Source organism: Manacus vitellinus, unplaced genomic scaffold (genome assembly GCF_001715985.3).
Source record: "Manacus vitellinus isolate BGI_N305 unplaced genomic scaffold, ASM171598v3 scaffold_16_pilon, whole genome shotgun sequence".
In the NCBI taxonomy this organism is placed as follows: Eukaryota; Metazoa; Chordata; class Aves; order Passeriformes; family Pipridae; genus Manacus; species Manacus vitellinus.
Window position 1 is genome coordinate 8,796,168 of NW_021939189.1, and position 56,178 is coordinate 8,852,345.

The 56,178-nt window shown below is 42.4% G+C and overlaps 1 protein-coding gene across 1 annotated transcript; it reads left to right on the top strand.

Moving 5' to 3' along the window:
• The first annotated feature begins 17,928 nt into the window (after positions 1 to 17,928).
• ABHD17C (abhydrolase domain containing 17C) lies at positions 17,929 to 46,770 on the top strand. Its single transcript, XM_008925396.3, is given in 4 exon segments — positions 17,929 to 18,451; positions 18,453 to 18,919; positions 42,403 to 42,582; positions 45,259 to 46,770. Coding segments are annotated over 4 exon segments (933 nt in total). The 5' UTR covers positions 17,929 to 18,385; the 3' UTR covers positions 45,479 to 46,770.
• The last annotated feature ends 9,408 nt before the right edge of the window (positions 46,771 to 56,178 follow it).

A 56,178-nucleotide genomic window follows, 5' to 3' on the forward strand; every position in this document is an offset into this window, starting at 1 on the left:
ATACTTCAGCAATAGTCTATAAATGTTAGTTTCTCTCCTCTCTGTTTTCTTCCCCCTTATCCTATCTGAGCCAAGCATGTACCAATGACTTTGAAATTAAATAAAAGTGGGATTGAGTATCGATGATATCAGTGGATACTAGTGGACATCTGACAAAGCTTTTCTTTATATCTAGGGTTTTGTCATAAATGTAGTACCAACTTTAGATACTGCTTTAGACAGATGAAATGCAACTGAACTTCTCCTACAAACAAACACTGTCATGTGTGCCCCTGTACAGGTTTGAGGACTATAAAAGATATGACTAAGAGGGGGAGGATCTGGCAGAATTGAAATCAAAGCTCTTTTCTTTGCCTTGTTTCTTACCAGGAGAGTCACTGGAGCAGATGCCTGGATTCAATGTGAATTTTTTTTAAGCCTTTTGTTTGAGGGAGCTGCCAGGAGCACAGCTACAGCCAAATAATTCTTCAATGTCATCATTACCAGCAACAGGTATTTATCAAAACATCAAGTGAATCCTTCTCTAAATACATAAGTAAAAGACTTGCAGGCTGATAAAGCATGAGAAATGGTGTTGCTCAGCTGACTGGGCACAGGATTGAGTTTCAGGTGACCTGGGTTCAGCCCTTGGCTGTACTGTGGACCCTGAGTTAGGGTCCTTGTCTCTCACCAAGCCCTGGTATTTGTCTAGCTTTGTTACCTACAGGAGTTACTGAAGTTGGTGGAGTTAAGAATAAAGCCATTGATGAAATGAGGAGCTGTTGGGGAGGGAAAGCAGGGCTGAAGGTACCTGGGTTTCCTTCATCTTTGCTGCTGCCCTTCCAGGTACTCAGGAGTGTTCTCCTGGTTGGGGATGGGTATGTTGGACTTGGAGTCAACTGGGCAGGTTGCACAGGTCCCTGGTGGTCCTGGCTGAAAAGGAAGAGCCAAGCCCTTAGCTGCAGGTCTGTTGGTAGGGCAGGCCCGATTTATTCACATAGGTGAGTTCAACTGCAAAGCCTTTGTGGCCAGGACTGTTTTCAATCTGGTGGCTGTGCCCAGAATAACAGGAGCAGGATGTCAGTGGTAGCCTCCAGAGTCACTGCAGCACAAATACTGATCAGTCCCTAACAGATAGTGTTTCCTGTCTCCAGCTTTTAAGAGAGCCTTGTGGGCCAAGGGACTGGAAATCTTCCTCTCTGTTTTACTGGTTGCGGTTTCCAGTTCAGGCAGGTATAACAGGGAAGCGCCTGTTCACTGCTCCATCAGCTCTGGATGTTCTCCAGATGCCACTGGGGAGACCTGATGGCTCCTGAGAAAGAAAATGTGCCCATGAAGGCTCACTGGAGTGATTACTAGCTGTCCCACACCTTGGGAAGCCAGTGCTATCTGTGGCTCTGCCCTGATGAAACAAGGTACTGTCTGGATAACAGCCAGGCCTGAGCGAAATGATGGGGCAGGGCACAACAAGGGAGCCAGGAGGAAGGAAGTGAAGTCAGCCCTGTGATCCACACCAGATGCTTTGCTACAAACCCCTGCCCTGGTCTGCTGCTACAGCTCCTGGGGGAGCCGCCAAACTGGGCACAGACCTGGCCCATTCCCAGAGTCTCTTTTGGGCAGCAGGCAGCCCTTTAATGTGGGTGACACAGAGCTCTCCCTGCACAGCCAGCAGGGAAGTGTGGTGATCCAAAGGGACTGGTGTGATCCCTCCGGGGCTTGCGTGGGGGCTGATGGATGGCCAAGGCTGGAAATGTTGGGTGGGTAGTGATCACAGAAAATATTTGCATTGTTTATCAGGCCATGAAAATCATGGGGTTTAAAGGATATATCCATGGAATACAACCAGTAAGTAGTTGCTTAAGACAGCCTGCTGCTGGGACAGCCAAATCATGGCCTCGGGGCAAACCAGGGAGGAGATCCTGTTCCCTGCAGGTCTGCTGGCAGCAGCTCTGGCTGTCCTGAACTCCTGCAGGACTGAGATGACTGCAGCTCTGATCCCAGGGGCCATGGCTGAGGAAAGAGGAGGCGAGCTCAGAGAGGCAGCTCCACAGGAGCTTCTGACACCAGGAGATGAGGTGAAAGCACTGGAGCTTGGCCTTTTCCTGACTCTTGGTAGCACTGATTTGTTCAAAGAAGTAGCAGTTGGAAGGAGAGGGAGCAGAGCAGATGCAGCTGTGGGGTAGGAGGCCAAGGGAGAAAGAGGCAAGACAAGGGAAGACCACTGCTAAGAGACTCGTTCAGCCAAGCCAGCTGCACGTCTCATGTTTTGGTTTTTTTTAATTGATTTTTATACTAACAGACAATTAAGCTGATTTTTTTTTGGGGGGGATGTTTCTCTACTACTGAGTCATTTCCTGGGGGTGGGAAGAAAATAGGATTTCTCTCAAAGCTTCAAAACAGTGGTTTAGGGTTTGGATTAAGGACTCTATCTGCTTCTTCCCTTTCTTTCAATGAAACAGTTACATTTTAAAAAGCATGAAAACAAGAGCCAGTGGTTGACAACCCCTAAACTTCTGCCAGAGCTGCTCTTTGCTCACAGTGTCCACACCGGGTAGCCCAAGGCAGTGTACAGGGTGGAGGATGAGACTGGCCAAAGTGGCCCAGCTCCAGACTGACTTGTCATCATATCACCCACAGAGGTTAATGCTTTTTGCAGCTCCTGCACACGTCACTGGTGTCGGTGCCTGTCTGCTCCGCAACATGCTGACCTTTCTTCTGGTTTACACATCAAAACTGACTGTTTTGGCAGCAGTTTCCAGTTCAGCTCACATGCCTTTGCACTGTAGTGGGTGTAGGGCAAAGCTGCCTATAGCCCCAAAAGCTTATGTGTGGACCTGGGGAAACCTAGTGGTGAGTCTGGATCTTTTTTTGGCCAGAAAGCTGTAAATACAACATGTAAGTCAAATCTTTGCCTAATAAAGGTGGACATCTGCAATCAAGCTAATTTGCTAGAGATTAGAGCCTAATTAAAATTTAAGAGGCAAAGGGGTTGCCAGCCTCAGAGCAGCATGCATTGACAACTAAGGGATGCACTGGCTTTTTGAAAATAAACAGGAGTTAACAACCTTGAAGGAGAAGTCACACCACTCATGAAGCTCCAAGCACCAACTTCACTCTTTCCAGTCTTGCCTGTGGACTGGGGACAGGAAAACCACTGGCTGAGGTAGAACAAACAGCAAAATCTTCCATTGACATCAGTGGGTTCTGGACTCATTGCCTTTTTCATTTGTTTGTTAACCATGACCTGTAATAGTGTCCAGAGTGTTTTATGCATAGTTTCTCAATGGAGAAGGAGGCAAACGTACACTTTCAGAGTTATTATGTGTACATCACACAGTTGGCTTAGTGGGACCATTGCTCTTGGTTGAGCACTGGTGTAATTAAGCTGGAAGTCAAACAGAGTCACTGCAGTTACCTCAGATCCAGAGAGATTTATTTCACTGCAATATTTAACCAGTTATCCTCCCTAAACAGTGTGCCATGAAGCCAGTGGTGGGAGAACAGAAGACCTTTAAAGGTGTGCCCATTGACCCAGTGAATGCAGCAGGTATGTTGGCACCATGCACAAGACAAACTCGATCCTACTCAACCCCCAGTTTCTCATGTCTATCTTTCATGGTGCCATTGCTTGCAAGGACCCTTAGTACTGCATGATGTGCAGTAACACCTGGAATTACAGGCTAGTCTGAAGCACTAACCCTTGGAAGTCAGCAGGCACATGGTCAACAGCAGGCGCTTGTAAAATACAGCCTGTCTGTTGCAAACAGCTTGTTTGCTTATTCCCAGCAGATTGTATTTTAACCCATTCTCAGCAAAGCTTGTGAGGGGCAGTGATTTGAAACAAAAGGAAGCAAAAGAATACGGGTGAATAATTTCCTCCAAACAACGTCATGTGAGTCGTCTTCCTCATGCGTTGTTTGTTTTGCTGATTAGTCTTTAGGTAGATATTCGTATATCAACTGTTATTTTCCTCTGTGAATTGTGGTTTTCTGCCCAGGAGCAAGTCCAGTTTCCAGGGTAATTGGGAAGGCAACTCCTTTCTAACTACGCAAAAGATGAACTGTGTTTCCTGCAACTTTAATGCAGTGGTTGAGTAATAGCCGGACACAACAGTGTCTTCTGTAAGGAAATATGCCAACAGTTGCTGCTTAGAAGTGAATAAAACTAACTTTTTTTTTAATAAAAAAAAAAAAAGTGTTTTGAATGATTTGAAGCTGCAATAACAGCCCTTTCCAGGCAAAGCTTACTCTTAACAACAGGATGCATTGCTCTATTTAAGCAAGTAATAATATTGATTTTAGTCACTGCACACGCGTCGCTTCCTGTGGGGGGAATTGCACAGAAAAGTAGTTTATTGTGCATCAGATCACTAGTTCATTGCGTATTTGCAGATTTTATAGACAGAGATGTTTTCTAAAACCATCTGTGTATAAGAAAATATATCTTTGCAGTAAGCTAGTATGTTTATTGGCTGTACAACATACAACAAAATCAAGGTAAGCAGCTTCTGAAGGATTGTGTTGCTCTGTTAGCATTAGCAAAACTGTGTATTTAGTGTCTCAATGCTTCTGGCTTACAGTCAGAAAAATTTATTGTCATGAACTGCTCATTCTGGTTGTACAAGACTTTTCACCTAAAAACTCACTCGTGGTTGCTTAAAAGGCAGTTACTCGGAGCAATGGCAAGATTTCGCCTAAGGACTTCTTCGTTTGCCCCCTGCTAATGATCTGCTGGGATTCTGGCATCTTCCACAAAATAAGCATAGCAGCAGTAATTCTGATGTCTGTCACTGTTTCCTTACTTATATTAACAGTTTATTTCATGGCTAACTTCCCATCTTGCAGAGTTGGTTTCTCCGTGTCAGGCTGTACTAATGAACAGAGAACAGATTCTGAGCTCTCACTTTTCCAGGGGGTAAAAAAGCCCAAACTCTGCTGAAATCGGTAGAGTTGCTCTGCTTTGACCTGGCATGAGGAGGATCGTCCTCCCCCTTCAGGTAAATGCCTTGGGGCTTTTTTTTCTGCCAGGCAGAGCAGCTGCTGACACTGTCCTGGAAGCAATTAACATTTCAATCATCTTTGGGTTTCAGCAGTGCAGTTCCTGTCAGGGCTGAAGCAATACAACATGACAGGCAATGCCCCATGCCCCGACCTGAGACACCATAATAAGATTCCAGCACTTCCCTGATGGTGGAGAGCAGTCAGGATCTCTGCCCTGCACAGTTGTTGGGATGCTGGGGAAGGAAACACTTATCAAAGCTGGTGACAACTTTTGAGCGTGCATACGCAAAGCAAGGCTGTGCTGTGCTTTTAAAGAATTATTTTTTAATCTATCTGTATGTCAGTGGAAGATTTTTAATCAGAAAGCTATCAACATCTGCAGATCCAGGCTTTCTTTCATCATCTGAAGTCAGACTGAACATCTGTCGGCCCAACCAATTGTTTTACCATTTTCCTGCAGAGCTATCCACCACTGGGAAGAGGAGGGGGGTGTTAAGCCACCCTCTAACCCCAAGGGCCAGGTTTCTTTGTCAGTGTAAATCGGGAACCTCCTTCCAGTCCAGTGGAGTTAGAAATAAAATCACGATCAGAATGGACCATGCTCTCCCCAATGCCAACAGCCAAAGGGGAACTGGGTCACAGTAAACAGCACAGACGGGGGGAAAAAAAGGCTCTGGGGGAACCTTGTAATTGAACTTCACCTTTATCCTCTGTCCACATGAATTGCAGTCCCTGAACACTTCAGCTCAAGCTGTTTAGCTCCTTTATCACTTTATCCCTTTTCCATCCTGTTTGTTCCTTTGGCCAGATCTTTCACTGTGGTTAATTGACCTGGTTTCACTGATTTCTGTGAAGACTGGCCAAGCCTCCCAAGCTGGAGAAGTGGGTCACTGTGCATCATGTACACCGAGCCTTCGGGGGGAGGTTTCCTCGACTCTCTCTCAACGGAGGAGCCTTTTTGCCAACACATGAAGCTGCGTTATCACCTCGATTTCACAGGCTGTGACCAGCTTCCGAAGGAGGAACGCCTGGGAGGTGCTGTGAGGAAAAGGAGGGTCTGGTGACTCAACATCTGTGCGAACCACGCGTGTGTTGGTTCAGATAAATTTAACTTGGGACTTTGTTCGAGAAACTTCAGACGCAAAAAAAACCCCAGCAGATTTGAACTCCCCAATGAGGGGGTTATTGCCAAATGGATGCACTGCATCAAGTGCTCACAAGAAACAAATGTAGCCAAAAGGGAGAAGTAATCCTTCTGTAAGAAATTATTGTGAACAAAACTGCAAATGTTGCCTTCACTGTTGAAATTTGAATCGTGAGAGTGGAATTCCATCCCTCAAAAAAACTGCATTTTGGCCCAAAGGGGGAAGCAGAAAGCTTTCTCTTAAAAAAAAAAAATAACAGCAGCCACAAGATCTACCCTTGAAACCACTTTCTTTTTAGATCTGGATAAAATTATGCTTAGAGTAGTATTTATTAAGCTAAATGATCAGCTCTAAAAAGACCCAGTCTAGAAGAACAGGAAAGTTACTTAGTGGATGTGTACAATTTTATTCATTTCAATGGGAGTGTTGAACTGTTTCAAGTTAAGCACCAGATTAAGTACTTAATCAGTTCAGAGCCAAAATTCATCCAATTTCTGTAAGAAAAAATACAGTCCTGTTTCAATACAACTAAAGCAGTGCATTGTACCAGTTTCCCTTTTGAAATATAGACAGTAATTGCAATTTGTGAACACAGACACCTCCCAGGCTGAATCATTGAGATGCCTGGAAATGAACAACAGCATTCAGGTAGTGATATTTGCTGTAAAACAAAGGAGCCTGATTTCACCCAAGTACTGCCATATCCTAGTGTGATGCTACTCCCTCGAGTACAGCTGCAAGTGTTTTTCTTATGATAGTGTGAATGACTCAGACAAAAGGGATTTTCCTTCTGTTTCCCCTGAGTGACCCAAATTGCAGAAAGAGGAAAATGCTGCATTTCACACGGGAAGTTTTCCAGTACCTTCCCAAACTCGTCAGACCTTCCTCCTCTGTTCTCCAACTCTGCCATACTTATACTGCAAGCTGGTAATGGCCTTGGTCGGACTGAAAAGAGACAGCACAGCTGGACCAGCAGATACACAGAGCAATGTGCCATTTTTGGACCACCAATTCCCAGTGCCCTCCCTCCAGAGTATCGCTGCAGTGGTGGAGGACACAGCTCTGGCATTAATACAGTCACTGAAAGCCTTCCTGGCATGAATCCGGCTGAGAGCTGGTGGGAAGGGGGGATCTTCTCTTGATAACCAGTGCACAAAGATCTGTCAGCCTGCTCCCTGCTTTGAAGGGTTGTGAGGCATCATCCCTTATGGCATTTGTGGAATCCAGTCTTTATTACCTGCTGACAGACATGAACACCAAACTCCCTTTTATTATTGAACGAAATGAGAGCAGTAAGATATTCAGGTTCCTGTGGTCATGGGAGAATAAGGAATGTGTGCTTAGCTGTAGGATAGTGCTCATCAAATCATGACTTACAGAGAATTGTTCCAATGACACCATCAATATATATAGGATTAATACGTGAAAACCCAGGAAGGCAAACATGTGCTTTGGGTTTTATCTTCTGCACAAGCCTCTAATCTTGCCTCAGGAAATTACCATGTACTTTATCAGTACCTTGGTGTTAATTTTTAAAATCTTAAGACTTCAGCCAAAAGGAACTGGCCATTTACTGTTTTTTCTTTCTTATAAATGTATTAGTTGTTACCTAATTAACTATTTAGCACCCTGGCAGGTTATCACAGTGAGTTCAGCTTGGCAGAGCAGCCGGGTTGTAACCCTGATGGAAAATGTCATTGCTCTCTGTATCTGAAACATTTTGGTTAGTAGAGATTTCAAAGCAGCAGTAACAGACCCTTAATAAGATACGTTTGGCAAGAAGATACAAAATAACTATTAAGCTGTTTTACATCTGTTTCCTTTTTCATTCATTTTGCCTTCTCTAACTGTATACTTAACATCAAGCTGCTTTCACAGTAACTTGGATTATTTTCTTTCTGGGTCTCGCCTCCATGTCACTGTCACTGGGTTTCATTACTGCTGCTTCACCAGTGAGTAATGAGTGTCTGTGTACTTACATACCCGGACTCCTGCAGTCAAAGTGATTAGCAGCACATCTCTTTAAACACCCCTGTCAGACAAAGATATGAGGAATGACTGGGCTAGCTTGCTTTAGTTCTGTATTGTCAGTGTTCACACGAGTAGAGTCTGATAATCATATATAAAACAGCGTGAGATTTTGGAAGATTGGGGGCAAATTTGTGGAAAGCTTTATATACTTCAGAAAAAAAAAATGATCTTTTGAATAAGTACATATGCCCTGAAGTACCTCATTTATAACAACGGATGTTGCATCACAGGTTCAGCAGAAGGGAAAATAGTTATTTTTTCATAAGATGGTAAGTAGTTTTTATAAAGTTGTTGTGGTTTTTTTTCTGGTACCATGTGTCAAAAAGAAGATAAATGTTTCTTCTCTAGAGAAATGTGAGAACCTTGCTCCTGCCAGTCACTTCTTGATGCTCAGGAGCAGAAGGCTGGCTCATGGGGTGTGGATTGGGGTAAGGCTGGTACTTTGCCCTGCAGCACTGCACTTGCCCAGCCATGGCAGCATAAGGGCCTTCCAGGGAGACCCTCCCAGTCATCCTCGATGGCCAACAGCCGTGGCAGCACGTCATCTATAGACAGGAAGGAGTCTGAAAATAAGGATATTAAGTGTTTCCTAAAAAGGCCGGGCTGACCTGAGCACAGCCCTGTACTCAGCACTGGTTTGTTTGCAACTCTGCAGGTGCTGAGTGTGTTGATTGTTTTAGAAGTGGATAACTGCTACCTGATAAGGACAACTGTGATGTTCTGTGTGTTGGTAGGAATAACCAATCACAAAGAAATGGGGTAAAGAGCTAACAGAGCAAGCAGGAGTTGGCTGAAGAGGTATGGGGGGTTACAGTGGACTCCAGGCTCGATGGGAGCCAGTAGTCCCATGAAGCTCTTAATGAAAAGGAAAAAAAAAATATTAAAAAAAGGCAAACATTATTCTGGGATAGATCAGTGAAAGTGCAATCTGTAAGCTGTGAGCTCATCCTACTACTCACCATGAGTAAGGCCACAGCTGGGGTACCTCATCCAGCCTGGAGCTATGAACTTGAGGACAGTTGTGGGTCACCTTGAGAGAGACGAAGAACAGGAATTACTCAGAAACAGAAGTTGCAAAGAAAAGTTGAAGCTACTGCAATAATTTCTGAAGAAATGACAGAATAGAGGTAATGATAAATAAATAAATGTTGTAAAGAGGAAAAGAAATTATTCTTAATGTTGATTGTATGTAGAGTAGTGGTGGACTTAAATTGTAGTAACCCGTAGCTTGGAAATCAAGCAAAAATATTGCCAGTGGGAAGAATGGAAACGGAATGGAATAGCTTGACTGAGGTTGTCTCACTAAATGTATTTAAGAACAGGATAAAATGTTAGTTAGGCATGGCATAGGTTTGCCTTCCAGCAGGACTATGAGACCTCCTAAAAGATTACTCAGAACTACTTTTTGTGCTTCTGTGCTTGGATGTAATTATATTGCTTTTTTAGACATTAGAGATCAAATGTAGAAGACTTTTCTAGGAAACTTCCCCTAGACTATGAACATCAGGGGCTGACCTTTTGGAAACCACAATGACTAAAAGGCAATGTGGAGGGATTGAGTGTGCCAGCAAAACAACTCTGAGACCGCACAGAGGACTCTCAGCTCAGAATTTGTCTTCTCTTTTCTCAGAATTTGTCCTTGAGCTAAAAGGTGCAACATTTGGTTTTAAGTAATGGTAACAGTTACAGGGAATCGGTGAGGAATAAAGCCAGAATGTGTCATTTCTGCTGCCTCCTACTGCTCTTCTCACAGAGAGGAGCATCTCTGCTCATCTGCCTCTACAGTTGCTTCTTTCACTGGTCCCACGTGCCCAATCCACTCAGCCAGAGCTACATGTGGAGTATACACAGATTTATCTCAGCAGTTTTGGTAGCTTCATCTCTTCCCTGCGCCAGGGATATCTGTTCACTCAAAGTTTGCCCAATTTGCTTTCAGAACATCAGGGTGGAGAATTCCAGATAAGTATTGCAAAAATGAAGATGAGGCTTGGGACAGGCAGCAGTTCTTGATGTCTTGCTGTTGTTGCCATAGGAAGTAAAAAGACTGTCACCAGCACCTTGTGACAGGTAAAGTCACCCCCAACAGCACCACCAAAGAAGGAATATATTCCACAGTTTAGTTCCCTGCTTCTTCATGCACTGATAAAAGCAGAACAACTAGCTTTATCCAGGCTTTCTAGGGAGAATAGGGGAGATAAGAGCTTAAATAGAAGGAAGGGAGGAGTAGGTGATGCTTGAGAGTTGGGCTGCCTGGTTTCCAGCCTCAAATGCGTGTTCCAGGTGAAAAGATGTGACCTGCTTTTCAAGTTTACTTCTCTGTCAGGGAATCCAGGGATAGTCTCAGACTAATGGCATTTTTGAGTTTGTATGATTTGAGAAAACCAAGTTTGAGTGATGCTGAGAAGCAAAAACATAGATCTCCATGGTTATAAAAACAAATCACCCTTGGCCATTCTTGTGTTTTTTAAAAATGAAATTCAAGCTGATTATCATAGGGTTATTCCAGGTGAAGAATATGGTTCAGAGTTTGGATGTGAAGATTGACAGACAGTTGGAAGGGTCCACATGTTTCAATAAAGCATTGCTGATTTCTGACAGACAGTAGAATGCAGAAGACTAAATGTGGTTTTCTATTTTAATTACACGACCAGTACTCATGAATGGGAGCCTGAGCTCCATCTCCACTGACCTTGAAAATGCCCTGGAGGTTTATGATGAAATGAAGCGTATGTTTTCTGATGATTTCTGGAAAATGAGGAAACACAAACAACACTTGTTTTGGTTTTGATTTTTTTTTCAGGGAACAGTGTGATACACCATCAGAGCTCCCACATTATGGCAGGAGAATTTGGAAGTTTTCTGCTTTAATTCCTATAACATTCATGGGATATGGCAGTTCTATGCAGATACTCAGGTCAGGATTTCATATATGACAGCCTCATCGCTGAATATCTGCACCAGTGCAAAACACATGACCAGTAATTCCAGCTCTTGCTGATAAATCAGATCATTTATTGTAGTGAATGAAATGTATGTCTATGCCTCGGTCACATTAATGACTCTGGAGTGCTGTAGACATACACAAGCTGTCTTTTAATTGATAGCTTGATTATTGGTCTGTCCACAGTGACACAGAACTCTGCCTTGTCCAGACTTTGGTAGCAATGCCTCAGTACTCAGTTTCACACCTGAATGAAAATAAGGGTCCTAAAGAGTCTTTGCAGAGCACTTGTTACACCCACACTGAATGCACAGGTGGAAGTGGAGCGTGGATGTGGATCAGCTGCCTTCTGAGGGTCGCCACGGCTGTTGGAAGCCCAGCTGGAAGCCAGGACTCCCAGTGAACATCCTGGATGTATCAGCAAACTAAAAATTCTCACTGGGGAATAGGTGGAAAAGTAATGGATAAGGACAAACATGCAAAGAGAAATGCATCTATGTGAATGTAATCGGCGGGAACTAATTTGTCTTTCACCCCAAATATTAGGTGACTGCAAGGTAGGTAGATAAAGTGGGTTTGATGTGGTTTCCTACAATTAGTATTCACTCTTTTCTCCCGCTCTGGGTTTTCTATTGTCTTTATCTTTTTTTCCTCTCTCATGATCTGTCTTCATATCCATGTCTTACTATTTTTCACACTTCTTTTCCCTAAGGCTTTCACTATGCAGATTTACAACCCCTTTCATTTCCCAGAATGCTGCTTAAATTCACAGGATGAAAATCAGCCTTTTCTTGCCAGGTTATGTGGTCATCCTCCTTGCCACTCCTGAATGACTCTAGACTGCTATTCCCTTGAGAATTTAACTAGACTGGGATTTATTAAACCCTTAGCCCCCTGTTTGAATGATATATGGCCTCAGGCAGTAGGCACTAAGGTGAATGCACACTGCTGCTTTGTAAAGGCACAGTAAACCACGTTACAGAGTGCAGTGCCCCAGGCATTCCTAAACTATCTTGTCCTGTGTCAGCAAGATGCCTTAAAAAACTCTCTATAGAGCCTTCATTGCTCCATTCTCCCTCTGCTCCCACCCTGTGCATTTCAATACAGTACAGAAAGGATTTCATCCTTAATTGAAATTCCTTTCATCAGCCTAGATATACCCTGAACAAAGATACTGACATGAAAAAGCAGTCAAGAACATATCTTTAAAATGTCAATTTGCCAGTGACAGGCATAAAATGCAGTCACTGCAAATCAAGACTCTAAACCCTCATTGTATATCACATAGCTGCCACTTCCCTCCCCCCCACTATCCCTCCCATAAGTTTTGATGTTTGTACATCTTTGTTTTCCTTTCCACATTCTTCTCATTCTGTATTCACAGCAAATCTGAGGATAGCTGGGTCTTGATTAAAGCCCTGCAAACCTTAGAGAAAGCTGTTTTAAATCCTGAATAGTGTCATTTGTCTTAGGCTCATACTTCAGAAGAAATTGATCATTCAAGCTCCATCGGTTTTCTATTTTTCCTTCTTTTATTCATTTTGGTGAAATAATTGAAGCACTTTTGTCCATATAGACCCGTAAGGTTAATGCTACATGGATTTACATGGCAGGAAATGGCTATGATCTTGCTTGGCTGCAGAAAGAGAAATAAGTAATGAAAGTTCTTTCCACTGGCACAGTGTAAGGAAGGATACACCCAACAGAAAAAACGTAAGTGTGGACCATCTACTGAGGGTTATATTTAGCTTGCTTACCCTGGGTAACTAATTTAGGTGGTATATCTTCAAGTCTTGACTTTACAGAGACCAGGGCCTGAAGAAGAGCAGACTCAAGAGAGACTTTATTGTTCTCTGCAACTACTTGAAAGAAGGTTGTTGGCAGGTGGGGGTCGGCCTCTTCTGCCAGGCAACAAGCAATAGGACAAGAGGAAATGGCCTCAAGTTGTGTCAGGGCAGGTTCAGGTTGGATATTAGGAAACCTAATTTCTTCACTGAAAGAGTTGTGAAGCACTGGAACAGGCTGCCCAGGGAAGTGGTTGAGTTACCATGCCTGGAGGTATTTAGAGGATGTGTAGATGTGGTTAGAGATGAACTTGGCAGTGCTGGGTTAATGATTGGACTCTGTGATATTAAGGATCTTTTTCAACCTGAAGTACTCTTTGATTCTCTGATCTTCTCTCAAGCACCAGAGGAATATATGTCTCCAGTAAGTTCTTGATGCCACAATCTGTTGCCATGCATTCTTTTCCAGACACACCACTTCCCACTACACCTGGTTCTCTTATGTTGGGGAGGGTCTTCTTCCCTCCCCAAAGCAAATTAATTTTTCTCTTTCAAATTCTTCCTTCAAGCACATTTTGCTCAGAAACTGCAAAGAACTTGACGATAACATGGCTGATGAGAACAGAGCCAAGTATGCTCTTTAACAGAGCTTCATTATTTCCCCTGCACCTGAGTTTGGTAGATTCCAGTGAGATCTCTTGCCTTGTGCTTCAGCTCATGGAGACATTGCCTGTCAGTGTTGCTACTGCTTTAACATTTTCTAAAATAGGCCTGGGATACACAGTTACTAACTTACATCAGCAGTAAGAAATAATAGTTGCACTTTTCATGCACTGTTTATCCAGGAAATGAGCAAAAATGCTTTGAGGAACTTCCTAGTCTGAGTTTGGCATCTGTAACCAGTCCTGCAATCGGATGATGGTTGCAGGTGTGCAGGTATTAGATGTGGACTGTTTATCCAGCTGTAACAGTCACACAGTTGGCCAGCGGCAGCAGGAAGTCAGACATGGTTAATGTTTAACATATATAATCTTCACAGAGCTGCTGCCAGGTGTCTTCTTTGGCTTCAGTCTCACTGTCTTCTCGCCTATTCTTTTGTCTATCTAGTGTTCAGGAAAAGGAAGTGGAGTGCAAAGTTCTCTACCCTTGCAACAGGCATGGCGAGGCCACAGGACATGGAAAGAACCAAGACATAACCAACCACTGTGTGCTCCATTTGTTATATTTGCCTTTTTGGTAGCTATTTGAAGATCTTCCCTGCTCACCTGAAGCATCTTTCTAGGTCCATCAACAATTAACTAAAGGCTGGTTAACTAAAGGATAGTAAAAACATTACAGATAACATGGTTTCCTGTGGGATACATCCCTTCTCTAAGCGGGCTGGACATTTTGTTTATTATCAAATGCTTGCATATTCTTCCCTCACAGACCATATATTAACATTTAGTGAAGAAGCAGGGTACTTCATGGAGGCTTAGTGTCATATTAGCCACAAGGCAGAGCAGTAGGGATGTCTTTATTTACAGATCATTAAAAAGATGAGTTCTGTGGTAACAGAACAAACAGAAAAACTTGTTTTTCTTGAGCATTTTCACAGTATTTGGTCAAGTGAAAACTATGCAAATGCCTGCTGGCTGCAAAAGGAAAAGGAGAAGCAAGAGCAGAGGGAAGTAAGGAGTTAGGGGAAAAGACATTTGAGATGAGAGGGACTGCTGGATTGAAGCAGTGGTATCAGGGGAACACACAGAGGAAAAATCCCAAACAGCCATTCTTCAAGTAGCAATTTCAAATGTTGAGCAGAGAAATATTGGCACGCTCCCTATCTGTTGTCCCACCATAGCTGAGTACCTGGACACAATGATGTCAGAAGATTTGCACATCCTGGAAACATCCTCATTCCAGGGAAAGAGTGAGATCTTTATCAAAAGAGGAAGCTGAAGGAAGGAGGAAGCATGTTATGAGAAACCAAAGCTCTCTGTGGTGGTGGATGTAGCTAGCATGGTTGTTTGGTGGGCTACTGGAATTAGGACAGCTCTAAGATTTGTATGAAATGTCAGGAGAGCAAACCAAGCTCTGGGCAGCACCAGGGACAGGGTGCATGTGAGAGATGTGTTGATCTGTGTCCAACTTTCCACAGCCACCCCCCCAGCCCTGCAAGCTGCAATACAACCATGGGTCCTGGAAGGTTAGCGATGTAGCTGCCACTGAACAGCACACAAATAGATAGATAAGAATTCTCTTAATTTTCACTCTCTTAAGCACTTGTGCATTACAGGTTTCTTTTGAAAACTCAGGATACAAGATACACACTAAATGCTAATTTTGAGTCCTGATTGCATTACTTTCTTGAGCATCAGACTCATGGACACTGTTTTCATCTTGCCATGATGGCAGCAATTTGGGAACTCCTTTTTCTTACTTCTCCATCCTTCTCATCCAGCATGATATCCATTCCAGCCACTTCCTCTTGCTCCCTTCTTCATTTTGCTCTCCAAGACTTTGACAAATGTTATCTTTCTTGAGGAGGCACCCACTGTGCAGCAATTATTTTACTGTACAAGTGATGGACTGAGATTAATGTAAACCCTAGAGAGTGCATGATGTGAACAATGAAGAAATAACTTTAATAACTAATGAGAACTAATGAGGTTTGCACAGCCTTGTTCACTCAAGGAGCAAATTCGTAACACTTCCCCTTTGATTCAAAGAGGACACTTTAATCTGACTACTACAAACATGAGCTAAGGAAGGATCAGGGTGGAGCATGGGAAACATTGTCCTTTTAATTGTCTATTCTTTGGAGTAGCAATCTACTTATGATATAACAGCTTCTGGGGCGAGTCATACAGCCTTTGAAAGGGTTCTGAGAAATGTTAGTTTCAGTTGGTGCTCCATGCCCAAATTCCAGCTCTTATCTTGGTTTCAGTGTGTGTGCAGTGAGAGGGGCGCATAGCGGCAGCACTAGACAGGCTCTTCTCAGATCTCATCAGCCAAATCACTTCTCAGGGTATATTAAGGGTTTTCTCAGGGTTGTATCAGTCTTCCCGCAGATTATTTATGGTGCCTCTTGTAACAGCTTAGGTGGAGCTCGAGGGCATTTGTGATACCCAAGGAATTTCACAGGGTTCCTCATTTATCTATTCTGTATTTTCTTTATCCAGATTTTTCTGTTGCATTCTGTGGAGTAGGAGTCCCTTTCCTCATTTCATAAGGTGTTCGAACAGCCTGTACGTGGGGTGTGTTGGCTGTCTCCGCCACCTGAAGGCACCCAGCGTCAGTAGGTGGGACACGTTTCATTACCCTGCCTGATCTCTCACCCTCTCACCCTCCCAGCAGGACATGCCTGGAACACATGTAATTAACTGTCCTCTAGAGAACAGTCTGTCCATGCCAGAGGCCACACATTCAAGCTGGTTGGAGATACACATTTCTCCCTTTCATTTTCTCCCTTAACAGTCAGTGTAGACACAATTACTGCTGGCTGAATTTAGCATTTCTAAAATTCCCATTGTTAGCAAAACTAAAGATTGATGTGGATGGAAGCTGGTCTCATTTTTGATGTTCCAAAGGCAAAGGAATATCACACATGACCAACCCTTTTGTAGGTTTTGAACGGACTTTTCCTAGAGTTGGCAAATATTAGCACTGCAAGAGAAGTTCATCTCAGGCTCGTCACTAATGAAATGACCTCAGTTCTTGATTTTTTTGGAACTTTGTTCCTCGTAGGTAGCAAGTCGGGTAATGGACACATATTAGGAGAGCACCATGAATGCCATGCTTCAAGTCAGGGCACTGCTTGGATGTACATGAATTTCACAGTAAGAGGAGCTGCACAGGTATAATCTTCCCCATATTTTCACTTGGGCTACTTTAAGTGTTGGTTTGTTTTTTTTTTTCATCAAGCACAGAGTGCTCGATAATTAATTTAAGGCTACTGTTATAAGCTATGTTACCAACAGAATGAGACACATAAATGTGTCATTTGCCCACAATCTTTTGCATTCTGCCCTTAGCATTGGTGAATGCAGACACAATACCATGACCACTGATCCATGGGGTCTGCCATATGTCCAAAGTGATTAGCTAATTTATTCAGTGAATTATTTGGGATACGGGTTATTACCCTGATTTTCTGAAGAAATGAGGCTTCTGCCATTGCACCACTTTTAGTTTTCCGTGGTACCTCTTGAAACCACTGGCCAGTGTCACCCCAATCTAACACATCCTTTACACCTTTTGAGCCTGGGACCCAGGGAGCGGAGCCCTGGGCACTGGGAGGGGCAGCTCCACTGGCATTTCTGCACCGCGTGGACAATTCTCTAGGAGCGCTGCTCAAGGCCCTGGGGCTGCCCCTCACACGGGGCTCACCCTGGCCCGCTCTGAGGGCTGACGCTGCCCCAGGTGTGACCGCTCAGGGTGACCCGGCCGGGGAGCAGCGCCCGGGACTCCTCAGGGTGCGGGAGCTCAGGGGCGGCCCCGGCGCGTCCCCCCAGAGCCCCCTCGGGCGGCGCGAAATGGCCCCGGCGCCTCCCGCCCCTCGCCCCCGGCCCCGCCGCGCACGCGCGAGGGTGGGCGGCCGCCGGAGAGAAGGGGGGTCCCTTAAAGGGCCCGGCCGGCTCTCCTCCCGTCCCGGCCGGCGCTGCGGGACCCGCCGCCCGCACCTCCCGCACCTCCCGGCGCCCGCCCAGGGCGGCATGCGGGCACGGCGGGCGCTGCCCCGCGCCCGCCCCGGCACCTGCGGCGGCCGCCGCTCCGCGCCCTAACACCGGAAGCGCTGCGGCGGCGCGGAAGGGGGGCGCGACAGGGCCGCTGCCCGCTCCTGCCTGCGCGCGCACAGCCGGCCTGGCCCTGCCCGCCGCCGCGCGGCTGAGCCTCCGCTCGCCTTCCCCTTCCCTTCGACCCTCGCATCTTCTCCTCAGCCTCCTTCTTTCCTCCTCCTCCTGCCGGGCCGGGGCGGGGCGTGGCGCTGCGCGGGGCCCCTTCGTGCCGTGCGGGGCGTCCCGGGGGCCGGGGCGGAGCGGGCAGCCGCGCGGGTGCGGGGGTGCGGAAGGTGCTCCCCGGGTTCCTTGCCTGTTCCCTGCGGGGGGTCGGCCCCGGTGCTGGAGCGCCGAGCTGAGCCGTGGGGTCGGGGCATTTGTTTTGTAAATGTGTACGTGTGGCTCATGTTCCGTGAGGGGGGTCTAGAGAGTTGCGCTTGCTGTAGCGTTAGTTGCGGGGGGCTTTAAGGGCTGGTTGTAGTCCATCTGTGTTTCGTGAGGTTGGTTGTGGTTTGTTTTTTGGGTTTTTTTTTGGTTTGTATAAGCAGTTTTGAGGCTTTGAAGAGCTGCACTGCTGCTGCCGAACTGTAGTTCCTCCAAGGTTGCCATTGTTTGCGTTCTGGGAGGGCGGCCGGTGTCCTCGCAGGGAAGGCGGCAGGTTGCGTTTGGAGGAGGGCTCTGGGGCCGGTTCCGTGTGCTTGTGACTTCTTTTCCAGGATAGGTTTAGCTCTCCTCCGCGGCGTCTCTGATGCCAGAACAAGGCCCCAGAATGAACGGTTTCTCTCTGGGCGAGCTGTGCTGGCTGTTCTGCTGCCCCGCCGTGCCCCAGCCGCATCGCTGCCAAGCTGGCCTTCCTGCCCCCGGAGCCCACCTACACCGTGCTGCAGCCCGAGCAGCAGCAGGAGGCCGGGGCGGCGGCCGGGGCGGGCACCCCCACGGGCTCGGGCACCTGCAGTCTGCACCTGAGCGAGCGGGCGGACTGGCAGTATTCCCAGCGGGAACTGGATGCCGTGGAAGTGTTCTTCTCCCGCACGGCCCGGGATAACAGGCTGGGCTGCATGTTCGTGCGCTGTGCCCCCACCGGCCGGTACACACTGCTCTTCTCGCACGGCAATGCTGTGGACCTGGGCCAGATGTGCAGCTTCTACATCGGCCTTGGCTCCCGCATCAACTGCAACGTCTTCTCCTATGACTACTCCGGCTACGGGGTGAGCACTGGCAAGCCCTCCGAGAAAAACCTGTATGCAGACATTGATGCAGCCTGGCAGGCCCTCAGGACAAGGTAAATGGATGTTGGGGACAAGGTATTTCTGTATCTCCCTTTAATCCTAGTAAGTCTAGTGTCTGCACAGTTAACCTGCTGAGAGGAGGGGAAGGGTTTGTAGGTGGTCTGAGTTACTTCGATGGCCTCACCGCATGTTCCATCCTCACCACAGCTACAATGTGATTTGCTGGATGGCTTCATTTGCTAAAATGATGGACAAACCTTCATCCTTGGATGTTTTCTAGATTTAGGGAATTATTCATCTCTATTATGTGTTAGCCATTGCTTCACCATGGAAGATCTCTATCTTGAGTAGGACATATTGCACTGGTTGCAGTTTGAGCTTGCAGGCTGCCCAAACCCTTTTGTTCAAGACTTGCCCACCACTGTCCAAGGTTAGAGGTAACCCAGGTGAGCCAAAGCTCTGACTGAATTTGGCCGTAGCCTGGGCTAGTGCTTACCAAGAAACTGCTGGTGTTCTGCAATGTGTTTGGTGTTTCAGGTGCAACACAGATGTCTTTCTCTTTTGGCAACCAAACAGCTGTTATCCAATGGGTAGGGTAGCTGGGTGGAAGGAAGAAGTGTTGACAGTTGGAAGTGGAGCTGGGGATTCTGCCAGGAGATGCCAAAGTATGTGGCGTCCAGAGGGATAGAGCAGCAGTGAGAAGGCCCTGACAAGGCAGCCTGGCCAGTGGAAACAGTGAGCCCTTGGCTTCTAGAAAATCCTGAGTAGAGCTGCTGCCTCTGGCTCTGAGCTACAACTGATTGCCCTCTCTGGGCCTCCTGCTTCTTCTGTCCACAGAAACCATGAGCTCCTTTTGCTGTTGCATAAGTGGTTCTTAAAGTATGACCTCGCAGAACATGTCCTGAGAGAGAGAGCTTTAAAAAGCTTAAATTGTTGCAGTAGGCCAAGAGAAAAGAACGATGAACTTTTTCAGTGCTTGGCTCTGGCGTTGCGTGGATGAACTTGGCTTGCGTGAAATGCGTATTTAATGTCTATCTTAGGGATACGTGCCAGCTTCAGAAATAGTGACAGGAGTTGTTACTAATTTAGATAATTGGCTTTGCAAGAATCCGGGGATTGGTTAGTCGTGGAGTCCAGGCACCTTTTGACATTGCTCTGCCCAAGTCAGGCTAAGAGCAGGGGGGAGAAAGGTGTAGGGGGAAGTTACCCTTTTATAGCATATGTTCCGTCTGTTTGGTGAGCAAACCAGATTCTGGGCTCATTTTCCAGGACTTTCAAATTTATTTTTTTTCCTTGAGTATAAGTAATATGGTTTTATGTAAAGAAGTAATTTTGATATGCTGTATGCAGACGAAGTTATTAAATGCCACTGCTACACATATGGATGATATAAATAAGGTTTAAGGGAGGAAAAGTACTGTGTCTAAGTCAAACCTGGTTAGTGTTTGTCCTTCAGTTGCTGTGCTTTCTCTCTGTTTCACTTGATTTTTAGTTGATGATATTTTTTTATTTAAACCTTCTACACCTCTGAAAAAGTGCTTTCACATCTGCCTGGAAGTATTTCTTCTGTGCTGATAGGCATTTAGTGTGTGTTTAAATTCTACGTAGATCCAGAAACAAGGAGTTCCTTCCCTGGAGTCCTTCAAGAAGCTTCACCCAGTAGGTGATGCCAACACATGCACAGCTTGTTAGGAGAGGATCTGGCCTCCACGAAAGCATGACTGGACAAGTTTATAGTTTTATATTAGTGTCGTTTCTGTGGTTTATACAAGGTCTAGGCTCTGCTTTCCTCCTGAAATTGAGGGGTTGAAATTTGCCAATTTTACTTGGTGATGTTTGTTAATCCCACGTTTTAGTGCTGCCTTGAGAGTACTGTTAGAGTAGTTGTGTTATCACTGGTTAGATTTTTAGGAGTCGAAAAGCCATTGGAATTGGCTGCCCAGGGAAATGGTGGCATCACCACCCCTGGAAGTGTTCAAAAGGCGTGTGGATGTGGCACTTGAGGATATGGTTTAGTGCTGAACATGGTGGTGCTGGGTTAATGGTTGGATTCGATGATCTTGGTGGTCTTTTCCAACCTTAACAATTGTATGATTACAGTATTTTAGGTGCCCAGTAAAGAAATTGGTTACTGTAAAATGTAAGTTTAAATAGGAAGTTAATTGATTCTCTTAACAGATGACTGTCTTCGTAACAGGTATGAGCTGAAACCTTAGTCTTTCTGCTGACAAATTCTCAAAGGAGTAGTGTGAACCTTATAGGACTGATTATTTCTTAGTCCTTTTAATAAGTCCAAGTGGCTCACAATTAAGTGAAATGTTCTGCAGTAAAAATACAAGTCTACCTGTTGAGGTAAAATGTCATGTTATACCATTCCTGCAGCAGCAGTTTGTTGGTAGCTCCAGGAGTTTGTGTGTGCTTTCATTCTTAATGCAAATTCCTAACGTTTGGCCTCTAGTCATATGGTAGTGAACTGTAATGTGAAGTTAAAAGTGAAGTCTTAAAATAGAGGTTCACTGTGCCATCAAAAGCATTTAGTCATCTGTGCTAAGTTCCGTGGGAAGCTGTTGCTCTTCTGAATCCACCAGACGTTCCACCTGGCAGCAGAAAGGAATCATTAAAATGTTGGAAGTCTGAGACTGTTTTTTTTTTTCCTTTTAAATTGTGCCTCTGAAGTACCACTGATACTTAGCAACTATTAATTTATCAGTGTATTTTGAAAGTTGCCTCAAGTAAGGTGGCAATTAACCCTACACTTGGAGAAGGCAGATTGCTGTCAAATTTTAGAAATGATGGTGAGCTGACTGGGGTTTGCCAACATGGCTGCACATTTTGACTGTATTTTTTCAAGGTGTTGAAATGAGGATCTTTCTATCACATACACATTTAGGAATTAAACCTTATGTAATGAATGACTTTAAAACTATCTTGTAAACAGTGGATGAAAAAATAAAATCATCAAGTTTTTTTGTTCAGTTTCAGTTATCAACCTGTCTTTGCAAAATCAGTCTCAACTGTTCTCTATTTTTTCAGTCTTTGTAAAGGAAACTTATTTGCCTTAATTTAACAGAATTTAGTATCCCTCTTTATGAATAAAGTATACTCTCAAATGATAATTTTACTAATTATTCATTCTGAATGTGAACTGCCAACCCAGTAGAGATGTTGACATACAATTTTATTCCCTTTAAATGAGGTTTTATAGATTTTTTCTTCAGAGTTCATAACTGTACCATTGGTTATTCTTGTTCTGATATCAAGTATTAATCAGTAATTAATTTGGGCTTTTATATATATTTTTTTTCCACTTGATTAACAAATTTCCATCTGGTATCTCAGTGTTACTCAAAAAGAGTTTTCTGTCTTATTGCTACAGATGACATTTTTTTTTGAAGTGTTTTATTTTAGGCAGGTTGGTTTATTTCTGTTCTGTTTGTTTCAAAACCAGAACCAGAATGAGGAGAAGGTTTATTGGACTCTGTCTTCTCTCATGTTCCATGTGGTTTTAAGTTCCTGCTTTTTATTCAGATGTGACTCTTATCCTGATATCTGGTTGTGTTAGTATAACATCTGCACAGAATGCCTTGATTGTCCTCGTCCTCCCCCCTTTCCTGAATACCACATGGGAAGGTTGAACTTTCTAACACTTTTACATTAAGACAATGTACAGTCCTTAAAAACAGGATACACACGTAGGGTTTGGGCACAGTGCTTAAGCACAAAACCAGTACTGCTTTGTTGACTGCATACTATTTATATTCAAATCAATTTGTATGTTCCCTAAAAATTTGGAGAAGATTGGTGAAATCTTTTAAAATCCCAGTCAAATGAAAGAAGGCACTGCTGCCCCACTCCCCGTACTTCTGGAGTAAAGTATCAGAGGAGAACCTGTTAGTCCATCTTTTGTATCCTGAAAGGAGGGGAAGAAAATGTAATTAATAAATAGCTTAGAAGAGCAGTTTTTGTTGCATTTAACAAAATACAGCTTAACGTGTTTTTCATGGTGCACCATACAAACTAGTATTTTTTTTAAGCTTTTGATAAGTGATGGATGTTATAGTAACGTTTGAATCCTTCCTTCTCAAAACGTGCACATTTGAATTTGTCTTTCAGTCCATAGGAGAGCATTGGTTTGCTTCCATTTTTCCTTATCCTTCTTGGTAAATACGGCATGAATTGTGAAATGGTTGGGAAAATCCAAGGGCTTTTGATCATTGGGTAGCAGATAGATTAGAAAGCTTAAATAGTTTTTTTTTTAAAACTATTTTCCCAAATTTAATGTTATAAATAATCCACACCAAGCCTTTTGTTATAGAGAGATTTTATTATTTGTGTTGCAGATTATCAGCAGATTATTGCCGTTTCCTTTGCAGGAGTTGGTGGAGAAGTCTTATTGTATTCATTTGAGTAAAATCAGGAAATACACTTAATTGGATTAGACTAGAGTAATAACTAATCTTCTGAGGTTGTGTCAGTTTAGTTTGTCTCCATGCTGATGTGATGAAGTGGTTACAGTTTTCCAGGTGAATAATGGCTTCAGTGGTTTTTTTTTTTTACCTTGATGAATCAAAATAGTTAATTTCTAGTTTAATTTTCTTTGCTACAGAATCTTCTTTCGCTAGCACTGTATTTCTGTGCATGATCTAATCTGAGTTCTTTGGATTGAATACTTAAAGGTTTTGATAAAAGGTTACCAACTAAATTCCTGACATGACCAAAGGCAGTGCTTGGCGGAGTCACGACAAATAGTCCTGGAGTAATAGGGTTTCCTTTGCTCATGGACCATCATCTGGTACATTTTTCTGTCACTGACTTTAATAGGATATTTCCCACCACTGGTAATGTTGTTACAGTGTTTCCAAAGGATTGTTCAAAGATGCTGTTCTCTAAAACTTAACTTATTCTACCTGCTATGGTCAAAATTTAAAGAAAAACTGCACATAACTTTATTCAAAAATAGAAGCACACAGAATCCTCTCCTCTTGTCTATGCAATGAGCACAGATTAATTCAGATGATGAGTGTCCCAGGGACAAATACCAACAACTGTTTAAAACAGGTGCTCTGATGTTCAAAGTTATTCAAAATGTTTACTGAGCTTTGGTGTTATGTTAGCTCTTCACTGAAGTAAAAGTAGTTTTGTTAAATATTTCCCTATTTCTGTCAGGACTGCAAGATCAAAGCTTGTTTAAAAAGAAAAAAAAAAGGAAATTTTTCACTATCAAGAACATTTTGCAACTGGTATTATTTGGGAAGAAAAATGAGCTGCCAAGGAGCCTTTGGCTAACAGTACATCTTATCCTGAGTGTAGATAGTCCTGAAATTCAACTGCCTGAACTGGAGATGTTGGTTTACCCTGATGTACATGGGTTGTAGGACCTGGTTCTCAACACAGTCAGAGCATTGAACATAAGGATTTCTAGAGGAACATGTTGTTAAGTCCTGCATGCTGAAGTAACTGAAGGTTTCTGTCTGCTTTTTAGCACTAAATTGCATGAAGTGCACGAGAAGGCTTGCCTTTCTCACTGGGTGGAGAAGCGTCACCTTTTGAGACTGAGCTGATGGTTGCTGTGCTGTGGCTGTTTGAGCTGTGCATGTTGCTGGTAGCTGTTAGATTTGTTCAGATTGGTCTTGACAGAGTGTGAACTGGACTGTGTAAACTTCAGTGGCTTTGCTCTGAAGCCTGGATCGGTCTCCAGTCCATCGCAACCTCAAAACCAAAAAATCCCTCCAAAATTCAACCTTTACCCTACATTACTCTGCTACCTTGGAGCGTTTCTAAGTGCTGGGCTAAACTTACACTAGTTCATTACTTGTGAGCATAAGTAAAAAGAACAAAAAGAACCCTGCTATCCAGGGTTGTCGATACCTGTGGGTATAGATAGATGGAGACCATTTCAAGCTATGAAAGTGGGTTACCTGCCAGCAACTGCCTTTGTGGGGAAAACTGACACTTATTCAACAAATGAATATTTCTGTTTCCTTATTGAGTGAAGAAAACGGGTTCTCTTCAGTTTTCTGGGGATTTTTTTGGTCCTGTGATGTTTCCTCATGTGGAGATAGACTTGTAGAAGGGATAGTGCCAAGCAGTTAGCTGTTTGGAGTCCAACTGGAACATAGGTCTGAATTTCCTATTTCCTTTTAATATGATGTTCCTGGTGGAGAGGCCAATGTGATGATAGTAACTTTTAAACTGTGTCTCAAAACTGCTTTTAAGCAAAATACTGAGAAATTAGTTCTGCAGTTGCATTCTCTGTTGGCTATAAGGCCAACAGTCTCAAAATTATGCAGCACTAGTAAAGGAAATGAGCAAATAACATAGCCTTTTTTTTTCTTAAAGCTAATAATAAATAGAATGAATAACTAACACTCCTTTCTGCCCTCCCTCACAAATATAAATCAATTACAAGGCTGCATTGGAAGCAGTTGAAATGAGTCATAAAATAAGGTACAAAGTGTTGTACCTAACATGCTTGTGCACATACAGGCTTGCTTTTGTCAACTAGCCCCTGAAAAGGTCAGAAATGCTTCCCTGTTGATTAGGAGACAGCTTCAGTTGCCTCTGAACTTGAGAGAAATTGCAGGCACTTACCTCTGGGCAGGAGGAGGGGTTCCTTGTGTTTTCTGGAATCTGGGAAAAGCGCATCTTTTTACAGTTTTTGAATGCTAGTGGCTCTTCAATGTCTGAAGTTAATTAAGAGTTCTTTTTTGTGTAACTCTACAAAATTGGGTTTGTATGGGCTAAAATCCAAACCAAACCAAGCCACAGGCAAACTTCTTGTATCTCTAGGAGTCAGTTTGTGGTGGATAATTGAGGTTGCTGGAGACAAATACTGGTGAATTGAATAAGCAGTGACCCATTTGCTGCTGCTTCATCTTGACTGCCCTGCCTTCCAGTTTTTAGGTGAATGACTTATATTGGTCTTGCACAGTCAGCTGACATCTGATGATGAAGCTGAATTTCATTCCTGACTCCAACTGAGTGTTTTGTTAGCGTTGTTTTTTTCAGTGTGTCAGGTTTTGGGACCAATGGGAAGTGTGTGATTGTAAACGCAGGAAACACTGTATGAACACAGAGGAATAAAGATGCTTTTAATTGAAGGCTAAGAATGTAGAATGGGATGGATGGATGATGCATAGTGTCAGCTTAAGGTCTGAGGAACATCTTTGCATTCTTTATTCCAAAGGCTAATTTGAGAAAAATGGGTTATTGTTGCTTGCACACTAAGCTCTGCTGCCCACAAGCAATCACAGAGAAGTGCAGGCGTAGGTCAGTTGTACAATGACAGCACTATATTGGCATTATCTGTATACATCTCTTTATATTTTTTTTAACCACTCTGTTAACTTTACAGAACAAAGCTTCTCCTGTTGGCATAAAACACTGTGGTTGGATTTTCTGACTATGAGACCAGATAATACAAAGGCACAAAATTGGGCTAAACAGCAGGATCTGGCTCAGTGCCCGTCCACCTTCCCACCCTTGGTTTCATGTCTCCTGATGCGCACATGCATGTCTTTGGGAAAATCCCTACAATCATTAAATAAATCTGGAACCTCTCGACTTTCAAAAAGGGGAATTCCATGCGGGTTCACAAATGAAAAGTGATGTTGATGTGGAAGATGAGGTTTTAAGTTACTACACTTGCCTCAAAGTCTAGAGGGAAAAATTTAAATTAGAGGTAATCTCAAAGTATTGCCTCTGGTTTTTATTTTGTATTGCAAATTTGTTAGAAAAACTTAATGTATGCTTTCCTGACAGTAATATTATTTATTGGTACAGTCTCTTGAAACTCTTTCTAGGTGAAAATGTCATTTTTAACTGTTGATTTGGAATTGATTGTTGGATTAGACAGTTCAGACTATGCTTTTAGGAAAATTTGTGTTGCCATGCCTGATTAAAAAATTCTGCTTACATATAGAAATATTACTTTGAGAACTTTGACTCACAGGAGCCTTATTTATCAGCCAAGGCATGCAGCCGAAATGAGCTGCATAGCTCAGTGTCTGGCAAACAACCCTTCTCAAGGCATGCAGTGCCAGCTAGTAGCTCAAAGATATTCTTTCTTTATTATCATTATTACTGTTTTTCAGGATACTGTCACATATCTTAAGATCCCAGTACGTTTGACTGGTGAAATGTAACTTTTTGTCATGACATGGCCATTTCTTTTTGTGTGCAGCAAATGAACAACTGGAATAATGGATAATGGGATCCAAACAGTCTGAAAGTTCTGAGACCAACTTGCAACACATTTCTCAGGAAAGCATCCTTTAAATAGTATGGCTTGAAATGTTTGTCTTTTAATAAGGTTGTTTAGAATGGGTTTTGCTCAGATTATGGGATCTTTCCTAACTTTCCTCCTCTCTGTGAACTTCTAGTTAGCTTTGCTTTGGCTCTCCTCATAGAACTAGAAAAATGGTGTTCTGTATCAGCAAAGAAGTGAAACCAGCTGTATGTTTTTTTTCCAGTGTGCAGATAAACTGAGATAAGATTCAGATTATTTTATCATTATTCCATGAATCTTAATTGCTCTTTATAATAAATTAAACAAGACACATTGTCTTAACTATTACACTACACAATAAATTGCAAGCCTCAATAACATACAAAATAAAAGATAAACCAACAGTAATAATGAGTGGACTTCTGCTGAGCATTTTGCATCCAAAATGTTGTATGGAACCATCTATACTTTAAGGGAAATCCTGAGAAGTGAACTTGCTGCCTTAAGCATTGGACCAGTTTGTTTGTGCAGAACTTAATCCTTGTCTCAGCTCTGTATAGTCTTCCCCAACATCTGATGAATTTATTTGAGATGCTGACTGTATGACAAGCTGGGGAAAGTGGCATCTTTCAAGGAAATGGTCTTGTTTTTGAAGCATATTCTCCAGGGCAAATTTACAAAGGTCTTCTCCAACATGCTATTTGTTCTTTATATTAATTTCTCACAAAAACCTGTGTATGTTTAAGTGTCTTTTTAGTGCCTTTTTTTAATGAAGTAGTTAATTTTGTGTAATATTAATTTTGGAGGTGTTGCCTGGATAGTTTTTACCTTGAGGTAGCAGATCAAGAACCAGTCAATCTCCTCCTTCCCCAAAAACTGAAATGTACCTCAGCTTGCACATTACACATTTTCTAAATAGTATTTTTTTATTGCTCCCTACTGCAAAAAGCTTGTCTTTTCCTGGTAAAGCATGGGGTTTAATGTGTGTTAATATTATGGAAAATGTTAGTGTTTCAGTTTGAGTATGAGCATCTTATCAAGTTTAACAAACTGTACAAGTACCAGAGTGGTAGGAAGAGGTGGGGTAGTGTTTCAACTCTTTTTGTGCATTCTGGTTTATGCACATGTAACCTTTGCCTCAGACTGGTTAATAAGTACACCAGGAGTTAGCATGCATTGCAGGCAGCACTTTCTGATGCAAGAAAAGCACCCTCTCGGGAGTCAGTTTGGTCGTTTAAGGTATTAAGTGGGGTTTCAACCTTAAGCCTGACCAATATCCCTGAAAGGTTTTGAGTTTTGCTGTATCTCTGCCACGTTCTCTGATAAACCCTCTGCCCTCTCCCCTGAACTTGTGCTAATTATTCATGTAATTTGATGTTCACTTCTAAAGCCCACTGTGCATAAACCCAGTACAATTAGTCCTTTATCCTGTCTTTGAAATTTGTACTAAAAATCAATCTGATAATGCAGAAACAACTGTCTGTAAAGGAATACAGGCACAAAGTTGTCTTTTAGAAAAAGAAGTGGTTCTGATTTGTATCTGCATTAACCAAGAATGAAGATGACAGAATCTACTTGAATATAATTTGGATCTGAATTATTGGTAGATCTGGAATGATATGACAATCTTGAAAGATAAGGTTGTCATAATTCCTCCATGTTCCTGCAGTTTTGTAGAGAGGGTTGTAAAGTCTCCTTGATTTATTGAGTTCTTTTCTACCCTGAGATTAAGGAAGTTGGTGCCAAGTATCCCACCCTTCCAAATTGGATGTCCTTCTGTCAAAGCTCATCTAAGACTTGTAGATCATTTTGTGTAGAGCATTGAACACACAGTATTGATAAAAATAAGATCTGACACCTTCCAATTATTTCAGGAAATTACTCTTTCCATCCAAAAATCCACTTTAATATTCATAATAAGGAACATAAAACCTAAGGATGTTTCTTACCTGGATGTAGTAGCAGGAGAAACTGCACTAAAAATTATTCTTCTGTTTGGTTGGGCTTTCAAAGCAATTTTCTATTCTTTTTTATTATATTGATTTTTAATTTGAAATAAAGGTACAAATGTTAGTTTAAACTTAGCTTATTTAATTACTGGAATTTTGAGGGGGAGAGGAGGATTTAACAGGCGTAATTTGTCATCTTTTACTCTGTTTTTCTTCCTTCCACTACGGCCAGTACTTCTGGGCATAGCCTTATGTGAACTGTGTTCTTTCCTGCTCTTCACTCTAGAACTGACCAGATTTCCTCTTTAAATACTTTTTAAAAGTCTCTTTAAAAATTTCTATTTTGTCTCTGTCTTGAAAGCTTTATGATATTAGGAGGAAGGGAAACACTACATTCATTTGTAAAATGTAACTATGTGCAGAGATAAATAGGAAAAATGTGTGTTGGGGGAGAAAACAGCAGTAGTTTATAACTAAAAGTGCCCATGTCGTGAAATGGTGAACTGCAGAAAACCTACCTGGCCAAATGCCAATTTGGATAGTAATGTAGACATTAATATACTTCTTTTCCAAGCACTGTGCTGTTATCTGTTATTTCAAAAATAGAAACTCAGACAGTACAAGACTTCCTTATGCTGTGCTGGTTTATTGGGAGGCAGTTAAGTGCCGGTGAGGCATGGACTGGAATTGTTAACATTTTTTCCTGCATAACCAGTTGTTGTGTGGTGATACTGCAATCAAGTAGGGAGCCTGTGTGCTTTACAAGGACTGCATCATAAATAGAGGCAAATAGGGTAGTGATTAACATCAGGAAGCTGCTGTTCATTTTTATTTTTTTAAATTTCTAAGATGCATCCACAGGTCAGTTTCTACCTTTAGCATCAGCTGAAATAATGACCTTAAGTGATTGCATTAACAGTTGTCCTTGATCCACTGCTAGGTACTTCTGCTTCTTGTGGAGTAGCTGTTAATTGTTAAACATCCTTTTTTGGTGGGAAAAAGTTGACTAGCAAGAAATCTTTCACCAAAAAAACTACAAAAGCAATTGGCCCTGTTAACTAGGTATGTTGGCAGAAAACACAGTATGCAAATGTGCTGGTTAACCATTGTTAAAACGTCTTGATTTGCACAATCTGAGCAAAATGTCTTTTACTCTGTAGACACTAGGATGATCCCAGATAAGGCAGCTGGATAAGCTGAATAAGTATATTTGACCTGGTTTCAAGATTGAATTTTCTGATGTGATTTTAGGAAAGTTATGAAAAAGTTAGTACCTTCCTGAATGTACAGAAGTACTGTTCCCTTTTTTTAGAATAACATTTGATGCTTTAAGACAAGTAAAGTTTAGTGATGCTAATTTTTTTGCATGTAATTAAATGCAGATATATGTTTCTGTAGTAAATTACTTTTTTGTGCTGTCTTTTCAGATTCTTAGCACAAGGCAGGTTTTATGTGCACTTCAACCAAACAGAAGTACACAGAAGAAACTTTGGCTCTGCGATAAATTTTATTGTTCACAATTCTAAGTAGTTTTTACTGGGAGGAGGGATTTAGCCCCTAGGTCTGTGATGATAAAGGCTGTGGCTAGGAAATTTGATTTTTAAGCTCTGAACTAGTTATCTGTGGTCTGCTGTTCTAGAACATCTGGTGCTGTTAATCCTGGTGATTGCTATATATTTTTTTAATCATCTTAGGTTTATATTGACTGTTACTGGGGGTTGAACATTGATTGTGCTAAAAGTTCATTAAAGAAAAATGTGCAAGAGGAAATGAAGGGTGAAACAGTGCAGGCCTTAATATTTGCTTGATAAAGTATAGATTTCGTGGACCAACAGGTCTCTAATCCTGGTAGAGTCAAGTCAGCCCATCTTTGAGTGACAGGAATGGAAGAACTTCAGGATGAAAGGAATTGATGAGTCTGATTTAAAAGTCAAGTGCTGGTATAAAAATGGCACAGAGAAAGACAGAACACTGAGGTTTTCTTGTCTCTGGAAAGATGCTGGATGAATCTTTTCTAGTAACAGATTGCTTTCATGAAATGACTGTCTTCCATTTGGCAGTTACCGCTCTTGGTATTTGTTAGAATATTTAATGAATCTGTCTGAAAATGGATAATTGAGAGAGACAGAGGAGACTTATCAGGAGGGTTGTGTTTCTCTGTGAGGCTGCTTTTGCCACTTTTTGAAAGCAGATGCTTAAATGTGTACAGACTCAGTGTAACAAAGCTCAGTTTGTTACAAGTAAAGTAAATTGGTGTGTGTTTTTTCCACTTACCTGGGGATAGGGAGAAAAATAGAGGTTACAGTGTCACTTATCCAAGTAGGATTTCTTCCTGTTTGTGATTCATAAGACGTGTCAGTGCAGAGGAAAGGCCTCTGTTGTTTTGCTTTCTAAATCAAAGTACTGCCTTTCTTCAAGTCTGTAGAAATGGTTAGAGTAACTCAAAGAAACGTGAAGTGTTTCCAGAGAATTGAAGAGTATTATCCAAGTGGGATATATGGTCTCCTGGATAACACAGGCCATTGTACTTCTTTGCTTGGCTTGTGCATGGAGCCCTTCAGTGTTTATAAGATATTGCATTTCTTTAAGAGAAGCTCATTCTTACTTAATAACTCTGTTCTTCTACAGCATTTGAGCATATTAATGTAAGTATAAAAGGAGAAAGAAATCCAAGTGCCAGCTGAGTCATCTTCATACAATGCTGGCTGCTAAAATACTCATTCTGGGGACAGATGGATTCATCTGCTGTTGGTGCCTTTTAGGAACATTAGACCAGTTCATTGGCATCGACCACTTTTGTATCAGGACCTCTCTGCCATTCCTGTCCTCCATCCTGCCTGCCTACCCTCTCATCCCTTTTCTGTCAGAGACTCTCAAATTACTGCCAGAGCTGTACTAATGCTGCTGGATGGGAAGAAATGCTGCATCCAGCTTGTCTGCTCACATACTTGCAAGGCCTTATCCATTCCAGCTTCCGTGTAATCCTCTGGGGCTCTGGTTCTGGTGCTCTGTGGGAGACACTGCATTCAGACTCACAGGGATCTTTGAAGAACAGTGTGAAAATGTCAGCTGTAATAGGATTTTGGGTACAAGCACCTGCTGTTTGTTTAGACGGTTCAACTTTTCCTTTGTTCTCCCCTCTTAGCACTATGGTGATAACACTTGAATATTTTACCAGCTTGTGTTTTAGATAGAGTTGCAACTGTCTGTAAGTGATGTAAGGAAAATGCTACACCAGTGCTGCATATTTCACATTTAATGGCTTGTAAGCTGTATCAAAGAATTGTAGCAAAAAGTAATTTAATGTTGTTAATCTTTGAAAATGTGAAGTTCTTTGTAAAACCTGTAGATTAAATAGCTTTTACTTAGAGACTGAAGCATTAATAAAATGACAATAAACAGATGAAAGAGGATGCAAAAGCAAGGCAAGAATGGGGAAAAAAACCCCAACAACAAAATCAGACAAACCACAAAACAGAAACTTCCCACACAAAAGAAAATGTTAAGTAGTTAGTTAAGTTAAAACAGTGGTGGGACTAGTTACCTGAGTAGTTGAAGGGCCAAGATCTATAGATATCAAACTTTTTGAGTGGTGTGCTTTGAATTTTTTTCATCTAACCTTCCAAATATTCGTCCCAAAAGGATTAATCCCAGTTTTACAAACCATTTAATTCTTCTAGAGAATCTAGACAACTAACTGCCTTCAGCAGAATTTACATATATACTGCTGGTTTAAGATCCTTAGGTCAGGAATACCTTTTTTATTAGTTACAGTGTGTGTGGCTAACCAGCTGTGCAAACCTGCAGGTGTGACATTTTAGGTGAGCTTTGCAGTTTGATTACAGTTTTAGGGTTAGTCCTGTTTCATTGTGTGCTTACACAGTGATAGGTATTTTCAGAAGTTACTGCCTGATATATTGAAAGAAAACTTAACTGGCACCATTTCTTTTCCTCTTGACTATTGTGGTTTGTGCACTTCAGCAGTTATTCCCTGCTTTGTGGCAGCTGAGCTGTACCTGGTGGAAGGGTGGAAGTGTCAGAGGTGGGTGGAGGCAGCAGCTCTGGTCAAAAGCTGCTGCTCTCCTTGGATAAGTAATCCCAGCTCATGAGTCAGAGGCTTATGTCTGGCATAGGTGCAGCTCGTGGCAATTAGTGCCACAGCAGGGTGGCCTTCACCTCCAGTGTGGTGCTGTAGGTGTGTAGGGGTAAGGGGAATACAGCAGAAAGTTGGTGTTTGATGTGAGGAGTCAAGGCAAGAGCAATGCTCGAGACTGAGGTGTCAGAGGTGCTTCAGCAAACAGATGGGAGTACTGAAAGAATAATACAGTGCTTCTAAACAAAAATGCTTTGAGAAGTGTTGGAGAGCAGCACGATTGCTTCCTCCAGGCTTGTAAACCCCCAGTTTCCCAGTGCTGAGCCAGGGCCAGTGAGGAGGGTTATGTGATGGGCTTGGGAGGTGAGCCAAAATGCATTGGCTCACTGGGAATTTTCAGCCTCGGATATAAGGCAAGGCTCTCCAGTTTGGAAGTAGCTGAAATCTAAGAAACAGCAATGAAAGCACAAAACTTGTGGGAATGCATAACCAGCGTTAATATTTACACTCAGGTTTTCTTAATGTCTCCTAGGGAATCAGTTTCTGTGTTAGTTGACATATACTTGTTTTAACTGAAGTCTCTATTAAAACATAATGTGTTTAGGTAGATGTATATCATCAGATCTTTCTTGTTCTTCAGAACGACCATTATTAGAAGTACAGTTCTAGGGAGTGGTTTACTCATTTTCCATCTTTTGAGTGTAGGATGCCCAAAGTGAAAGTGCAGGCTTTTTGCAACAGTAAAAGGATGGTTGCAGTTTTAATGTCAGGTTAAGTGTTCGGGAGGAGCACACTTATCTGTCTTAGCTCTTCTGTGTTATAGAGCATAGGTGCTGTGTGCAGGTGAAGTAAAAGTACCCCTGGAGGATTGAGATGAGATAGAAGCTGGAGGTGAAGATAATGAATTCCTCACTTCAGAAGATACCATAGACTGAGCTTCTCTGTGAAAGTAACTGAATTTTCTCTGCTGTCTCAGCTTATTTGAATGTACCTCAGAGACTGACTATATAGATTTTGTACAGCAGTTACAGTAAAGAGTATATAATAGAATATAGCTGACTGAGTTTTTGTGAATTATTGATGCTTTGGTCATGAAAGATAGTTCTTAGTGACCAGTAAAGGTTTCCTGTCCTCTGTATTCCAGGTTTATTTGCTACAGAGCATCTTAACTGAATGCAAAATACTTCGTTAAAGTGAACTCCAGTGCTCTATTTTTAAAATAACTGGAGTGAAAGATACATTTTATTATGCCATCTACCCGTTGTGTCTTGAGACTAAATGGTGTGAATCAGGATTGCTCAAAGAAAGCACTTTGTAAGAAGCAGGAAACTATGAAGAGTGGAAAGCTTCCGTGCATTCAAAACTATTATCTCATGCCAGTGCTGGCTGCAGAACTCCAGCTGATTTTTAAGGTTGCAAAAGCAAAGAAAGTTGGAGGCAATAGGAATTATACTTGAATATGTATATATATATATATATGTATATATACATAGCTCCAATTTCCACTGCTACTAGGTTCTTGTATTTCAACTTACAGTGGGTTTGGTTTGTATTTGCTGCTGTGATTAGAGAAATAAAATAAATAACCCCCTCTAAATGTTGGGAGTTTAGGAGTTTAGGAAGGTGCTCACTCCCTCTGAGTGCACTGAGTATTTGAGTGTTATTTGCCTTTTGTCATAAAGTAGCAGAATGGTAAAGGTGGGTGTTCAAACGGATGGCTCAGCCACATCACTTTACTGGATGTTTTCCAAGAGTCTTTTTTGCTTGTCATTGACCTTCTTGCTAACTTTGACTTGATATGAAAGAATTAATTATTGTAGAGGAAAAGTCACTCTGTTCTATTACATCATCATGCCCATGGCACAAGTTCCTGCTTAAATTTCAATGCATGTTTAATGAAAACTGTTTCCTCGTTCCCTGCTATCTAGGGAAAAAAACCCAAACAACCAAACAAAAAAAACCCCAACAAACCCTCAGTCAGGCAGAAGCAACTGTTCCAAATCTGTTTGTTGTTTATACATAAAACTGATACTTCATGTGGTAGACAAATGAGCAATCTATCATAAACCAAACACCAAAATGAGTATCCTGGGTTATTGTGGTGGTGAAAAGTTGTGTTATAAATACAGTTGGGTTCTCAGTACAAGAGAAAACAAATGGATTTTACTTTTTAGCTCCTTAAAAACATACCAAAGAGATCTGCAAGCACAGATTGCCGATTTTATGCCCATTCTGCCTTTTGTATCACAACAGTATCAGGTAGCTTGGAAGAGATTTCTTCCAGAACACAAGTTTGCAGAGGTTTTCTTTCCTGGCTGATGGTGTGTGTTATCTGTTAGTTTTTCTAATGCTCTTACGTTTCACTTCACTTTTGACTCCTAGTTCTGAAAAATGCTTGAAAATTTAGAATGGATAGATGCAGTTTGATTGCAGTTGTTAAAAAAAATCTCTGCTGTGAGATCATTAACTATAACTAGTTGTGGTGCTAGAGCCTGGTTTATGAATGACAGAAGAGAGACCAGACTGGATCTGTACCTGCAGGTTGCTGCTCTGGGCTGGTGGTACAGTGGTGGTAAGTTGGCTCAAAAATGTGTGGTGCAAGATAAGCACTTGGAAGTGCTGCTGTGGTGTGGTATGAAGTCCTCCAACAAAATGGGTGCTGAAGAGGGAAAAGGAACTTCCTCATAATGATAAAGCAGGGGGGCAAAAAAGAAGGGAAGTGGATTTACTGTTCAAGAGCACTTGGTTTTCCTCTGAGTCCTGAGCAGTTTTACTTGAGTTAGGGAAGGTGTTTCCCACTTTGACACGTGACATCCTCAGGAGCCTATGTTTGAGGTGGATGAACACAAGGTAGTTTAAGGCTGTATTTGAAAAAGGAGCAGTTTTTTTAGACGGACCAGTATTATTTGGATTTTATATATATATAAAAAAAAAAGACATCCAGCTGTCACCCCAAAGCTACTCAGTGCAGATTAGCATAAATCAGTTAATTTAAAATGTAATCTCATTACAGTTTGTACTAGGGAATGCCGTGAAATATCATTTACATGGTTGTTCAGGGCAAACTTGCAGTGGGTGGCTCCACTGCTCAGCAGTGTGTAGATCACCTGCTTCTGTCATGGTTGCTTGAGCTCACCAGTGATATTCAATAGCCTTGTTAGGACTTGGTTGAACTTTGAGCACAGTTCTCAATATTTGATGACAGATCATTGATAGTCACAAGACAGTAATCAAGAACCAGTTGAAGTGATTCATGCTTTGGTATAATTAAGTTACTGTACTGCAAAGGATCATCCTAAGAAGTGCCTAAAAGTTGCTTCCACTTGATCCTTTTATTTATATGAAGAGATGGTACATCACTGGATTAGTGCTCCAGTCACAAAATCCAGCAAGCCTGTAATAGTGTAATATTTGCTGATAATTTAGAAAATAGCCCTTAAGAGGGCATTTTGAAGAGTCATAGGTTCATTCTGTAACTCTAGCATTAGTTAGCCTATACTGGTTGGCACTGGGGTTTCTCCATAGCATAACCAAATGGCTCTCTGGTGTGGCAGATTCCTTGATTAAATTTCTCTGGCAGCCATTTAAATTATTTTGAGTGTGAACACATTTGTGGAATTGCTTGTCTGCTCCTATGACAGTGTGCTGGGATATATGCCAAAAAAATCTGTCTTTTTTTTTTGCAGCTTCATAAGACAGAATACTGTACAAACCATTTTGGCTCTTACACGTGAAAATGTGAAATCAAAGATAAAGTGTGATGTACCTGAAGTGGAATCTCATAGTACTTGTAGACTTGGACAGGAAGGAGGTAGAGAAGGAGGAAGTCATCTCATAATTTAAAGAGTCAGTGTCAGTAAAACAGTGAGGAATTTTAGACCTGTGTTTGTGTGAATTCAGGGAAACTGGAGAAACTGGCACAGAGACTCTAGCTGTGTGCCAGGGTTTCCTGTGAATCTTGAAATTTGATTTTTCTCATTTGACAGTTGTTGTTATAGTTAACTCCAAAAATCCTTAATCTAATGCCTTCCTCTCAATTTAATGTTGGCATTTAGGCTGCAAATCTACTGTAATTTCTATGGTATTCTGGCTGACATGCTGGAGTGGTACTTGCTGAAGCACAATGCAAAATTCAGTGTTTTGTTCTGATACAGTAAATTTCTTGAAATAATCTTTATTGGCTGAACTGCTAGTGTTGATTTATTTTAACATAAAAGGCTCACAACATAAAGTCATGCTCAAGGTACACAATCTGCATGCGGGACTTTTCCTTAATTGAGGATTTTTGTTTTTCTTTCTATCCCCAAAATTAGATTTTTAGATTGATAGGGGATTAAATTGCCACTTATTTCTGAAAATGTACATGGATATTTTACGGAAGTGTATCATGATGATGGAGAAGAACCTGTTTGTGTTTCTTGAAAAGCAATCTAAATTCCTCTGGATTATTAAATTTGGAGATAATGCATTTTGAAAAGGGGATAAACAGTATGTTGTAACAAATGGTTTTGTATAAACAGACAGAAGCAGACTTGAATAGGTTATGAAGAACTGAGGATGTGTGTTCTAGCAAAGGTACTCTAGAAGTCACTATTTCCTCCAAATGTGACATGATTGGTGTCATTCTTGGTGTGTGCTGTATTTTCTTTGTCTTTGAAATGAATGATTTCATTGGTGTTCTGCTGGAGAGGGGAGTGCCCAGTGTCAAACTCAGTCCCCTTGCAGGAATGCAGGAGCTGGTTACCTCATTTTCCTGGCCTTGTATATTTATGGACTGTGTTGTAAGGGAGAGCTTGACCATCACTCGATGCCTTAGTTTAGTAGCAGTTAAACAGCAGGTCTCCACAGCATTATGGAATGGGTTTTGTGCCATCAAAATGCTCTGCCTGGATAGTTTCTGTGGCTATCTTCAAAACTAATTTGTTGCTGTTGCTATATCCATGCTGCTCTATATGCTTTCCAGTTCAGGTAAGGGATAATGGGACAGCAAGAACCATAAGAATTCAAACTGAAAATATAAGGTGTGGTTAACTTCCCGGATTCAGTAAGCCTGAAAAAAGAACTGGCCTCATTACTGAATATGTATTTGGCACCTTTGAGGATTGGCACAGATGCTGTAGCTTTGACCGTGAGCATTGCAGGGCTTCAGCTGTGTGACATGTCTGCAGTCCCACAGCAGCATTCCACTGGCACTCTCAACTGAGTAAGGAGAGAGTAAAAATAGCAGTGGTAAACTTTCCATCTGTATCGCTCGAAGCTGAAGCCCTGGGGGGGAGGAGGGATTTGGTGTCTTATGCTTATAATTAAAGATGCTTTATGATAATACATAGTTTGTACATAGTGCTGTCAGCCAGAAAACATTAAGTACTGTGCAGTGGCAGTTGATGCCATTATCCATGTCGTGTGAGGAAACTGAGGAGGGACATGGCCCAAACCACAGCCATATGGCCGAGCAGATGAACTACAAGTAATTGTGTCCCATCCTCCTTCGCTTTACTCGCTGTCAGCAATATTCCCAGTCTCCTCTGTCCCACTGACCTGCTGGCGTGACTGAGGTCTCTTATTACTCTGTGCAGGAGTAAGTAAAGAGTCTGGGGTGTGGATTCTTAATAACCAGCTTTGGTGCACATAGTTCATGCTGGCATGGGGAGACCAGAACTGCTGGTAAACCTAATTTGTTTAAATTGAGGCAGTAACATGGAGGGCTGGAAAATAACTACTATGACTGTTAACTGTGGAGTGTGTTGGGGCCTTTCCTAGACCTGGCCTGAAGTTGTAGGTACAGACAGCTGTACTGCTTGTGAAGGTTGCTGGTTTGGTTTTTTTTCTACACACATAAATGTAATCTGTAAGCCACACGACATACTCATGGGTTACTGAGTGGAATAGGCTGGAGAGCTTTGAGCTTTGCCACCTGATAAGTGTTTGTGGGTAAGGGGGAGCAGAAGTGATTGCATCATTTATGTAGCAGTAGCTGCAGTTCTCAGTAATGGAGTTCCCTCTGGGAAAAAAAGCATGCCTATCTTTTCTAATTCTTTTTTTTCCCGTTTTCAAATCGGTGTTTTGCATGTGCCCACGGTAACTGAATTATTTTCCTCTTTGGCTGTACTGAAGGCTGGTTTCCATGTTGCAGTGTTGCCCTGCTTGTTTAGAACTCTCTGATGGGCTCCACAGGAGAAGTGCCCGAGCATATCCAGAAATTTAACTTGACTCTCCCGCTCCGTTGGATGGAGCTCTGTTTCCACAGAGACCAAAGCTTGTGTGCTTCAAGGAAGTTATTTTTAGGAGCTGCTGTTTAGCTGGTGGAAAGACTTTCTTCCTTAATAGGTGGGCAGATTGTAACCGGATTCCTCTTTTTCCAGAGTATCTTTTGCCTTTTTCTGTCATGTTCTTTCCGTTTTTCTCTGTCGCTCAGTTATCCTTTTGTTGCTGCCTTCTCACCCATGTCTGCTCTTCCTCTCTTCTCTTTCACTTTCTGTATCACTGTTCCTGTTGTGCAAGGATCTAATACCACAAGGAAGTTTGCAGAGAGTGAGGGAGGGACCCAGCCTTTGCTTTAAGCATGTTGTATTTTAAAGATAAAATCCCCAGGTCGGTTTGTACCCCAGCTGAGCGGTGCTTGCTGAGTCACCAGCTGGGCAGCATTTGGGAGGACACAGAGGATCATGGAGCCAAGCCATGGCCCTCAGCTCTGAGGACCTTGCACAGGTCAGTTATTCATGGCCCTCATGAGTTGTCCTGTGTCCTTTGGCCTCGCAATAAATAAATTTTACTTGTAGCTGTTTCTGCTGATGTTTGCAGTAAGCTTAGTGTCTCACTTGTTGATTGATGGCCTAATGGTGAAGGGCTTAAAAAGATAGATCTGTTACAGTAACTTGTCTATCTTGGAAAGTTGGCCTGTCCTTAAATAAAACAGTCCCAGAGATTCTTTTAGTTGTCAGTCAGTAGGAATACAAAAATAGAAAAGACATTTATGTAATGGTAGGCTAAGAGTGCACTAACTCAGTATCCTAATCCCTTTTGTGATTATTTCATTTGTCAAAGTTGTCACATTGACTTTCTATGGAGTTGGATACTGAATAGTTGTAGCATTTATTTAATGATGAAGGGCTACTTTAAGTTTAGAGATCTCTGGGTTTTTTAATGACTCTGTAGACTGTATCTGACTTTAACTGGCATACTAAGAAACTGAGATTTTTCAAACAAAATAACATCAAAAGGAGCGAATCCAAAGCAGATGAATGTTGAAGAAAATTGCTATACTTAGGCAATTGTATGTGTTGAATTCTCTTGCCACCCAATGCTGTCCTGTTACCCTGTGATTCCCATTCAAACATCTGTTTCCGTATTCTGCTTGTAGTGTAAACCTTTTAGAAAGGGAACTTCATGCTTGTCACGGCACTGGAGTTCAGGATGGTATTGCAAAACCTACCAGCATTAATATATCATTCCATCTCCACTGAAGTGCCATGCAGAAGATCTTGTTTCAGTCCTGTTTTCTTGTATTCCCTGATGTGGATGCATTTCTACCTGTCTTTAATACGATGTAACAGCTGGTCCATCAGCAGATTGGATGCCTGTGCTGCCTTCAGAGCTGCATGCCTGCAGCCCTCCCCACCCAGAACAGGGAACGAAGCCTGTGAGGACAAGACTTCGCTCCAAGATCTGATAACTGAGTCAACTGTGCTCCTCTGTGTGCTGGACTATATCTGACACTAAGGGAGGGGAAATAAATCTGCTAGGAGAGCTTCACAAGATCTCTTTAAGAACATCAGGCCGTGTCTGTGGTGATAGACCACCAGTGTGAGCTGCTGCTTGGTTACCAAGAGGATAAAATTTTACTCCAGGGAGATATTTTTATACAGTTGCTTATTCATATTATGGTAGATGCCAAAAGCACCCTTATGCTCAGCAGTATAGAAATACTAAGAAAAATTCAGTTTCACAGAGGCTACAATCCAGTCTAGTTATACTTCATCATAAAATGAGGCAATCTTGACAGCCTGTAATTGCATGATTAGTACTGGATTATTCTTCTATTGTAATTGTAATTTTAATTATTAATTGGTTATTCTTCCATTGTAATTTTTCTCTTCTGCACATACCAAATCAACCATTTCATACTTGAAAGCTGAGTACTCTCCAGGCCTGACCATACACCTTGCAAGCAGCTTTGCAAGGAAATCGAAACCTTCCAGAGACACAGGGGGTATGGCCTAAACTGTAGGGTTTGATTTTCATTGTCAGTGACAGCAGGACTGTCAATAGTGTAGACAGGCAAAAAGACATGTTCTGCACAAATTTATTTTCTACTAGAAATGCATTCTCTTCTGCACTTGATTATTCTTTATACAGCTTGCAGTAGGAAGTGGAGTTACAGATAAAAATCTTCTGGGTAAATATTTTATAATTGAATAACAGCTTTGATTTGCAGCTTTTCTAACAAGTTCTGGTGGCCAAATGCTCTTCACTTCTTCCTATCCACTGTCACCTCCTCCTGTGCCCCTTCCAAATTCCTGTCTATTTTGCATACTTCAAGTGAAAACTTAGTCTCATCCTCAAGTTTTTTTGCAGTATGAAATAGCACACAGGCTAGGACAGTATTACAGACTAAACAGGAATATCAGGGAGCCATCCAAGACTCCCTGTGAACCCTGAATTTTATGGAGTGATGTATCTTTATAGTTACAAAATAAACTTGACACATTTTAAACTGGAAAAGAAAAATGAGGAATAACTTATACTAATCAGAAATTGGAAAAATTAACAGACCTGTCTTTGCTGTCCTCAGCTACACTAACAAGGCAGTTTTGACTTTTTGTTCCAACTGCATGGAAGGAAAGGTGGGCAGAGGAGTAACTATTGTGTTTAATGGTTGAAAAGGTCTTTAGCACCTCGGACATCCAACTGAAATTCCTGAGAGTGACTCTGGATAGGGGGAAGGTCTGATGTGCTGTGCTGTGGAGTGAAAAACAAGAGCTGTTGATAAAGAAGGTGAAGATTAAGGGACAAATTGACATTCCTTCTTTGAGGACAGTTCTCTTTAACCTTTGTAATATTTTGATTATTTACTTTAATGGACTGGTTTAAAATTTAGATGTATAAGTTCTTGTCTCCTAGAAACAGATTTTAAAGAGCTACAGAGGAAAGGGGGGATGCTCCTAATTTTAGTTTCTTTGGTTTGGTTTTTGCTTCTGTGATGTGAAATGTGTTGTGTTTTGGCTTTTTTTTTTTTTTTTTTCAAAGGGATCTTTCTTTTCTCCACAGGTATGGTGTTAGTCCTGAGAACATCATCCTGTATGGTCAGAGTATTGGTACTGTCCCTACAGTAGACCTGGCATCTCGGTACGAGTGTGCAGCAGTAATCCTTCATTCTCCCTTGATGTCTGGATTACGGGTGGCTTTTCCTGACACTAGGAAAACCTATTGCTTTGATGCTTTTCCAAGGTATGTATAAATGCTGCAAAGATGGTTGTTCTGTACTCAGCATGCTCTTTAGGTGTTTAAAAGGGACTGGTATGCAAATAGATACCAAGACTTGTATTTGTTGCTCCCTGCTGGGGATTGTGTAAGATCTCGATGTTTGTGACCAAAGCAAAGTAAGTCGCTGTCCCTGTTTTGGAAGATTCTGAGATTGTTTTAAGAAGCTCTTGAATATTTTACATACAGAAAACTATATACAACTGGTTTTAGGATAAAACAGTTGCTTTTATAGCGTGGTGCTTCATTGGAAAAGCAATTGCAGCAGACCTAAATTAGAGTATCCAAATATTTGAGAATAGTAGAGGTCCTGAGAACAGCAGATATTCCAGGAATCTTTAAGAACTCAGTTTAAATTATGGGAGAATATGAGAGGGGAATCCAGTCTCTCTGTAGCAGGGCATATAGACCTGGGGGCGAGGAGGGGAGGCACAGATAAAAACCTTGGTGGTCCATGGAAGGGAGAAGACAAAACAGACACTGAAGTCTTGTGCAATACTTGGCTTTGCTTCAGGTCATGCTTGCAATAAGTCTAGTAAGGGATATTTATAGCATTTCTTATGTTTGTTTTATTTTGGTTACAACAGATCAAAATTGGAAGGTGGAGGAGGCCGTAGGTACAAATCTCTAGCCAGAAGAGCTGGAGGGAATGGTGACCAAGTCATAGTGGCTCTCACAGTGTCCATGTCCAGTCCCCATGTTTAGAATTCTTCCAAACAGGTTATTAATTAAGTAATTAAATTGTTGGAGGTGCAGACAGAATTTGAAGGACTTATACTCCAACTCATTCATCATCCTCAAACCTGAAATCCAATATTTACAAATGCTTCTGCGGGAGCAGGAAAAAACAAAGCCTTAAAAATAGCTCTGATTACAGAAGTAACAGTGATTAGCTGTTACCAGCCAAATCAAATAACAGTTTTAAAAAGAAAAAGTGGAAGGGGAAACAGTGACAACAGATGTACTGTAGCACTTGAGTATTTTGTTCTTGCCCTACTGAGCTTTTCATTGCCGTCAGTCTGACTTCCCTGGTACTGGGAGCAGTGAAAATAAACAGCAGTGCACTTTATGAATGTGTGCAGCTCAACTGTCTGTCTTCACGGTGGGAAGCAAAATAGTTCTGTGTGCACCTACAGTGAATTGCTATTATGTGCATTTTATGTTGGGACTCTGTGAGAGTTTGGTCTCTGTAGATTTTTCTAGCTGCAGAGTCGTGTGGCTGAGAATACTAAGTAAGGCTAATGTGCAGTTTAAATACTGCTTTATGAGTCGCTGAGTTGGCAATGGGACACCTTCCAATTTTCTGCAAAATACAAATATTATCTGGCTTAATGGTCTGTGAATATATGTGAAAAAAAATAGTTTCATTATCTGAATACTGAAGTGAAAGGGGTTTCCTACAATTGAGAACTTAGTATCTAGCCATGAAAATTATGCATAAATATCTCTGTAGCTGTATGTAGCTGATACATCTGTCACATTGTGGGACTTCGGGATAGACCTTTTCCATGGGCTTAAAACTTCAGTTTATATAGCATGTTGAATATAAAATATTTGCAATTTACATTTAGCTATGATATTAATTTGGGGATGAAAATTATGGGGAAAACTAAAATCTGCATTATTCTGAGGCCTCTCTTATGTTTTCCTGTATGCAGCATAGTTGCACACAACTCAAGTTCCAGACAGGAAAAGTGAAATAGGCTACATTTTAAATAGCACCTTAAATTACTTGAATCCTGCTTTTTTTTTTTTTTGAGAAGTATTGAGACAGGCAGAAATGTGTTTACACTCAGATGTTTACTGGAATACCAGTGGCGGTTCTCTAGAATACTGAATGCTGAGGTTTGTATGTGTGAGGCTTAGTGCTTCAGTTTACATCTTAGTTTTTAGGTAACTTTATAGTTTCATAAAGCTTCTCTGAACCTGTTTTTAAGTCAGCATATGCTGGCATCTGTATTTTTTAAATAATTTTAAGCAGTCTTGATCATGTTGTAAAATCAACAGTCCTGCCAGAATTGGATGCCTCCATGTTCTTCAGGAGCAGGAAAATCCAAACACCTTTTATTAGGTAGGATAAAGAAGTAGACCTGTCCTTCTGTCAAATCGAATATTACCAGTATTCATTTTTCCACCCACTTTAGCTGAATCTGCCTAATTTGGAGGTTCAAAGAGAGGTTCAAGCCTCATGAGCCAAGGCTTTGTTTGTTTGTTTTTTTAAAATGAAATCTTATGACTGGAATGTAGTTAATTACTTCCTAAGCTGTTAAATTGGACAGTGATAATGTGTAATATGAAGAGTCCACATTTGCAGCATGTCCCATGGAATCTCACTTGCCTCACAGTGTTTTTTGTAATAGATACACCCTCTGTTTTGGTGGGGGCTTTTTGGTGCCAAACCTTATTTGCATGCTGCCCATTCAAACTTCATGTTGTTAGCACTGGTGGGATGGTGGTGATGGCAGTGCAGGCTCCTGTTTACACGTGTATTTTGGGAACGAGCCTTGTCCCGTATCACTTTTGCACAACTCCGACGATTTGCAGCCATTTGAAAACATGCAGTGGTAACTGGATGTATCAATCATTTAATGGTATGAAAGTTAAATTCCCGAACTGAGCTGTGTTTTCTTTTCCTTCCCCCAGCATTGACAAGATCTCTAAAGTGACCTCTCCTGTGCTGGTCATCCACGGTACCGAAGACGAGGTGATCGATTTCTCGCACGGCCTGGCCATGTACGAGCGGTGTCCGCGAGCGGTAGAGCCCCTCTGGGTGGAAGGGGCTGGGCATAATGACATAGAGCTTTATGCACAGTACTTAGAGAGACTAAAACAGTTCATATCTCACGAACTCCCCAACTCCTGAAGAAGCCTACCTGATTTTACCTCAGTTACTGTGAACGGAAGAAATTACCTGTTTTTGCACATGCTTTAACTGGATAGCTGTAATAGCTTTATACTATGAAGAAATGCCCTGCCTTGAGGGTGTTCTAATCAAACATCTGATGAAATTTGTCTTTTATATCTGGAAATGATTCTACTAATGCACACAAATATGGTCAACTACTGTAATTCCAACAATTTTTAGCTTCGTTGCCCTGAAGGAAGTGGGAATCCTAGCTGCTTATGGGGACACTTTTTACCTAGTGCTGTATTAATCGAAGATCAGTTCTCTCTGTCTCACTTCAGATCATTTATAATTCTGTCCTACAAAGACTTTTTCCCCCAGTGTTCTCAGTGTGGAGAACACAACTGTTATGAGCTACAGCTTGTTCTGAACAATCATGGGTTCAATCTAAGGGAGTACTTTCTCTGTCAAGTTTCTAGCTGTGGTATTGTAACTGGAAAGTTATTGTGATGAAGTTCCCCCTCCTCCCTTCTAGTGTTCTTTTGTTAACTTACTGATCTTCCCAAGTAAATTATTTAAATATACTTTTACCTGAAAATAAACAAACTACTATATGGGGCTAAACTCTGTAACGACCTCTCCATTACTTGTATAAGCATAACTGGAATATTCTTAAAGGATCTAGGGACAAAATTGCTTTTGTTTAAAAATAAGTGTGTAAATTTACTATTAGAAAACTCATTTTAATATTCAGATTGTCTGAATAATAGCCATAACAGACATTTCCTTCTGTAAAGCATTCCTGTAGACTTTTTAAAAGTACTGTACATATTTGAATTTACATTGTGCATAGATTCTTAATTGGTAGTTTTAATTTAAGTCTAGTTACAATAAACTGCAAAATTCTGGTTTGTATATGATTGAATACATTTTGTTAAAATATGTTTTTATCCCTATATTATTTTGCTATTAAAGTTTTATAAAGTTTCCAGGACAAAAAAAAAAAATTTACACATTTATGTTTTGATGAATTATGTAACTAAATTTTCATTGAGCTGATCTTTTTAGTTTAGAAGTAATTTGATTCTTTGACACTGGAATCGCACAGATTATGCATCAGAAATGCAAAACACTTAAAAATTGTTACACTGCTAGCATAGGTCTAATTTTTCCAAATTTAAAGGCCTTAAATGTACTGTAAGCCTCAGATTGTTGTATAAATTGATCGCGATTGATTGCAGTTCGTGTCCTGTTGCTACAATGCAACACAGTGATTGTAATGGAATAAAGGATGCATGGATTAGAGCTTGCTCAAGTTTTGAATCTTATTTGGTGCATAATTTTCATACACAAGGGAAGTATAAATACAGATTTCTTGATAGAGCAACCTGGGTATGTAAATCAGTTGTAAAAGAGATTATGTTTAAATGGTGTTCAGCTGGTTTTAAGTAATGAAAAATCATGATTTGTTGCCTGGAAGAAATGTTTGAACACAGTTGTTATGAATCCTTATAATAGGCCTGCAGTTAATTTTCAGCACTGCAAGTGTGTATTGTCTTTGATTATTGCCTTGGCCCTATTTCTGCAAAAGGAAAAAAACTGGTATTTTCACTTACAGTGGAGGGAAATGAGGACATGCATCCAGCTCCACGCCATCTGGGTCCTTAGGCTCTGGATTTGTGCATCTGTGTTGTCTAGTTGGGGAGTTTTAAATGTCCCAGGCAGCAGGGCCCCTAGCTGTTGTCTTGGTGACTCTTCCAGCCAAAACTGGCAAGTTTTGCCTATTCATCACCTCAAGCTCACCACTTCCCTCCTGTATTTTAAATAAATGTTCAGATACATGTTTGATTTTAATATCGTATTTATTGTACTTTCATAAATCCACAGTGGGGTTTTTTTTCAGTGTGTGCTTCCTGAGACTATAGCCCTGGGAAACAAAGCTGCTGTCTGTGGTACAGGTAGTTAAGGTAACTTTGAGTCAGCCTGTCAATGTAGTGACTTGGGGGATTTTTGCCTAATTGGGCACTGGTTTTTTTCATACCCAGGTTGAACTTTGTGTTGCTCTGAAACTTTAGCCTGCAATGTTTCTTGTCCTTATGACCCCTTATAGCTACCCTTTTACTTAATACAAACTCGTACGTTTAACCTTTTCCCTATAAATTGATTTCTTTGATTACTACTTTTTCAACACCTGCAGTCATTTTGTGACTTGTCTTTGCAGTTGCTTTGCATTTTGTCAGTATTCCTCTGTTAATGAGAGCCCCAGATCCAAATTCAACATTATTGTATGTGTCCTGTGGTCTCTGCACAAGCAGCCTGAGTTCACAGTGTTCTGGATGAACATGAATTTCCACTTGGACTATCTTATATTTGCCTGAATTCCTGCTTAACTAATTCTCAGAGGTGCCTCACTAATCTGGTTTCTGCATTGTCTGTTTTGCTTTGTGAAGTTAATCTGCATTTAAGTAACACAGATGTTTTGCTCTTAATTAAAATGTTAATGACCTATCATTGATCCACTGGTATGGATCTTCTTACCACTATTTTAATTCAGTGATTTGTTTACCTGTTTGGTCCCTTAAATAATATTCCTTGTAGCCTGGTTCTCATCCAATAGTTCTTCAATTAATTCTGATTTTTTTTATAATTTTCTGACATATGCTATACACAGAATAAATCCTGATAGTGAGCTGCTTTATATTGTAAACTTGTATCAAAGCATCACTTTCAGGCATTTCAGAACACTGCTGGTCAACCTTAGAACTATTAGTTGAATAAATGTGGCCAAGTCATGAAGCTGTAGTTAATCCGTGACAGTGGATTTCAGGTCTTCATTTTTTTTAAAGAAAAAAGGGTTAGAACAGAGTTTTTAAATGATGGGAGAGGAGATAATGTGAGGTTATGAAAAACAAATTTTGGGCTAAAAAAAAAAATAGTCTGTTCCAGCAAACTGCTAACACTCTGTCATTTAAATGTATAATATGGGCCTTTACAAGAACTTGTTATGCATATTTTAGAGCTATCAAGGTGTCACTGTAGAAATGGCTCTGTGTGCCTGGATAAATTATGCAACGGGTCTTCCAAGGGTGTGAGCTATCACTAACATTTTATTGTTGATGGGGATGCTCTGTCCATTTTTCCTGTGTGACTGACCATTTGTGTTCATGTAGTACAGCCACTGATGAGGTATGGCTTGTTCACAGGAAGGTAAGGTCTGGTACATCTGTTTACTATCAGTAGTTGTTTAGCGCTTGCACTTTGAAAAAGCCAGAGAAGAATATTTGTTACAACTTCAAAGGTGGCATTTTCCAAGGAGTCTGATATGTATCCTTTCAAAATTTATGTAACTGTTATAAATTTAACTTGTACTCACATGGAGGCCTGTTACCTGTGTTGCCTCTGCCGCGTTTTTGTTCCTCGTTCTTCCATGTCATTCCTGTAACTTGTGCTCTGCTCGGGGCACTGGCCCTTTAGCTCTAAATACCCAAACCTGTATTTATGCTTGGCATTGTACACATCTTCTATAAACTCTGTATTGTATTTGCTTTTTCTAAATGGTGCTAAACATAGAAATAGAGACCCAATGTACCTGCTTCCTCTGGTTATTCGTTCAGCCGTAAACCTTGATAGTTCTTATTTGGAAAGTGTTTTCTCCCTTAGGTCTATTCTCGTGAATGCAAACTGATGATCTGGTTTAAGCCCATTTAACTTTTTCTCTATATCCTTTCTTGTAGAGTTCTCCAACTATTTCAGCTCTGAAATTTCTTGTGTGGCAAATGCAGTCATTTGTACTCCAGCGCTGGGTAAGGGTAAGGGGCCTCTTTGATGGTGGGCACTCTGCTGTTGAGAATGAGGTCAGGCACAGAAACTACCTGCGGAGCCTGTATTGCTTTCCAAGTCCAGTGGTAGTTCTTAGATCAGATGGGTGTGAATTTCAAAGTGAGAGGTTGAATTTGGGTCTCATAACTTTGCCACAACAGTAAAAAGCAGGAGCTGGTCCTTGTGGTGGGAGAGTAAGCGCTGCTCCTTTGACTCTGCCTCTGTCGATGTCTGGTTTTGAAGCTGGGTTTCTGCAGTAACTAAGCGAAGTCAGCACAAAGTGTTAGGGAGACATGCCTGCTATCTTTAAAAAAAAAAAAAAAAAAAAAAAAAGAACCCCCAAGAAGACCCATACACCATTAGTATGTCAGTTATAAATTGCCTGCTGGTTTCTGTACGGGTAAAGGTGCTCTGGTTTCCTTAGGGCCCGGCGGTGCGGGGCTGCGAGCGCAGCTCGTCGCTTTCTAAAGTAGAATTCCGGGCTGGCTGTACCTGGGCGCTGCTGAGCGCGGCTGTGTTCGCTCTCCCGCTCCGCCTGGGACGGAGTTGCACTTCCCTCGCTCGCGGAGGCCGGAGCATCCCCGCTCCCCTGGGCCGTGCCAGCGGCGGCTCGGGACAGAACCGACCCTTGTGTCCGGCGGGGGAATCCCTCCGGGGAAATTCAGCTTCCGTACGCCTGGCTCCGTGCCGAGGGCAGCCGGGCTGCGCTCCGTCCCTCCCCGCGGGGCTGCCCGGGGTGGCCGCGACCATGCCGCCAGGTACGAGGGCGGGCGGGGGGCGCCGGGCTGGGAGGGGGCTCTGCGGGACACCCCCGAGGAGCCCCTGGGCCGCCCGGCTGCTGCTGCTCCTGGTGATGGTGATCATGGTGATGGTGATGGTGATGGGCGCCCGGCCCGGGACGCAGGCGACGAGCGGACACGGTGAGTGACGACCCGGGGACGGGCGGTGCTGCCGGGGGAGGCGGTGCTGCAGCCCCGGGGGCAGAACCTTCCCCGGGGCTGGGGCCCGGCTGCCAGCTCGGGCTGCCCGGGCTGTGGCTGCTCCGGGAGAGGAGAAGGCGCAGGGCTGCTGGAACTGACCCTTTCTTTGTCTGGAGAACCAGCGGAAGGGACACAACACACCTCTGGATCCCACTTTGACTTCAGGACAAACATAGGTGGCTCGGTTTGACTGTGACTTTGAAGGTGACTGCAAGCAGTGGGTCCTTCATTTATTTTCTCCTTTAGTCTCTTAGGCCTTTTTAGTTTAAGGGCTGCCTCTGAAGACAGGACATCGATCCAAAGTTTGGTTTATTCTAAATAACGTTTTGCAAAGCAGTTTGCTCTGGAAGCTTTGCAGACCTGCTTAAAGATTTAACATTGCTTACATTCCAAGTCGCTCGGCTGCAGCGGTGCCATTAGGTGCACTTAGGAATGCTTTGGATCTGCCCCCAGACTGTTTCCCTTTGGCTCAGACCAGCACCAGTGGGATGGCAGCGGTGCCTGCCAGCCTTCTCTGCATGAACCATCGGCCCTCCAACACGTCTGCCCAGGAGGATGGGGTAATGTAGACTCCACTTTACTGGGGTCTTCCTGGAGCTGGGTCCTCTTTCCACTCTCCTTGGGAATTCCTCCCAGGGATCTCACACAAGCAGTTCACCTCCTCCCACATCAGCCCATCGCCAAACTAAACAGAAGAGCTCATTGATCTGTCAGGGGTCTTATGAAAAGGGCTCTTGCAATGCCTGTCGATTGCTCTGAATGAAAGATGCCATAAGGACGCAAAATGCTGCTTTTGTTATGATGTGTTCCCGAGTTACCTGCTGCCATCTAGTCCTACCAGTCATATTTTACAGTTTCTAAGTAATGCAATGTTATATTTCAGGGATGATCCGGTCTGTCCAGCCAGAGCATTTAGATCAAATTCAGGGATGAATTACAGCCATAAATGGGCATTTTGATATGTGAAATTCCAACATAATAGTAGAATACTTAACTAATACTTAGTTAATACTTAACTAATACAGTTACAATATGCAAGCAATCTCTTGGACCCTAAGTCACAACTTTAATCTTAAATCAAACAAAAATCAACAAACCTGAAGCTTGTCAAACATGCTGGGCTGGGATGCCCCTGTCGAAATAGAAGAACAGTCTTAAAAATCCTGTTCTCTGCTTGGAAATGAAAGGAAAGGCTGCAGGAACATTCCAGGGCTCCCAGGACATGACCTCCAGCCTTTAGCAGGATGCCGTTACACTAAAACATTCAGCATTTCAAACACTTCTGGCAACATGCCACTGAGTTTTGGGTTCCTTGTCCCTTTTAATTATCGGAGCTTTCTTGTGTGTTTGCAGCCCTACTTATCGTGAAGTCCCAACCTACTTATATTGCATGTAATTGTTTTATTGATTAATTCTGAGTGTCAATTGAACCTTTGGGCTCAGCCTGGAGAAAGGAGAGGTGGGTAGGAGCACTACCTTAGAAGAAAGTTTGAGCTTCAGAGAGTGACAATTCTCCCTTATCAGTACCTTCTTACAACAGGATGAAGCTACTGTGGCCTTTGAGCAGCTACAGCTTAACCTTGTTACACTGAGATAGTGGCTTTAATCAGCAGGCAGAGACCAGAGAGGGCACCTAGAAAGCAAAACTGAGTGTTTATGTGTTAGATATCTGTTAGAAAATTAGAAACTGTGCTGGAGCCTGGGGCTGGACCCAAAATGCAAATGGCTCAGTGGGAGTGTAAAAGTTTCCTTTCTTAGGCAACTATGAAAAAGGCTTTTACAGTCTTTATTAAGAATCATTATTTTTCTTAACATTTTCCAGCAAAATTTATATGGAGTAGTATGTACTCTTTTGGTGATGAGGGTTTTTTTAGGAATCTGTATACTCTGGCGTGTATCATTACAGAAAACAATAGTTTAAATTAAAAATTGCAGATGATCATTATTATGTTATAGTACCTAAAACCAGAAGTATCTCAAATCTATTGATTTGGCCTGTTGAAACATTCAGTGTTTGTCAAAGTAGTGCAGTGATCTGCACTGTATCCAGGGCTGCAGCAGAACATCCATAAATGCAGATATATAGATATATAGAAATGCATATATTTTGAGGAAACAAACTGCCTGGGATTCTTTGCTTTTTCTGTTTAATAGGTTTTACTATATTTATGATTATTTCAGAACATGGCTTGAATCCCAATAGTTCTTGGTGGGATATGGATTACAGAAGACTGTTGCACAGTAAGAAAAACCTTTCTGGGACCATGGCCTCTTACAAACCCTCCAGCTCCTTCAGAAGCAGCTCTCTGCTGAGTTACCATGGAAGGAAAAGTTTGCTTAGTCAGAACCTGAACCAGAAGCCACAAGAAAAGCAGTTGTCCTGTGATATGCTCCTTAAACTCTCCAGATACATTTTAATGGATATCTTTAGACCTAGCTTGGCCTGGAATCTCTTTCGGTTTCATAACTGTGATCGAGAAGTCAACCTCCCCAAACTTCGTGCCAGCCCCCTCAAGGTGGCCCAGCACAAGGTGAAGCCGTTCCTGCTGCACAGGGTGCTCCGGCTCCTCGGGAACATGGGAGTGCTCTTTGAAGCTCAGCAGTCCAAGGCCTTCTCTCTGCTCAAGAAGCAAATGATTAAACCAAGGAAAACGCCGTTAAAGCCCGAAGAGGAGCAAAGTGGTAGGTACACAAGGAGGAGATGTGGGTTTGGTATCTCCTTCTGGTGCTGTCTGAGCGGAATCGCAGGGCCGGGCATCACTGGATGGAACCCAGAGGTCTGGTCTGTGGCAGGAGGCGCACTGGGCGCTCGGGCTGAGCCAAAGGCAGGACGCGAGGCGCTCATCCCTGGGCAGGAGGGGCGACAGGAGGGCGGGATCCTCCCGGCCCGCGGGAGCGGCTGTGCAGGGGCGCCGCCTCCCGCCCGGCCGCGGCTCTGCAGGGACAGGTCGTGTTCGCCCCGCGGGAGAGCGGGGCCCGTGTCCGTGTTCGTTTCCGTGTCCGTGGGGGGCTCCAGGCACGCAGGTTTGGTGGCTGAGCTGGCGCTGAGCGCACCAGACCCCTCCCACGGCCGGAGTTCATCCCGCGGCGCCTCCAGTTCTCTGCTCCGTGGGAACGGGGTGTTGCTCAGGGGATGCTGCCTCCGCTTCTCCTTCCTTTCTCGGAGCAGTAAGGAGGAAACAGGAAACTGCCCAGCGAGGGAGTGTGCCCGGGAGAAAATCGCTTACAGAGGAGGAACCATCCTCCCTGGAGTGCCCGGGAAAACCGCTTTCAGAGAAGGAACCTTCCCGCATTCCTGTGCGAGAGCTGAATCCCTGGGCGGGGGTGTCTGTGCCTTGGGAGTCGATTCTGTCAGGCGACTCTTTCAGAGCAGCTTAGTTCTCTGCCCTTGCCTTAACATGAAGGTTCTCAGCCATCGATATTTGTTATTGAACGTTACAGCTGTGTTTGTAGGCAAAGCATCACAGTCATTGCAACGTGCCAAGACACAGAACAGTCGAGGTTGTCTTGTTCCTGGCAGCCTGTTACAGAAAATGATCCATTTTTTTTGTTAGAAAGGTAAACTACAGTTTATAACTCACTATAGCACTCGGAGGAGGGGTTGGGTTGGTTATTTTTGTGAGGAAGAGTTACACTAGGCGTGTGTTGGAGGCAGTGAGTATTAGTCATGATTTCTCACTTGCAGGTGTGAGGATGTTCAGGAATGTTCTCATGCTGTGGATGCATCCTGTAATGGAGTGCTGTGGTATAAGCTTCAACACAGTGCTGCTGCAAAACAGAAATCAATGTGGAAAATGAAATTTGGAAAAGAGTGAAAGGAAAAGAGTTTACCTCTCAAGCACCAACCTACAGATAGTAATGGGTGCTTCTGTGTTTATCTTAAAAAGAGATAGGAATCTTTAGAAAACAGGGTAATACATCCAGTCTCATTTAGTCAGCAATTTTCTTCCTCAGGCCAGTGAAAACTTAATGTGGGGTGAAATGGCACTGAAATCATTCACCTGAGAGTAGTTCTTTCAGAAAAAGAATCAACCCAGTCTATTTCTGTGGATTCTGAGGCTACAGAGGAAAAACAGTTTTGAATTATGTAAACAGCACTTACACCTCAAAAATTTTGGTTTCTTGTTCAGGAAAAGTCCCAGGTAAGCAGGAGTGACTTTGGCTTTGTTGATTGTTCCATGAGGCCTGCAAAAAGCTTAGCACTAACCGAAGCCTGGCTTATATTTACCTCCACTATTACTGTGTTAGATTAATCATTGTTGCCTTTTATTTAGATTGCAAGCCCATGAAATCTTTTGCATGAAGTAAATATTTTAAATAGCAATGTATGAGGTTTCTAGGGCCGTAGCAGGTGTGAAATAGAGGTTCAGGTCCTCTTCTGCCTCAAATTTTGAACTTCTAGAACCATTGAATTCAGAGAATTTAGTGTATTTTAAGACTAAATACTCCTATATGTCCCGTATTGCCTGAAATTTCCACCAGTAGATAAATCTTTCTCAAAAAAAATTTGCTATTTCTGGTAGCAGCTCTGCTTTCCCATGACCTGCATTCATATGTGTCATATTCAGATAAGGAGGAGGCACAACGCTGACTAATGCTGCTTTTTTGGAAGGAAAATGACAAAAGCTATTTGAGACAGGAATAGAAGTGCCAGCACTAAATGACAGATGAACAGCCGGTAGCAAAGGTGGCAGCTCTAACGTTTCCCTGTATTTATGGAGTACTGAAACAAGGGAGTGTTATCGGGATTTGTTTCTCTGGGCTGGATGCTTATCTTCAGATTCAGCAATTCTCTGGGTCCCAGGACCAGGTGTAAGAGAGTGGATGGGTTTTGTTTAGCATAAGTGAGTGCTGCTCCCTCTTCAGAGCTGCTGTCTGGAGCGTGGGGCATGGCTGTGCCCCACACCCACCCTCCTGCTTCCAGTCTGTTCCTATATTTTGTCTGACAGCACTTGCTCCTTATTAACATGACTATAGTCTCTTTGTGCCCTCTGTCAGAAGAAATCCTGCACCAGAATAAATTTCAGAGGTGACAGATTGGAACAGTTTGACCAGATGATGGCACACAAATGTCTCAGAGACCGACAGCACCTGTGGCTCTGTACCTCTTTGGCTTTGGCCTTGGGCGGGAGCAGTGGCTGGCACAGTTGCCTGCCCAGTTCCAGCTTGTCCTCTCTGGATGTTGTGTTGTGGAGTGGAGATGAGGGATTACAACTCTGGGAGAGAGAAGGCAGTGGCTGCAGTAAAGTAGGAACCTGTATTTATGTGCCACCCAGAAGCTCAGTTGTGCTGTATTTTAGAGCCTATAAAAAATGTGGTGTTCTGGTACATGGAAAACAAACCAGTGTGTGATGGTCAGTGATAGGTGTGATGATGTGACAGACAGTGCCATGTCCTTTGAGACTGGAGCCTGCAAAGCCAGGAAGGCAGCCCCAGGCCAGGGGGTTAAAAGCATATGGTTTTCTTTGAGGCTGTGTCTTGTCAGAGCATCTTCTAAGCCTTTTCCTCTCACTGCAGACTGACTACAGGTTGATTTGTAAGATGATGGGAGGTGAAGTGGCAGATACCTCTCAGCTCACCCGCTGTCAGGGGAGCTTTTGCAGCTGCTGGGTTACAGTGTTGTCCATAGATCTGCCAGACACAGGACAGCACAGGGCAAAACACCCCCATGGGAAGGTGCCAGAGGTGTCAGCTGCCCCTCAGGAAGGGCCGAGGCATGCCAAGCTCCGGTAAGCACTTCGGGGTCTGGGGCTAGAGCCCCCTCAGCCCTTGGGAAGGCAGCTGGCCCTCAGAAACACGCTTTGCACGGGGCTGCTAAGCACAGCTGAGTGCTCTGTGGGTCTGCACAGACCCCCAGAGGCCGCTCCCCATCACCCCTGGGAGCTCGGCGAGGAGCCCGCAGCCCCCGGGGCTCGTAGC